The sequence below is a fragment of the Chenopodium album genome, chromosome 20 (assembly GCF_948465745.1).
Source record: "Chenopodium album chromosome 20, dcCheAlbu1.1, whole genome shotgun sequence".
NCBI lineage: Eukaryota > Viridiplantae > Streptophyta > Magnoliopsida > Caryophyllales > Amaranthaceae > Chenopodium > Chenopodium album.
The window spans coordinates 12,904,723-12,964,772 of NC_137853.1; the positions used below are offsets into that span (position 1 = coordinate 12,904,723).

Below are 60,050 nucleotides of genomic sequence, written 5' to 3' on the forward strand. Positions count from 1 at the left end.
GGCCGTCTCCCCAACCGTACAGGCGTACGGGTCCCTGAAGTTGTCAATGTTGGCGACGTTTTCCTCGGCCGCCGCCTCACCTTCGGCCGTCTCACCCACGCCCTCTTTCTCAACTTCTTCTTCTTCCATTTGGTGAGAAGGAGCACTCCCAAACTCTGAAGACAGCACCCTGTCCAGGTCTGCTGCCTCGGCCGAGCTTCGGCCTCTTGAGCTTTGTACGCCCATGGAAGAAGGAACGCCCTCCTCAACTAATGGACGCTTGCCGTTGTCCTTGGCAGCGTCCGCCTGATTTCCCGAAGGAGGGGCGCTGCGAATAGGCAGGACGGACGGTTCTCTGATTGAGATTCCCGTCAAGGGTCTGTCCGCCCCGCCCAGTTGAAGCAGGGGTTGAGAAGAAGAGGGGACGGACGAACCAGAAGCGTCCGCCCCAGGATTGGAAGGGTTGTCTTTGCAGACTACCAGTTCGGCCCCATCCATGACTGAACTGGCAAATTGAGGGAACCTAAGTTCCGGAGCAGGTGCGGACGAGGCGCCTTCAGCTTGTAGGCGTTCCTCGAAGGAAGAAGTGACCTCCACGGCCAAGTGATGAGAGCCAGTGGAGGCGGTCATTGTTTGGGTGGTGGAGTCAGTCTCCACCATTGTACTTGGGTTACTAGGGTCATAAGGGACCCTAGGGTGAACCAGACTACCGTCTGGGTTCCTGGCCGCATGAAGATCGCGCGTACGCATTGTTCTTGCCATTGCCTGAGGGGACAGAGAAGAATAAGTGGGGGTGAGTATGTACACATCAGACATGGACTCACTCCAAGGAGGAGACAACTCTTCTCTGTCCACTCTAGACTCCTCAGTCCCAGGCGAACGGCCGGCCTCATGAGGAGAGTCGGACGAAGCCGAGTATGGATCCAGAATTGAAGTAAAAGAAAAAGAAAACAAGTAAAAGTAAAAGAGAAAATGTAGACGGCCTACCTTTATACGTTCTGAAAACTTTGAAGGTGGTGGTGAAGTTCTTGAAGATTGACCGGAAAACTCAGACGATCCAGACGTACGCAGCATGATTAAAGAGCCGGAGGGTACGTCTGAAATCATGGAAGCCCCATTGCTGTGGCCGCTCTGGGTAGTTAGGAGATAAGCTCCTCCCAGAGTATCAGAACGTCCAGCCTCATTGCTGTGGCCGCTCTGGGTGGTTAGGAGATAAGCTCCTCCCAGAGTATCAGAACGTCCAGCCTCATTGCTGTGGCCGCTTTGGGTAGTTAGGAGATCAACTCCTCCCAGAGTATGAGGACGTCCATCCCAAAGTAAGTGGACGTCCAAATGAACTCAGAGGTTAAGCCTCTCTCAGAGTACGAGAACGTCCAGTACTAAGTATGGACGTCCAAATGAGCAAGAAGCCAAGATCATTCCAGACTACGAGGACGTACAGAGCAAAATATATGGACGTCCATGTAGCAAAAAGAGCCTTGAATCAAGAGTATATGGACGTCCAGGGCAGATGGGAGGCAAACCTAACCCAGAGTACTAGGACGTCCAGAATGCAAGTTCAGAGGAGGTGGCCAGTAAGTGTACGAGCCACCCCCTCTGAGGGGCAAATGTTTAGGGTAAAAATACCCCAGGTACGTGGCCTAATCTCATAGTGACACGTGGCCCAGTAAAAAGGCGACACGTGACCCAATGAGAGTGAGACACGTGTCCACCTGTCAGGGTGACACATGTCAGCCATCTCTAAAACGCCCTAATACAACATCAGAAAGAGAAAAAGGCCCTGATGACCTCAGGCCCAAATCCCGAGAAACCCCTGAGAGTCGTAAAACGGCGCCCCCCATGACACGTGGCAACCTCTGATTGCGCAGCCAATCATGTCACGAAATTCTAGGGCATAAACCCTAGAGGGGTACATGTTCCCACCCCTATAAATACCCTATTCATTTATGATGGGAGGGGTGGATGGTGACATAACATAAATATAGAGCATTAAAGAGCTCCAACTTCTCTCTACTTTCTCTCTCTAGATTTTTCGATTTCTGATCTCTAACTTGATCGTCGGAGGCGAATATTCCGATAAACGGAATATTCATTGTTTTGCAGGTGTCCACGTCTCGTTGCCAGGAGAACGTGACCAGTATCCGAGGAGTTCACAAAAAACCCCGAAACAAGTGCCATGTTAGGTTTAAAGCTTTGATCTTTATCGCTTAGTGACATGCTAGGATTTGTTATTAATCTTGTTAGTATCATGCCTAGGATCTTGCTATTATTATTAAGCTTTATCATGCCTTATCATGATTATGACTATATTATGATTATTATGGTTATTTATTATGCTTATTATTATGTTGCTTGATATATTATTTATTTTATTTGTTATTGCTTGATTACACCTTTTATGATTGTTAAAGGGAATTTGTACTTGAAATCACGCTTAATAAGATAATTATTAATTTGGTTTAGGCTAATTTGATTTTAACTCAAGTGATCGCCAATAATAGTTTTATTTGTGCATTAATTTCAACCAACATAGATTAAACAGGGTAGGTTTAATATGATGTTTGTATGTTATTCGAAAAGCGCACATGAATACGAGCAGAACAAAGTAGAGGCCTATTTTATGGGGTGGGTCCTTTCTTTTGTAGATTGGATTCGTACCCTCATCCCCGGACCCTATTTGGTTCAAGACCTTATGGAGTTGATGGTCCTTTTGGATTGTCTTTTGGGTTTACAAGTTCCTAAAACTTGTTGGCGACTCTTTTGCTCTCTTTTCTTTCCCTTTGGAATGCCACCGTACTTTAGTGTATGATCACAGTGGGGTTCAAGTTTGGGGTTATCATATTGCTTGAAATATTCCCTACACCTATCTAACAAACACCAGACCACCCTCATTTCCCAACCATCACCTCCCAGCCACCAGCCCAACCCCACCTAAAATTTTTGCAGCTAAGGGGGAGAAACAAAGGGGTAGTGAGGGAGGGAGAGAAAGGGGTTAATGTGGGGGGACGCTCAGCAGTCAGACAGATGAAGAGAGAAAGTGGCGGGCCGACGGTGAAAAATGGATTTTTTTAATAAGAATGAATTAGTTAAATTAATTATTTTTAAATAAAACAAATCACATTATGATATGCAGTATAATATATACTGAAGAATCAATTACCCTCCAAAATTACCTAATCACAACTCATTTTGGGAAGATTTGCTTATTTGAGCTAACATTACCCTATAAAAGGTTTCTTTTTTCTTGTTCCTTCAAAAATTAGGTAACACTACCCACTAACAATTGATCTCGTTTGTTTGATTTTACACTAATTATTGCAGAAATAAATTAATTATGTTCCTGATAAATAAGTTGAATTGTTGCCTTAATTTCCAAATTTAAAAACCCATTAATATTATCCAAAATTATAACTCTATTTCCCCTAGTATTTAACCCTAATTCAATATTGAGGTATCTTAACTTAATCCTTTAATCACCAAAATATTGGTAAACTCTAATCCATCAGTTAATAATTTTAAATTCCCCAAATTAGTAAAGAATAAATGTCAATTGTAATATTAAAGTACCCCTAATTTGATTTATACCTTAATTAGAGAACCATCCTCTACTCCTATTTTAAAAACCCTAATAATTTCACAAATTATACACACTTATTCTTCTTATTTTAATTAGCGCAATTTGATAAATCTAAATTTTTAAATTTGTAAACCTAATTCCTCAAAAATTTATAAAGTAACATCATTTGCAATTGCAAATCAATGAAAATTGAAGTATTTTAAATTTGATTTTTGGTTTTAGTTACCAAGAATAGGGATTAATAATTTTAAAAATGAAGATAAAACAAAGAAATTGGAAGATATATATAATAAAAAATAGTGAGACCTAAATACGAAAGTTTTGGGCAGAAAACGTGGGTAGTGCTACCCAAACATTTTTGGTGTATAGTGTAGTTTCTTCGGGGAAAAATAAAACATTTACGAGGTAGTTATTTTTAAAATCGGTCCTTACTAGGTATTTTATGCCAAAAAATTCTACTCCATATGTAGTTTTTAATTAGCTTTAAATGTACCATTTTTTTTTCGTAAAATATAACTCATAAATTTTGTGATGAGACATTTTTCACTACTAATATGCTACTACAAACTTTTAAATAAGGATGGTGGTGGAGCCTTATATGACAATGTTTTATCATAGATAAGATATTAACGAGAAACTAGTGGGTAGCCCAGGCGTTGCCCCGAATTACTACTTTTATATTAGTTGTGCAACTGCTAATTTATAAGAGCATCTAATAGTTTATATGTAGTATGTGTCTTCCATACTTTGTAGTATTATATTATTTATTGTGCAAGGTTAAAGCATAATTGATAATTATCCTAAATGGTTAAACAATAACCTTTCTTCCAAGAGGTCAAATGTTCAAACATTCTCATCCATGTATATATTTTTTTAAATATAATTAAGACAATATGGAGTGTTCATGAGGCATAATAAGAAGTTGAGTAAGTGACGTGGTGAAATGAGGGGTTTACATAGCGTATAGACGTTTTTGGGAACGCCTTTTAATAGATTAGTATAGATTACAGTCATAGTTTGTAAAGTTTGGTTTTTGAAAAACAATTTTATAAATGTTAATGAGAATTACAGTCAATGTTTCATCATAGGTGACGCTAAATTCGGAATGGCATGAGTATTATTTATTTTCGATATTTTGAATATGTATATTTCATATTAGTTTATAATATATAGTAGCGATGAATATTTTTGGATCCTGGAGTCCGTGAATAGCCAAATAATGGGCGAAAAAATAAAGATAGATGGAAAAGTATATGTACATTATAAGCATGCAGAGGAGCGAGTAATAAACTAATAATAAGGCTCCTTAAGGTAATTTAGTGAATCTTTACTTAGTTTGTAACATACCTTGATTATACAGAAATTTCACCAAATGCCCCTAAGTAATTTTTTTATTCACCAAATGCCCATCAAAACTTTCAAATTCACCTTACGCCCCTGAGTTTAACAAAAATGTCACCAAATAGCCTTAATGACTAACGGGCCACGTGGCATGCTGGGATTGGTTCTCTTTTAATTTTTTAAATTTAATTATACTTAATAAAAAAATAAAAAAAAACTTAAAAATAAAAAACCCAAGCCACCTCCCTTTTTCCATCAACCCAGACCCCTGCCAGCCGACCGTCGACCGGAGATTCCATCCCCCTACCCACAACCCCCTCCCTCCTCTATTTCCCATCGCGACAAACACCAAACACCCCCCAATCGAAAAACCCACTCCCCTCTCCCTCGAAAAAATCACCCCACCGCCGGTGTCCAAGAACCCCCTCCCCGCGATGGCGAACCCAAACCGCCAATCCCCCTCCTTGGACCACCACGCCAAAACCCCAAAAATCGAAATCTAGGGTTTTGATTTGGGGATTTCGATTTTAGGGTTTATTTAAGGTGTTTGTTGGCTGAGGATGGGGTTTAGGGGCTGGCTGGGCGCCAGCTGGGCACCATCGGGAGGGGAGATAGGTGTTTTTGAGTTGTGGGTAGGGTTTTAGGGTGGAGGAAAGTGGTTTTGGGAAGGAGAAGGGCGGCGACGGGGAGGGGAGTGGCTTCAGATGTCGGCGGGGTGGTGGCTGGGAATGGGGCTGGGCTTTGGTGGGTGGCGCCGGTGTGGGGATTCAGGTGGAATCCGCGCCGATGTGGTTGGGGGTTCAGGCAACTCTCGCCGGCGGGGGTGGTGGTGGGGACTGGGGCTGGGCTTTGGTGGGTGTTTTTTTTTTTTTTAAATTTTTTATAAATAATTAGTTTGTTATTTTTAAAATTTAAATAATTAAATAAACAACCAATAACATTTTGCCACGTGGCATAATTAGGCTTTAATGCCTAATGAAGTTAACTTACGTTAGTCTTTTGGGCATTTAGTGACATTTTTGTTAAACTCAAGGGCATAAGGTGAATTTGAAAATTTTAATAGGTATTTGGTGAATAAAAAAATTACTCAAGGGCATTTGGTGAAATTTCCGTTGATTATATTTATAAACTTACAATAGAAAAAAAAATATATATAACTGTAGGGAATATTTCAAGCATTATGATCCCAAGCTTGAACCCCACTGTGATCATACACTAAAGTATAGTGGCGTTCCAAAGGGAAGAAAAAGAGAGCAAAAGAGTCGCCAACAAGTTTTAGGAACTTGTAAACCCAAAAAACGATCCAAGGGACCGTCAACTCCATAAGGTCTTGAACCAAACAGGGTTCGGGGATGAGGGTACGAATCCAATCTACAAAAGAAAGGACCCACCCTATAAAATAGGCCTCTACTTTGTTCTACTCGTATTCATGTGCGTTTTCTGACTAACATGCAAACATTATATTAATCCTAACTTGTTTATCTATGTTGGTTGAATATTAATGCACAAATAAAGCTATTATTGGCGATCACTTGAATTAAAATCGTATTAGCCTAAACCAAATTATTAATTATCTTATTAAGCGTGATTTCAAGTACAAATTCCCTTTAAACAAGCATAAAAGGCGTGATCAAGCAATAAAATATCAAGCAACATAATATAAGAACAATCATAATAACAATCATAATCATGATAAGGCATAATAAAGCTTAAATATAATAGCAAGATCCTAGGCATGATATTAACAAGATTAATAACAAATCCTAGCATGTCACTAAGCATTAAAGATCAAAACTTTAAACCTAACATGGTACTAACATGATATTAGAAATAATAAAGAGCATCCTAAACAAGACACTAAAAAGCATTAAAAACATCCTAACATGATACTAGGAAGCATAAAACAATAATAAACATGCTTTCTACATTGTGAAAGAAATAAAGAGTAAGCTAATATACTTACTTTGAAGCCTCGTACCATTTTCTAATAACAAAATACACAAGTTAGTAAACTTCAATGAAAATAATAAAGAATAATTAAAGAATTAAATTAAAGAATTGAATAAAGTTTTGACTAGATTTAGAACCAAACCCTCAGAAAATATTAAACCTTGCACGTCTAGGGCGAAGGCAACTTCGAACTTGGCTAGATGATTCTAAGTCTTGTGAATGCGGAATATTGTGTTTGTAAAAGCTAGTTTAGAAAGAGAGAGAATAAGAATTAAGTAATTCTTAATGAGAGTTGATTGAGAGAATTGATGATGATTGAAAACGGAGTTTTGGGACCCTATTTATAAGGAAATAATCCGGAAAAGTATGGAATTTGATAAGGAATAAAACTACACGCTGTCGCCAGAAATTCATTCTGTCGCGCGACAGACTTGTCGTTTGGCGACAGTCTGACTTAGACGCGTTTTTCCACGCGGAATCCGATCTTTAATCAACTTGATCTATGGAATCCGCACAGAATATAAAAACGTGTTTTCAAAGATAATAATAATAATAATAATGATAATAATAAAATATTAATATTTTATTCCAAATAAAAGTCCATCTTAAAATAAATAATTATTAAATTTAATAATATTAGAATTAAAAGGCACCTTCTAGAAACTTCTAGAAAGTTATAATTAATCCTAATAATTTTAGGAATAATAATTAACATTGGGCCCTCCTCTAGATCATTGGGTCGTATGTAAATAATTAACCGGGCCCAGTTTAGTATTTTGGCCATAACTTCCTCAATATTCATCGGAATTGGGCTTATAATATATCGTTGGAAAGGTCTCTTTGAGCCCCATCCAAATACACTATTGTTGGACCTTAATTATGTACCAAACTAAACTGGTTTGGCAATTTTTTAAATAAATATAGTTATTTTCGAAAATAGAGAGAAGAGAATTTTAAATAAGACTAAACCGCAACACTTGACTTTTCCACACTTTCACCTCATTCGATTATGGTTCGACGTGAAAGGCATTTATCACTGGGTTTGGTTTTGGGGAGACACAAATGGGTGTCTACAATAAGCATGCAATAGTTGGATGAAGAATGACATACATTTCATGACTTCATGTCCTTCATGTAACATTTAAATGTTTGATTTACACAAGCAAGAAGCAAACAACAAAAATAGTAGCATATGTCTATTATTTTAGTACTTATTATTGTAATATCTTTTGGCATGAAAAATGAGTCAGCTGGTCCTAGAGTTGATGTAATCCTGCTAGCTCCTTGAGCCATACAAATTTTTTTTAATTTGAACTACATACTTCAGAGAGTAAAAGGAAGAAGAGAAATTCAAGTTAAATAAATAAATGATCGAGTAGTATATCACACGTACTCTCCATGCTAATCACTTGAAGAAAAAAAAATTATTGCTAGATGATTTTGTTTAGTGTGATCCCTTTCTATTTTTACGTTTCCCTTTTGGGCGTTCAGTAACATAATTATTATCAATAATGCAACTCTAGGCTTGTTCTCTTCAGCTTAATTTCAATTCAGTCCAGTTCAGCTTAATTCAGTTCAGCTCTGTTCAACTCAGTTCAATAAATCAGAACATGCCCCTACTCATTTACCATTTTATTATTACATTTGTTTTTAAAGTAATATATTTACACACTTAGGTTGTAGACTTGTATGGATTGATGACTTATCCATTTTGACTTTGTCTTTTCCCCATAATTTTGCTGAGCATAAATTATTTTTATTGAACTAAAACTATTTTCTCTGAACATAAATTATTTTAACGTAATTGAACTTAAATTAATTTTACTGAGAAGTTAGTTTTACTGATTAATGAAGGAAATATGTCTTCGATAAGTGCAATTACTAAATATATCAAGGATCACTATATATCTTATGGAGATAATAAGTTCACTCTTTTGGGTCGTCATTGTCTGTTGCTAGATATGATAAATGAACTTTAGGCTAGTCAAATAATCCAAAGCCAAATATAAAATTGGATCATATCTATGAGGTCACACAACAAGGGTATTTGGCCTCACGAGATCATGACATACCATATGTGCAACAATTGCATAGTTTAGCTGCTACTCTCCAAGCTAGCAGGGGTGCCTGGGCACTTTGCCTGGCTACGCGGTTGGCTGCGGCTACGTTTAGGCTCCGGCCTGGCTGCGGCTGCGGCAGGAGCTGCATATAGCTGGGCGGATTTCTTAGTCACGGAAGAGCAGCTCAGGCATTTTGGGGCACGGTGGTAGCTGGATGATGCAAGTATTGCACGTCCTAGCTGCTGTCATGCTAGCTGCGTGGCTGGGCTTGTGGCCTAGCTGCGGCAGCTGCTGCTGTTTAGGCTGGGCTGTGAGCCTGGTTGCGGCAGCGATAGTAACCTGGTTAGGCAGCTAGCTCAGCCAAGGTTTAGACCCTAATTTAAAAAAAATGTTTATTTAAAATTCAAAATTAAAATAAGATTTTATTTTGTAAGATATTATCATATTTTAAAAGTTGTTATTTTGATAACTATCCATAACTAAAGTTGTTCATTTTGGATAAGTTTGTTAGGATTTTGAGCAAAAGATTCTATATGGATAATAATTGATTAAATAATGATATTATCCCATAATTATTTTAGGATGTAATTGATTTAAAATTTTTTGATTGGCTAGTAATTAGGATAAAATCTCCTAGTTTTGTTAGGAAGATTGTAGACACCCATTTGTGTCTCCCAAAAACAAACCCAGTAATGAATATCTTTCACGTCGAATCATAATCGAATGAAGTGAAAGTGTGAAAAGTCTAGTGCCGCGGTCGTTTTTATTAAAATACTTCTTTCTGTTTTCAAAAATATTTCTTTTTCGTACTCTATTTATAAAAACGTCTAATCGAATTTAGTTTGGTCCATGATAAGGATCCAATAATGGTGTAGTTGGATGGGGCTTGAAAATTCCTTTCCAACGATATATTGTAAGCCCAATTCCGATAAATAATGAGGAAGTTATGACCAAAATACTAAACTGGGCTCAAACTGGATGGATTTTACCTACGACCCAATGATCATGTGGAGGGTCCAACAGTTTAATCCTATTACTAAACTAATTAGGATTAATTATAATATTTTATAAGATCCTAAAATATCTTAATTATCCTTTTTTGAAAAGATAAGATTAAGGAATTTGGATTAAATAAAAACTTTACTTTTTTAAAAACTTTCCTTTTTTAAGTCCTAAGTCTATTTGAATTTAAAGATGTTCAAAGACAGGCAGATATTATTTTTGTGCCTCATAATCTTTATCCAAATTTTATATGGTTGGATATATCTTGAAATTATCTTTCCAATGATATATTATAATATTAATTCCGAGCTATAACGAAAAAGATATAAAAAACTTTAAGAGCTTTCTAACGACATATTATATGCCTTATTTGGACTTCTAGATCAAAAGATATGATAAAAACTAAATCCGCAAAAACTGCTATCCATCGAGTTTTATTTCGATTGGAATTCGGATTCTTTTCTTTATTCTTCGACTCTCTTTTTTCCTATAAATAGAGGTCATATCTACCCTTTTTCAAATCATCAAAAAGCTTGATCACAATCAACTCTCATCAAGAATTTCTTGATTTTCTCTCTCTCTCTCTTTCTAAACCAACCCTTTTACAAACACAATTCTGCATTCACAAGATCTAGACACACCTAGCCATGCAAGTTCGAAGTTGCCTTCGCCCTAGACGTGAAAGGTTGATACTTTCTAAGGGTTTGGTCCCAAATCTAGTCTAAACTTTTTAACTCTTTCTTTCAATTGTTTAATTTAATTCTTTGATTTATTATTTTATTAAAGTTTACTAACGCGTGTATTTTGTTATTAGAAAGAGGCACTAGGCATCAATGTATGTAGTCTTATTGCTCCATTCTTGTAGAAAGCATGTTTATTATTTATTAATTCCTAGCATCATGTTAGGATGTTATTATTGCTTTCTAGTATCATGTTTAGGGTGCTTCCTATGCTTTCTAATATCATATCAATATCATGTTAGTATCATGTTAGAGCTAAAGCTTTGATCTTTATTGCTTAGTGACATGCTAGGATTTGTTATTAATCTTGTTAGTATCATGCCTAAGATCTTGCTATTATTATGCTTTAGCGTTGATATGATTATGGTTATGATTATTATTATGATTGTTATGATTATGATGATGATTATTATATTGCTTGATATATATTTGTTGTTATTGCTTGATCACGCCTTTTACGTAGGTTTAAAGGGAATTTGTATTTGAAATCACGCCTAATAAGATAATCAATAATTTAGTTTAGGCTAATATGATTTTAATTCAAGTGATCGCCAGTAATAGATTAGTTTGTACATTAATATTCAACCAACATAGATTAAAAAGGTTTAGGGTTAATATAATGATTGCATGTTAGTCAGAAAGCGCACATGAATACAAGTAGATTGAATATAGTAGAGGCCTTTTATAGGGCGAGTTATCTCTCTTTTAAATTGGATTCGTACCCTCATCCTCGAACACCGGTCTTGGTTCTAGACCTATTGGAGTTGACGATCTCATGGATCGTTAAGGGGTGTAACCTTCACCACGTGAACGGTTTACAAGTTTCTAAAACTTGTTGGCGACTCTTGTGCTCTTGTGTCCTTCCCTTTGGATGCCACCATATTTTAGTGTATGATCACAGTGGGGTTCAAGTTTGGGGTAATGCTTGAAGTATTCCCTACAATAATAATGGAGAATGAATATGATTTATCTTTCAGGATTAAAATAAGATTTGATTCTATGTCATGCCTAATTTAAAATATATGATATTTTATTAATGGTCATGAATAATATATGATATTATCTAATTGTAGTTATTTAATTAAAATATGAGATATTTAGGAGCCATGTTTCCTTAATTATAAGCATTCGATGTTGTCGTTTAGGAAAGCATTATGAGTGATTTATTATGTGGGAATTTTATAATATATGATGTTATTTTTGCTATATAATGACTAGAATGGCCCAGTAGATTACTAAATACAATCTACGCATCGTGATGTATTTTTGTAATCTTAGTATGGTATGCGTACCGATAATTTTTATTTAATTTCTTTATTTTATTTAAGTAGTAGATAGAATAGAGTAGAATTATAGGTTGCAATTGATCCAAGAAGCCCATGAAGTGAAGGCCTAAAGGAACAAGGTGGATGAGATCCATGAATATTCAAGTGGGAACATTTACTTTATTAGTTTTCTTAGCTAGGATTAGGGGCCATGCTATGTCTTGTTTATGCATTTTATGTATTATATGCATGTTAGATTTTATTGATGCTTGTGATGAGGCGCTAGGTTTACTAAATATTCACAACATAATAAATCTAGGTCCCGGTAATATTGAAGTTGTTTTTCCAATTGAAAAGCCAACAAACCCTTGATAATTGCGTTTATTAATGGTTTGTTCTAATTTTATTATTATATATAATCTACTCGATTGAAAATAAAGTTGAGAAACGTTCTCAAAATACTAAAAGATAATCCATAAACCTATATTTTAATGTTGCTAAGATGGTTCTAAAAGGCAAGTTTTAGAAACCCATATCACATGTCTAAAGTTGATTTCATTGAACTTAAAACGTTTGAGTAAAATGCCAACACATCCTCATTTTAAAAAATGTTTCAAGGATATTATGAGTTGGGAGGTACAAACCCTCCAAAAGAAAAGTATAGAAGTCCAATAAAATCTCTTATCTTCATTATGATTGATTATAAGAAAGTGATTGGAAATTTCTATGATTAAAAGTTGATCAAATAACATTATTCTTCATCCATTTCATGTAGAGTTAAATAGTTGATTAAACGCTAATATGAATTATGATTGAATAAGACTTAGCAAAATCATGAAAAGTGCTTAAAGTAGTTAAGCAAAGCATCATTTTGAACCTAAAAAATAATATGTTCTAAGTGGCTCAAATGGAAAGGGTTTAAGAATATATGAGGATTGCGTTAAGAAGTTGTAGGGAAAGAAATGCAAGCAAGTTGCTATTTCAAACCTAAAACTACTTATATGCTAAAAGTTGTTATGAACAACAAATGTTTCCAATTAAATGGACAAATTCCAATTGATTAGAAACTACCTCATACAGCTGGAAGGTAAAAAATGAAAATGTTCCAATTTGAAAAGTATATTATAGAAATTGATTTAGCATATTACTACTTCTTGGACATGTGATGTCATGTTTAGTACTCTCTCATTGAGAGTGTGGTTGAACTAAATGAAGAAGTTTGTTAAGGGAGAAATAAATCTACAAGTTTAGAAGAAAATGTTGCTATTTCACAAGTAGAATCTACAAGTCTGGAAGCAAAAGTTGCAACTTTACAAGTAGAACCTATATTTCACCTTACCTAGTAATTGACTAGATTTAAATAAATGTTATTTATTCTTGTCATTATCAAAACATACGCATTCAATGTTAGTAATGACTAACCATTGAAGATTAAAAAAACATAGAGTAAATGTTATTCTATGCTTTATTGGGTCACAATGTGTTTTGACAAAACTAAATAGTTTTAAAATTCTATATGGTAGATATAGATAAACCAATCATAAATTATCTCTAAAATGTCAATTAATTCGAACAAAAATGAACATTGCATGCGGAAGATCCAAAGGGATGGACTTTCAATATCATTTGAATCCATTGATATTTGTAAATATCATTCTAATTTGAAAATTTTCAAAGTCACCATTTAGAGAAATGATGATGCGAACTCGAGGTCGAATACATATCGATGTAAGAAAACAAAAGGTTCAAACGCTAGAGATGGACAATGAAACTTCATTTATGATATGATCACCTGTGCTTAGTTGAAGCATAAGTGTGAAAGTTTTGAAAAGTTCAAACGGTCTAGTATGAAGTTCAGAATCAATTTGACGAAATAATAAATACATTACAATATGATTGTAATTATGAAAGTTTGTGTGAAGACATTTACTTGGCAATGTATTCAAACTTTGCGATATGATTGTAATAATGAGAATTTAAGCCAAGACCTTGATAAACATCAAAGAGTTGTGAAATTGTTTTTTTAACAAACTTTAAAAGAAAACTTATGAAGTGTTTATGAAAGGAACTATCAATCTGTATGAGACATATTTCCTTATCTTCCAAACTTTATTCAGGGGATATACTTTTAAGATGAGCTACAAAACTAAACAAAACTACATATGTCAAATCAAAATGTAGCAAAGGCTTCATATGTGATATGAATAAGAAAAGTTCTTATAAAATCTTTCTACAAAGCAAGGAATAAAAGGTGCATTAAATCGTTTGATACACGTTTGATTCCTATAAAGTGCCCGGGGTACTACCACGTACACAAGTCATACTTAGCACAAAATGTTAATGGCTCAAGTAGGTGCCTGTAGACACCTAAAAACCAAACCCGATGATGAACAACCTTTTAACTCCATTATTGGTCGGGTTGAGTAATTAATCTTTGGAGAGTTTAAATCCATATTTCCATTCAATAAACCAACTCAATTCTAAGCCCATAGCTTACTTTCCACTTTTCGTATCCACATCACAAAATCGAGAAAAAACTGATTTTTTTAGCCCTATAATTTTGATCCAATTATTATTTTTTTTGGATAGGTCTTTCAATAAGCTTTCCAAAGGTATATCATAAGCCCAATTTCGAGTTAAAACGAAGAAGATATGAGCCAAACACTAAACTCGACCCAAAACCGACACCCTTTTACTAAAACGACCATATCCTAAAATCTACAAATGATTCTGATCTGATTCTAATTGGAATGGAAAGTAGACTTGATAATATTTCCAAAGATATATTATATACCTTATTTTGAGTTACAGATCAAAAGTTATCATAGTTTTAAAAACGCGTAAAAAACTGGAATTACCGCGCTAACTGTAAAAACGCCGCGTCGCGGCAAAATCTGACGTGGAACAGTGCCTTGTGCCGTGACACAATAATTTTTAACGTGTCATGGTGCTTTTTCCGTGTTTTTTCCGCGTTTTCTCACGCGCTTATGAACCTGGACGCGATTTGGGCAGATTGCACACAGCGACACGACATTGTGTATCGTGCCACGGTGGACTTGACCGTGTCACGGTGCGCAAATTAGGGTTTTTCCTGTGGCTCTTATCTCTTCTAGGGTTTCGTGCATCCCCTTATTCGTCTCCTCTATAAGTACAGACCTGATTTCTACAGTTGAGGCACCAAAAATCTCTCTTTCCCTATACCGCCAAAAATCATTCTCTTATTCCTCTTTAGACTAATTTCTAGCCTCCTTGTTCTTCCATAATACTTCCCCTAAGCACTCCAAGGAGTCCATATTTGACCCGAGGTTCCGTCCTTAAACCAAGGCATGAATGGTATTATTAACTGAGGGTTTGGACCAAATCAACTCTACTTTTTATTTAATTTAATTTCAATTTGATTTATTTTTATTGAATTTACTAACAATTTATTCATGATGTAGCGATTTAAAGGAACGCGCGGAATGTGAGTAATTAATTAATTTAATTACTTATTTTATTTTATGTTGCTAGTATCATGATTAGGGTTATTATTATTTAATTTGACTAATATTATTATTGTTTAATTGCTTCCAATATTAATGTCTATTCTATTATTATTTATGATCACCATATTGCATGTTTAAAGGGAATATGTAATTTTTGGACAATCGGTTTAGGTTCCTTTTTAATCTTGTTATTTAATCAAGTGATCACTAATAATTAGAATAATGTGTTGAATTAGTATTCAACCAATTTAGCATAATAATAGTTTGGAGCAAATTAAATCTTTATTTGTATGCCTTTGAGGTCGCAGGAATCACTTTTCACAATAAGAATCGAGTAGTGGCCAATACGGGCGAATGTGACTCCATGACTCACTTCTTACCATCATCCCTGATCCTCCTTTCGTGGTTCCGAACCATATGGAGTTAGTAATCTCATGGATTATGAATGGGGTGTAACCTTCATAAGTCAATCGTTGTTGCCTTTGTTGTCCCTTATTCTGGTTGCCTTTTTATGATTCGTGAACTGTTTACAAGTTCCTTAAAAACTTGTTGGCGGCTCCCTACTTTCCTTGTACCTAATCGTATATGTCAAATCCCATTTCCTATGAGTGCCAAGCATATTCACCACATGCTTAACGTAGGTGCACTTCAAACGACGCCTACATTGCCCTTATCGAAAACTGTCATTTCCAAAAGGTCAAGTGGGAGTAGTATAAATCTCGAAAGAGTTTGCGAAAAGCAACAAACAAACATGATTCAAACCATGGTTAGTTCACCCTATGCTATATGTGCCTCTTCAAAAGGCAAGTGGGAGTATAAGAATATCGAAAAGTTCAAGAGCCTAAAAAGAGTTTAAGAAATTTTAATTCGAAAATCTTGAAGAAATTCGAGAAGTAATTGAATAAAAGCAATAATATGAGCATGATTCACCTCATGTTACAAATGACAATGCGTGGTCTCATCAAAGTAATGGGAATAATAACCATGTGTCGAATGTGATACATTCCAAGTGCACATCCTCTATTGTCGTTTCTCATTGAATATTAAACAAAGTTTGTTTTACAAGTTTCAATTGTTGCATAAAGAACCCACAATGATGACTAGCATATCTAGAATCAGCCAAAGAAATATGATTTCATATTGACCAAGAGTTCGAGAATATTGATTTTGGAACATGGTGATTATGCAAGTAATGAAGATGATTTGACAAGTTATAATTCCACATGGTTTAAAACCAGGAAATCTGAAATAGATTCTAAGTATGTAAGCTAGTGTATGACACTTGATTAATTTTCCTAATTGGGTGAGACCCTTTATAGCAAAACAGACAAGAAAGAAAAATGTTTTCTAAACAGAGCAAAGACTTTTTAAAGGATTCAACAAATTCATAGTATGACTATGATTGCAATGAAACCTTTACATTAGTCATGTTGTAAAGATCTATTAAAGATATTTTATTGATTTCTACCTTATGAGGTTTGGTAGATGGATTTCAAAACACTTTTTTGAAGTTCATGAAACAAGATTTGTACATGATACAATCAGAATGATTTTGAAAAACCAATAATATTAGGGATGCATAAAAGATCCTTTAATGGATAGAAGTTAGCATCAAGGAGTTAGAACCTTCAATTTAATGAGTTAATCCAATAAGTATATATTCTCATAAAATGAAAGAATGGTCTTGTATGTACAAGATATTTAGTGGGAGCTATGCAGTCTTCTTGGTCTAGTACAAAGAATGATTATTCATTGTTTGAAGAGTCAAGTGATGGTTAATGCATTTTGTATGAAAAACCTTGAAGAGAATGATGAGTACATTTGGGATTCAAGATCTATAGAGATAGGTCTCGAATGATGTTTGAGCTTAGTTAAGAAACTTATGTAATAAGATTATTATGAGGTTCAAAATTATATTGAAAGAATTTCAATCCCATATAACATGGCACATAAACCTAACAAGATTCAATGCTTTGAGAGAGGTTGATGAAATTAAGGTTTTGAGTGATGCCTTTTATGAAGTTTGCAAAGGATGCATCATGTTGTGGACTATACTCGTCCATTTGATTCACATGTTTTGAGAATATGTGGTGATAGATTTCAATCGAAATCCAATGTAACGTTGGAATACAAATTAGAAATTCATAATCCTTTGTGAAAGGACGAAAGTAAATTCTTAGTGTATGTAGATGAATATTATTATAAAATTTAGAAGTTGCAAAATTCATATTTGTGAGAATGTCTCATGAATTGTACTTACTAAACCTCTTCCATGACCAAGGTATGAGTCATAGTAAGATTCTTGGATTGAAGGAAGTTATGTAATTTAAGTTGTGTATGTTTTGAGAAAAATATATTACATATGTAATACATTAACTTGCAGAAGTATGTACATCAACTGAAACAAAGTTTCAATCTTATTTTAATCATGGTTTTGATATTAAATAAAATGTCTAAAATAATTATGAATTGATGGGCTCATCAGGTTAATGACCCGGTGAATGAAACCCCCACAGGTGAACTATATTCATATATTATTTAAGTTCCTAGTTCAAATTCATTAAAATGGACATAAATGACTTCAACTCATGGACTAGCATGTAAGATTGATTGGATATCACAGTTTCATGTGCTATAGGGGCGTAGTGATGCTTGGTCAATCACATGGATATGCATGAATGATGTATGATCGAAATATAGACCTACTTTGAAGTTCAAGAATAGAGCTTCCGGTTTTATTAGTTGAATTCTTTGACATGAGTAGAACATTGATTCCATTCAATGATTGATTTAACTGTGGTACTGTAGGCGTCGCTTGAAGTGCGCCTACGTAAAAGCATGTTGTGAATATGCTTGGCACTCATAGGAAGTGGGAATTGACATAACGATTAGGGACACGATTAGGGACAAGGAAAGTAGGGAGCCGCCAACAAGTTTTTGTGGAACTTGTAAACCGTTCACGGATCATAAAAGGCAACCACGAATAAGGGACAACGAAGGCAACAACGATTGACCCGTGAAGGTTACACCCCATTCATAATCCATGATATTACTAACTCCATATGGTTCGGAACCACGAAAGGAGGATCGGGGATGATGGTACGAAGTGAGTCATGGAGTCACATTCGCCTGTATTGGCCTCTACTCGATTCTTATATTGAAAAGCATTCCTGCGATCTCAAAGGCATACAAACAAAATTCAATTCGCTCCAAACTATTATTATGCTAAATTGGTTTAATATTAATGCAACATATAATTCTATAATATTGGTGATCACTTCGATTTAACAACAAGATTAAAAAGGAACCTAAACCGGTTGTCCAAATTATCTTATTAGTCGTGATATTCAATTACATATTCCCTTTAAACATGCAATATGGTGATCAATAAATATAGACATAATAAAAATCAATATTGGAAGCAATATAGCAATAAATCCAACAATATAAAATCGTTAGAAAAATAATAGAAATAAAAGGAACATGATTCCTTACTTTGATTTTGTTTGCTTGCTACTATAAAAACAATAAACGCGTTAGTAACTTCAATGAAAATTAATTAAACAATAATTAAAACGGAATTAAATTATATTAAATGAGAATTGATCTGGGGCCAAACCCTCAAACAATTCTACCTTTCACGCCGTGGTTTAAGGATAGAACCCCGGGTAAAGTACGGACTCCTTGGAGTGCTTAAGGAAGGTATTTTGAAAGAGAGAAGGGTAGGCTAGTGTTTAGGCTAGAGCATAGAAGAGAAATGAGAGAATTATTTGCTGCCCCGTACATCAGAAATGAGGGGTTATTTATAGAAAAAAAGTGCTGAGGGAACACACGGAACCCTAAAATGACAGAAACCCTAGAACAGTTTCCCGTGACACGGCAAAATGTACCGTGACACGGTAAATTGCCCCATCAGACGGGAAATTCTCCCGTGACACGGTGCAAAGTTGTGTGACGCGGGATATTTTTTAACAAACGGGGAAGAAAACGCGTTAGGGTTTACGCGGAAAACACACTGACTGTACCCGTGTCACATCAGGTATCCCGTGTCACGGGATTCTGTACCGTCAGACGGGAAAGAATCCCGTGTCGCGGGGTTCTTTGTCCTGACGCGGGACAGTTTTGTCCTACTTTTCCGTCTAAATTCATTTTTAACCCTAATTTCATTCTGCATTTTAAGTGTCGATTGATAATTTCGGGCCATTTTCTGATTTATTAAAATTGGGCTAAATTAAGAAAATAATTAAAAAGAAATAAATAAAAGGTTTGGGACAAAAATAAATAATAAAACAATAAAATAAAAAAGGTTTTGGGCTGAAATTAAAACTATGCTTTTACCAAACACCAAGACTGATCCATGGACAATTCAGAAATACGAATTTAATTAAACATGATTTTTAAGCACTCTCGGGATTAAATACTAAACCCGACCAATGGTGGCGGTGAAAGGTTGTTCATCATCGGGTTTGGTTTTGGGGAGACATTTTTAGGTGTCTACAGGTACATTCAAACGTCTACTCGTAAAAGGAGATTATAAAAGATGTTTCCTAATTACTTCAAGAATTGAGTGGGAGCTTTGATTTCACAAGAATAGATTGAGTCTACCCATTTAATTAGGAATGTGTCTTGGCTCCTTGAAGAGGTAGAATTCAGAAATTGCATGGCCGTACGCAAATGGATTACATAGTAATTATTTGTTTTGTAATTCGAACTCAGTTTCAAGAAATGATTTGTAGATTAATATAATCTCGACATGAGATGCAATCATATTACCAAATCGACACACATCGACTTAAGGAATTTGAATATTGCGCACTTGTCTCAAACAAGTGGGAGATTGAAGGAAATATGTCTTCTATAAGTGTAATTACAAGATATATCAAAGATCATTATTATGGAGATAATACGTTCATTCTTTTGGGTTGTCATTGTCTGTTGCTAGATATGATAAATGAACTTTGGGTTAGTCAAATAGTCCAAGCCCAATATAATAGATCCTATCTATGAGGTCACACAACAAGGGTATTGGGTTAAACAAGTAAGAGGCCCATTAATGGGCCTCATGAGATCATGCCGTACCATATAGAGTGTTGGGCTAGAGTAGTTTGATTAGGGTTAGGACTTTGAGCTTGACATGGAGTCTTATTTAGAGATATGATCTATAAATAAATTCTATGCTTCGAGTTGAATTGAGACACAATTAACAGCCAGTGAATTGTGAAACAAGGTAACTAGTTTTCCTAAAACCCTAAACTCCCTTTTCTCTCTCTCATTCATGGCCCTCTCTCTCTCCTCCTCACGTCCGTACGGTCGGCACTCCTAGGTGGCGGCTCGTGGTGTTCGTCGTGGTGGTTCATGGTTAGTTTGTCTCTATTATCCGTAGAAGGTTGATTGAAGGGTTCAATCACGACTAACTAACATTATTAGAGGTTTAATCTGTGCCCGTGGACCAAGTAGAGGAATCACGCTTAAGGTTCTTTATCTCCCTCTGTTCTTGCTCGATCCCACGTAAAATCACGCTTCAAAGGTACAATTATATGTTTTTTTATGTGTTATGCATTGATCTTGGGGTTTAGATGCTTATGGATATGATTTGTGCAATTCCTCTTAGAGTATATCACTACTAAAATTCGGTCAAATTGCGACCGATTTTTTACGACCGCCACAAAAACGGTCGCAAAATATAAAATCTACGACCGGTTATCAGACAGTCGCAAATTTGCGACCGTTTTTAAAGCGGTCGCAGATTTGCGACCGTTTTTTGGCTATAAAACGGTCGCAAAAGTAATTAATCAATTTTTTAAATAAAATTTATATGAAAAATAATTCAAAATTAAATTAATTGCGACCGTTTCAGAAACGGTCGCAATTTGCAACTAATTGCGACTGGTAAAACGGTCGCAAATGCGTTATTATTTTTATTAAAAAAATAGATGTAGTGTGCATCTCCTAACCCTAAATTATTGAACAGCCGCTCCTCTCCTCTTCTCCTCTCTTTCTCTCTCTTTCTCTCTCTTCTTCTCTTAACCCTAAATTATTGAACAGCCGCTTCTCCTATTCTCCTCTCTTCTCTTTCCTTTCTCTCTCCTCTTCTCACGCCAGAATTTTCAACCTCTTCTCCTTCTATTTCATCTTCTCCTTCTATTTCCTCTATTGGCGAGTCAACTTCTTCTCAGGGCGATCCGTTTCTCTTGCTTGGTTCGATTCGTAGGCGGTGGTATAACAAGTTAATGGTTTTAAGGTGGAATTCGACTATGAAAACTCTAGATCTAGAGTTTTCATGGTCGAATTTGGCCTAATGAAACCAAATTTGAGATGAATTTTGAAGTCAAATCGGGGTTTGAGGTACTTTTTCTTGTTTATAAGGTATTTGTTCGAATTTAATTTGATTTTTTTTTGTCGAATTCTGTTTGGGTTTATGTTCGAATTTCATGTTTAAGCATGATTTTTTATGTTTGATTTTTGTTCACTTTAGATTTGATTGTCGTTATTTATTTTTGTTAATTTTGTACTGGGTTTGATTTTTTGTTATATTTTTTCTGATCTTTTTGTTTTTTTTTTATTTTTGTTAATTTCGTTTTTCTTGTTTCTGTTTTTATTTTTTATTTTTGTTTTTCTATTTTTTTTGGTTATATATTTTTTTTAGATTTGATTTTTTGTTAATTTTTTATCTGGTTTCTTTTTGTTTTCTATTAATGGTTTAATATTCATTTGATATATTGTTTGATTTTGTGCGTTTTTGTTTTTGTTTTTGATCTTTGTTCAATGTGGGTTTTGTTGTTTTGTTTTGGATTTTTGTTGTCAGATTTTGTGGGTTAGTTTAGTGTGGTGGTGGGGGGTTAAGGTTGTTAAGGGTGAGATGCCGGCGGTGGCGGCGGTGGTAAAAGTTTCTGGTGGGGTGTATAGCAGTGGGATGGGCTGGGTAGGGTAGTACATTCTGTTTTTTTTTATTTTTTTAATAATTTTTGCGACCGCCAAGACAGTCGCAATCTGATTTTTTTTGCGACCGACTATAAAACAGTCGCTATAAATAAAAATTGCGACCGTTTATCAACCGGTCGTTGAAATTAGGAAAACGGTCGCTAAAAAATCTGCGACCGTCAACCGGTCGCAATTTTCAATTTTTGCGACCATCAAAATTACGACCGTCTTGTTGCGACCGTTGACGGTCGCAAATACTGTTAGCGACCGTTTTCCCTATATTTTGCGACCGTTTGAGACGGTCGCAAAAACCTTCATTTTTAGTAGTGTATAAAGTCCTACAATTAAATTTTTTTTTGATTCTTTATTAGTATTTCTTCTTTAAACTTACCGAGTAAAAATTATCTTTACTTAGGGCTTGTTCTCATTGACTGAACTCAGCTGAACTGAACTAAACTGAACTGAAATGAATATTTTATAAGAGAAGGAAATTAGGAGCTGAATTGAACTGAACTGAATTGAACTGAACTATATTTCAACGTATGAGAACAGACCCTTAGCTGAAATTAGTTTTACTAAATTGAACTTATAATTTCTATTTTTAGTTCACTGTAATTATTTTTACCGAATATTATGTTTTAAGGCGAAGGGCCTTACTAACCACGTTTGCCAAAATATGTACATGATTCGCGAATAACAATTGATCAATTTTCTTAAATAGGATGATCAAGTTTAGTCAAAGTTAATACTCTATATGTGGATAGTAGCTAGAGGTGTCAAAATCATACCCGATCTAAAAATTATGCGATTTCAATTTTGAATCGTGTGGGCACAATAATATTTAGTAGGACTCAAGTTTAAAAATAAACCCAACTCAACCTGGCCTCAATGAACTTGATCAGAACACCTGATTTTTTTTAGTGTTTAGTAAGCCACATGAGCCACAATAACGGATGATGAGAATTGATCTCAGGATACTCTTGAATTAGAAAAGAAGCTCAAACCACATGAGCCATCCCTCATCACTCTCATTTGGATACCTGAATTGACACTTGTAATAACAGTGTCCAAATCAATTAAATTCTTGCAAATATTCATGAACGTTTGGAGTAAGGAATTGAGTAAAAGGCATGTGAGGGTCAACAAGTCAAACTGAAAAGCAGAAGAGAGACAATCAATTAAGAAATTGAAAATGTAGAAAGTCTAATAAGAAATCTTTCTACAAAGCGTTCATTACACAATACACACTCATCATAGTCATAGTCTACTAGGAAAGTCACAAAACTTTCACTAGAAGCCAATTCTAGTCCACCTGTATTTTTAAGGCCAACTCTAATTTTTCATATTATAACCCATCATTCTTTTCCCCCCTTCTATAATGGATCCTACTCACTTTTAAAAGCCATATTCTTTCCTTGCACCCCAAGTACATTTATAAATACTCACATATATAAATGCAAATTATATAGCCAAATAAACAACCCTTAGAAAAACTTAACATATTAGTTTAAAGAAATGGCTTACCCAAACTACTCAAAGAATCAAAGTTCATGCTATGAGAGTGATTGTAAGGCGATATACGAGTCATGGGGGAGGCTAAGCACCATGGTACAAACACTCGCGACACGATCAACACAAGCCGAGAGGAGGGAAATAAGGGAGACTTATAAAGCAATGTATAATGAAGATTTATTGAGTCATTTGCAGAGGGTTAAGATTATGTTGAGTGGTAAATCAAGTAATAATGAGGAGACTAAATTCTCGGTCGCAACATGTGAGGCCTTGTTGTTATGGATGGTTGATCCATGGGAAAGAGATGCTTGTTTTGCTAAGAATGCACTTGAAGAAAATGAGACTGATTTTAAGGGTTTGGTTGAAATATTTGTTGGTAGGAAATCAAGTCATATTCTTATGATTAATCAGGCTTATCAAAATAGGTTTAAGAGGCAACTTGATCATGATATTGTCAGCTTAGAGCCTCCTCATCCTTGCCAAAAGGTATGTATGATACTATGCTTACTTTACAATGTATTTTGTTTTTTTTTTGGCTGATTATACTTTAAATGATTATGAAATTGAGTATTATTATATTGTTTGATTTTTTCTTCTGTTATACACTCTTTAGAAGGTGTGCTTTGTTTGGTATTATAGTTGTCATTTATAAGGCATAATAAAAAAATTATTCCCTTCCATATTTTTGACATTAATTTTCTAATCTTGTATTAATAAAAACTATAAAAGTTACGTCGTGTATTTAGAAAAATATGGAGTATATATTTAAACAAAACTGACAAAATCCCAGTTTTTAATTTATATTATTAATGGAACATTACGGCCAAAACTTCAATTCTTGAAAAGAACACGAATCCCCAAAAAACAAAAAAGTTTAAAGACAGGAGTATACTGTACATCTTATACAACCTTTTGTGAGTTGGCTCGTGTTTGCATATGTGGAAAAGAGGGATCAGAAGAGATTGCACAAAAAATTGTCCGAACTTGAATGTATGGGTATTGCTTAATGTTTCTTTGTTTGCACCAAAAAAGTGTTAGGTAGTTTCATGTATCTTTTGACTGTTGATTTCTTTTACTATTGAAGTGTGGCTGCTAATTTATCACACGGAGTATTATGTTTGGGTGACTTTTTTATTTTTTGAGAGAACTTTTTATGTTATTAAGAGGTGGCTTGTTACGTATCTTACTCTTAAAGTTGAGAAAACCGCCTTAGGGCCTGTTCTCATTGACTGAGCTCAGCTGAACTGAACTGAACTGAATATTTTATAAGAGAAGGAAATTACCTGTTCTCTTTCGTTGAAATTCAGTTCTGTTCAGTTCAGTTCAGTTCAGCTCAGCTCTTATGTCTAATGATATTGCTAATGATATAAAGCCAAATTTCATTCTTTTAAGCTCTTATTACAACGACGACAACAACAAATAATAATAATAATAATAATTATTATTATTATTATTATCAATAAATAATAATAATAATAATCATGAATAAATAATAATAATAACAATAATACTAATAATAATAATCAATAATTAATTATAATAATAATTAATAATAATAATAATAATAATAATATACACATAGGTATAGTAATATATAATCAAAGAGCATTAATCCGTAGTTAAAAATCACTAATTAATAAGTTCAGTTCAGTTCAATTCAGTTCAGTTGATTTCAGTTAATCGGAACAGGCCCTTAGTATGCATGGATCCCTTCATCATAAGTGCCAAGCAGTAAAAAGAATATTTTCAAAAGATCCTTACAAAAACCATTCCAAAAAAAGAAGTAGCTAGTAAATATGCAAATAATGATAGGACGAACAATTTCAACAAAGAAGTAAACAAAACAATGACTGGCATGCAAACAATAGTACTCCCTCCGTGTTTTTTTAAGTGATACATTTTTCATTTCCGGCCGTGTTTTTTTAAGTGATACATTTCCTTTTTTGGCAAAACAATATATTAAAATATTATATCTCTCTCCTCTCATGGTCCCCACCCAAACCCACTACTACTTTTTTATTATATATTTCCTCTCACATTTATTACTTTTCAATAGACTATTAACCCCACTATCTTTCTTTAACAATTTTTTAATACTCCACTACCCCACTTATCTCTTATTTTATTTAAGTCAATTAAATTGTCTAAAACTATGTGCCGGTCAATATGTATCACTTAAAAAAACACGGAGGGTGTATTGTCCGTCTGTCAAATTAGAGAGAAATAGAATATAATGGCTTTTGTATTATTGTTTGTTTATTATTCATCAATAGGTTGAGTATTTATACAAAACCTAAGAACATAAGATAGGAAACAATCTTCCTAAAAGATATACTTAAATAATATATTAACATATAATAAACCTAAATATATTATTCTCCTAATAAGATCAATACGGAAAATATATCACACATATATTTTCCGATATTATCTCTAACACCCTCCCGCAATCGTAACGGCAATAACACGAACGTTGCGATTGGAAATTCTTCAAATTGTTGAAGCCGAGATGCACACTCTTGTGATGTCGCCTTCAATTTTTTTTTTCACTGATGAGAACGTTCATCTTTTCGAACTCATGTGTCATCAATCAAATAGGAACGTCATTCTTTTCGAACCTGCAAATATAATAATTTTGGTTTTTCCAGAGCAAAACCGAGCTCCAATCAAATATTGGTTTTTCAGAGTAAACCACACTCAAATTTCTTATTGGTCTTTCAGAGTAAACCACACTCAAATTTCTTATTGGTTTTTCGGAGTAAACCACACTCAAATCTCTTATTGGTTTTTCTGAGTAAAACCAAACTCATATCCAAAAGAGCAAAATCATGCTCGAATAAACTCACAAAAAAGAAAAAAAAAATTGCACAGCGGAATTTTTGGGTAAAATTTATGAATCCCGCCGGTGAGTTTGATTTTTTAACCCACCGGCAGGGGGAGAATTTTTGTGAAGTATCCCAAGATCTAACCTGCTCTTGATACCATGTTAAATACGGGTCTGGGCCGCACCCATTACGGGAGAGTGTAAGTCCACCACTTTACAAGACCAAGGAGGTTCCACCTCAAAACCATATGGCAATGAGGGGAGTAGCCCCTTAGCCTTATATTGTGGTGGTAACTCTTGAATTCTTTCAATGTGGGATTTCATAACCACTACACTCCCCCTTTAGTGTTTAGTGTGGGACAAGAAGAATGCTCACATGTGGGTTGTTCATGGGCTCAACACTCCCCCTCACATGTGAGCTGTCCATAGTGTTTTTGGCCCAGTATACTTTAGCAAGGCCCCAATCGTGGGCCTGGCTCTGATACCATGTCAAATTAGAGAGAAATAGAATATAATGGCTTTTGTATTATTGCTTGTTTATTATTCATCAATAGGTTGAGTATTTATACAAAACCTAAGAACATAAGATAGGAAACAATCTTCCTAAAAGATATACTTAAATAATATCTTAACATATAATAAACCTAAATATATTATTCTCCTAATAAGATCAATACGGAAAATATATCACACATATATTTTCCGATATTATCTCTAACACCGTGAATTGATATGGATGGAATTTGGAGTCGAAAGGACATCAACAAATTGTGACCTATCCTTTCGAATCACTTGTTGTATGGTCTAGTAAATCAACCACTAGGATGAAAATTTAGCATTATGCCAAACCCGTAGGAAAGCCCCTAAAGACCTTAGTTATATTGGACGGCAAAAAATGACAATCAAACTACATATCCCAAAGTTGATCTTCGACTATTCTGGATTCGAGTTATGTTACTTCTAATAATTCAAACTAATACGAAATCAATGGCGTAACCAGAAACTTTTCATCAGGGAAGCCAATATAAAATACAGAGTACTACGTATGTTTATTTTAATTTCTCATTAGATAATGGTCAGCACATAAGATTTTAACCCCCTTAAAATTTATGATAAATATGTGTGAAATTTTTGCATAAATTTCTAAAAAAAAAAAAATAAATAAAATAACTGAAAAATTACAAAATGGAGCCTTTCTTTAAGCCCAATACGCCCCACTAACAAATTTTGTGAATGAAAGAATTTTTTTTTAAAAAGACAGAAGCAAGAGTCGAACACTCAATTACACTACAACTACACTACAGTCATGGATTCACACATGATCTATGCTTAACCAAGTGAGCTAACCACCACTAATTAATTTTTATAGGAAATCAAGGGGGTGGCCATGGCCTACCCTAGCCCCCCTTGATTCCGCCCCCGTGCGAAGTACTCCTGTTTTTATTTTAATTGTCACATGTTGACTTTTTGCACTATTCATATAACTCATTTTGATCAATGTTTTTGATATATATATATATATATATATATATATATATATATATATATATATATATATATATATATATATATATATATATATATATGGGTACTTAGAGTCATCTTAATATATAGTTTCTGAACTTTTATAATATATACTTATTAATAATTAATGATATAACTGGTCAAAATTTTCCATTGACATGTTTGTTTAATCAAACTTAGGCACTTAGGCACTTAAATCAAAACAAAGGGAGTAGTAATTTCAAGTGTCAAGTGCATGTAAAATTTTGTACAATAGTAAGTTGTAACAGACTAATTGTATACAAAAAATTTAATGGAATGTTTTTTTATTGGTTTATTTATAGATTTTGGTAGCATTGGCAACATCCCATAAAGCTCACAATGTTGATGTTAGCCAAGACATAGCAAAATGTGATGCAATGAGGCTCTACCAAACAGGGGAAGCAAGTTCTGGATGCATTAATGAAGCTGTAGTTCTTGAAATCCTAAGTAAAAGAAGTATCCCTCAGCTTAAACTCACCTTTTCGTCGTATAAACGCATCTTCGGCCACAGTTACACTAAGGTGGTACAACCTCTTGATCATTCTTGGCTTCAACCATCAACTTTCCGTTACATATATAAGCATGAATTTGAAGATCCTAACATACCGGCCTTTACATTGTAATGCAGCAACTCAAGAAGGTTAATTCGACACAATTCGAGGACTCATTGAGAAATTTAGTGGATTGCATTCAAGACCCTCCCAAATACTATGCCAAGGTATATAAGTTTCAATGAAAATAACAAGTGTCATGTTTTGTTTTCAAATAGCAAGTTATGATTGTTTTAATTTGTGGTATGGTGCTTGTAGATGTTGCAAAGTTGCATGATGAGAGGCGAGGAAACGAACAAGGGATTCTTGACGCGGTTGATGGTGAGCCGAGCTGAGATTGATATGGGTGATATCCAAAAGGTATTCAGGAAGAAATATGGGGTGGAACTTAGAGATGCAATATGTCAAGCCATTCCTGCAGGGGATTACAGAGAGTTTATGTTAGCATTGGCTAACAATGCAAATTCTGGTAGCTTAATCTAGTTGAGTTTTAATGATATACAAAGTGTATGTAATTGTGTTAAAAATTAATCATCATTGTTAGGACTAGAAGAGTAGAAGACTATATTATTATTGAGTTATATCTTGCTAAAGTGTAACCCTTGATGTAAGGATATTAGATTGTGATTACAACTGTCGTAGCTCTTAAATCATTTAGAGCCAAGAGGTTTTTCCCCTTCCCGCGTGTTTGCTAGTGTTGATATACGGTCGCAGTCTAAATTTAGTTGTTACATTTATTCTTGTAAGGTAAAATTGACGCTACCAGTTGTCCTAAAGATAGACATTTTTCTTTAAAAAAGTACCGACTGTCGATTAATTCATAGCGGTCCGCCTTTGGAGGTCCTTCAAATAGTTCCTAACTATAGACATTCTTCTTTAAAATTGCTACGTGCTGATATATAGTGGTCCATTTTACGAATTTTATTGTTTTAAGGTGAGGTCAATAGAGCCTAAATGCAGGGAGGGTGGGTGTTTAGAGTAGATGAGGAGTATTATTTTAACTGCAAGTAACAAAAATAGACCTCATCCTTGAATTGGGAGCACTTCCCAACTGACCTCACCCTTTGTTGAAATAATAGATGCTGTTAGAGGACCAACTCAACCACTATCAGATGCAATAATAGAAATAAAATAAAAAAAAAATATTCTTAATTACTTTCTCCGTTCCTACATGTTTATTATGCTTTCTTCATTAAGGATTAGAGGTATTAATATTTGAAACAATAATAATATAGTTGGAAATAAGAATTTCAAGAATCATTGTCCAAATTTTGTTTAACAATGTTCCATAGTTAATTAGTGTGACTGCTTTGCTTTCCCCTTTGCTCTAATTATTCGGAAGATGAACCTCACAAAAGAGCTGATGCTGAGGCTTGAAAATGAAAGCATTTCCTATTGTTGAACGATAAACCTCTAATAAGAGAGGAAATTCTTGTACCGTGAATAGGACAATGGGTATACAGGCTAAAGCAGCGGTGCCAATCCACAACAAACCATGCTTAAAAATGATGTTAAAAGTCGCAGTGAAGGCAATCATCATAGTTGCTATAGAAATGAAAAGCAAGGTAAGGCCTATGATTAGCTTGCGAGGCAAAGACTGCAGGAAATCTTCTTCTGCATATCTTGAGGTCAGGATCGACAAGAACATTAGTATTGAAGCAGTTGATGACACCAACGATAGGGAGTCTGATACTGCAAACACCCAAAGCCACCCACCATGACTCAGAGGGTCGTCGTCAGGTGCTCCATTATCACTACCAGGCACTTTTAATGCAGCTCCAAAAACTACAGCTGCGATTAAAGTTGCAACAACACTGCAAGAACTAGCTGTCTTTCTCATCCACTCTTCTCCTTCTTTCCTCAATTTCTTGTGCTCTTCTGTAAATAAAGCACGCGGTGTTTTCTCTGCAGCGTTTTCATCTTCTGCAAGTTGAGGTACAAGGTTTTTAACTACCTGATAAGTTTACAGAAACAGCATGAATTTTTAGCTTTTCTGAATTCTGATGTTCACTGTACTCATGAGAACTTACTCACTTACCTTAAACCACAACATTTCGCGCTGCATTTGAAGAGCAGCCCCAGATACAGCGTTATTAAGTCTATCTGAAGGCGGTAACACAGCTGCCAAGTGAAGCATGTTATTATGAGTATCAGTTTCCACATATATTGCCAGCAAATCCTTAATGGCCCCTATATCATATATCAGCCTAAATATCTTCTCTCGGCGATATTTAACAGCAATATGAAATATACTTAGTCTTCTGTCATTCATTTTCCATATTAGATCTGGATAGGAACAAAGTAGCGTTGTCACAAACTCGACATTTCCCACTTCTACTGCTTCAAATAGTACCTGCCATGGGTGTTCCATCAGTTCTGTTATGTTACCGAGCCTTTGCTGTAGTACTAGATCCCAAACACGCTCCAATAGTTGAAAAGCTTTATGCTGTTGAATAGTTTCCTCATTGCCTCCGAAAATGTTATCTAGATATCAGAATTAAAACCAGACTATATAAATTCAATGCTCCATAGGCCAACAATGTTATGCAGTAGCAAATTTTTATTACTACAAAGTATTTTGTAATGTGGTTTGATATGATAGTCAAAGTAACAATTAAAATTTTAAGGTGGTTGTAACTAATTAATAACTCAATTTTGTAAAGTGTCATTATATTTCAACACATTTTATGTCAAACTAGCCTGAAAGGCACTAGAGTAAACTTCTAAATCCTCTGTAAATTGTCAATTGAATTTGGCATATAATTTTCTATTAGACTTGTTACTGGTGTAAATTCTCATCAACTTTCAATTCACAGAAAGCCAATAATTCAAAGTTCTATAAACTTATCATCAAAGGGTATAGAAAAAACTGACATTTAGGCCCTGCCTGGATTGACGGAAATGGGCCGGAATAATTTAAGGCTTAATAATTACTGACCATGGTACACTGCCTGGAATAGGGGGAAACAATTTGGGCTGAACATTTTACCCCCAAAATGAGGGTAATACATTACCCAGGCCCCCCCTAGGGGAACAATTCAGGGGTTAAAATTTATAACCCAAACTTCATCCCTTTCACATTGTACTGATTGTAGCCGCTCACTCATTTTCTCTCCACTATTATTCTCTCTCTTTGAAATTCCTTTGTATTTTTTTTTTTTTTAAAAAAAGTCATATTTCCTCTGTATTTTTTACGGGAATTTCCTCTGTATTTGGTTAATGATTGTTCTTATCATCAACTTCGAATTTTTTATTTTTTTTATTTTTGAAGAATAATCGAATTCGAAGTTTGACACATTCGTGAATTGTTATTTGATACTTGATCTGTTTCAAATGAATAATTTAGTTTCAAATTTATAAGATTATTTGGTTTCTGCCTTTTTTACTTTATATTTGGATTATTAGATGGGCTTTTCTTGTTTTTGTTTTGTTTTTTTTTTTTTTTTCCCATTTTTTTTGAAATTTGATGATTAATTTTAATATACTTCTTAACATTTTGATGTGATGTGTGAAGTTGATCCGTAAAATCCAGTGATATATGTCCTGAATTTCAATACTACTATTAATTTGATATCAAAGTGTATTTAAATTTTATTAATTTTTTTTAAAAAGCATGTTTGTTTTCAAAAAAAAAAAAAAAAAAAAAAAAAAAAAAAAAAAAAAAAAAAAAAGCATGTTCATATGAATCTTATTTCAAGTGTCTGAAAGAATCATCCGTTTCCCATTATTTGTTTCACTTAAACCAAACCTTGTCTGATTTTACTTCCTTGAAATCTTCTCCCTTAATTAGTCCTCTAGTATCAATTTCCCCAATACAATTTACCCTTGTAATGAGTACCCCTAATACAGGCAAGGCCTTAATGTAGAATTTTCTGAGTTGAGTTCTATATGACTTCAGACGCTTTGTAGCCAGAGCATGTAGTGGTGTCTCATTGCTGTTCTCATCCCGAGCAATTGCCAATTCCGGATGATTACTTAGCATCTCAAGAGCAATATCTGCATTTGATCATTTAACATAGTTTAAATCAATTATAAATCCAAGATATGCTCAAATATATACACACTACGACTGCAGGCCTGTAAGACGAGTGGATGACATACCATATAAATCAGTATTGATTGTACTTATAAAAAGAAAAACCCGTTCTTCATGTGAGAGATACATCAAGGTGAGTGGTAAGAGGTATACAACCATATCCCGATGGCCTAGCAAAGCGGCCATATGAAGGGGTGTCAAACGTTGATTTCCGCGGATTAGTGGCAGCTCATTGTCATGATGAATCATCATCTTTGCAATTGCAACATTACCAGAGGCAGCAGCTAGGCAAAGTGCTGTGTTTCCAATATTGTTTGTCAGAGCTAATAGGTGAATGTTGTCGGCTCGTACAATTAATGTCAATAACCGTGACACAAATTCTGTGCGCCTTGCAACAGCGGCGACGTGCAGAGCAGTATCACCCCTATTTGTGATCCTTGCAGCAATACATTCTGGATGCAGGAACAGGATTTGTTGAGCATCTTCCCAGTCTCCCCTTAGTGCAGCTTTATATAGCGGTATACCGTAGTTCAAGTGTTCTGACCATCTCCTGTCTTTCATGTCAGTATTGAAACAAATACAGTAAAACATATCAATATATGTCAATGCCGTTAACCATTTGCGAAATTCAACTGCATATTAAGTATAAAGTATTTCTTTTGTTCTTAGATATTGTAACATGATATGCAGTGTTTTTCACACATTATTCTAACAAATCTCTTTAACATGGAACTTCAAACATGTAATTGTAATATGCCAATGTAATATTTTAAATGATTTTTTTTTTTTGTCACAAACCCTATATTTAAACAAAGATTTTGTCAGAAACTATATATCTAAACTTTTTTTTTTTTTTTTTTTTTTTTGTAAAAAGTTGTTTATTAATAAAAGTTAAAATGTTGTAAAATAACAAGTCTGGTCAAATATTAACCATTGACCTAATTTCCCGATGTTGACCCACCTCAAACCACCCCAAAAGCACCGCAAGAGTTGACTTTTAAGGTGGTTTTCGAGGTGATTGGGGGATACTTCAAGTCGGTTGGGGTAGTTTTGGGATACGAGATGGTGGTTTAGGGGTGTTTTGAGGTGGCTCATCGTTAGAAAATTTGGTCAACTGTGATAATACAGCTAGAGGTAGTGTATTACATAGGTATTTTATTTACTGTGTTTTTATTAGGGCCATGTTTGGTGAAAAGTTAATAGCTGAACTTGATTGTGTTAGCTGATTTGGACTAGCGGATTGTATTAACTGATTTGACTAATTTATTTTATTAGTTGATTATATAAAAGTGTTTGGTAAATAATTGATTGCTGAAAGCTGACTAATTAAAAATGACCAAAAAGCTAATTGTGGGAAAAGGTAGTTCATATAGGATTTTAAATTAAATAGAGTATAAGTGTTATTTCACCATAAAAATTTAAAAAGTTGATTGAAAAAACTCCTAAAAGAGCTTTTTGAAAATAAGCTTATTAAGTGGAATAAGATCTTTGAATAAGTTTTCCACCAAACACCTTATGTTAGCTTATTTAATAGTCAATAAGCTAATGTTAGCAGCTATTTACCAAACACCAAAAAATAAATAAATAAATAAAATTCTAGCGAATGAAGTAAAATGTGCTTGAGAGCTCACCAGCTAACAAATTAAAGGGTTCTTGATATCGAGGAGTAGCCCAAATCTCGTCTTCTGCCATGTCTACTCTCGCACAAAGTGACTCCAACAAGGTTTTCAGCTCACCACTTACCAGACCTTAATTTTGGCCTCAAATATACACGAAATAGTACAAATGGACTACATAGTTGGAATGCTGTTTATATAACAGCATTTTAGTGATCAAATTAGGGATTTTTTGCCTTTTAATCGTATCCATTGGTCATCTACTTTGGTAGTAGAGAGTAGTGTTAGAACGTGCATTTTATTTACGAGTTAAAGTCTTAATGTTAAGCGTTTGATAGCAATTAAAAATTGTCCAATTGCTTCTAATTTTGGCTACACAAGACCTTATTATAACCCTTATCAAAGTCATTCTAATTATGTAACCATTACTATGCCACCACCCCAAAAGAAAGAAGATAAAAGAAAAGTTGCCCCATAATTAGTATGCTATTTGGTTATTACAACTTGCAACATAATACTCGGGCTTCCAATTATCGCTTTCTCATCAGCCCGCAAACTCGATTAGGTTGACACGTGAGAGGTTTTAAAACAATAGAGTAGTTCATCTTACTTATTTAAAAAAACAATTTTCATTATCGAGAAATTGCTAGCTCACTTGGTAAGTAACTTGTCTTAGAGCCGAGAGGTCTAGGTTCTAATTCTCTACCAAGTGAGAATTACTAAAAAGTAAGGATTCTCTTACCTTACCTCCCAACTTTCAAGTATATGACTCGTAAACTTTGAACTAAACCATGAGAATTGATATTTGGTTAGGTTAATAAATAAAAAGTTAATCATTTTCTCTTCTTGATGAATCGCTGTTTGTGGATCATGTGCTCCCTCTCTGTCTGAGGCAGTGAGGCCAGCCCACGGTGATCTAGATTACGTAGAACAAGTGGTTTTTTTTTTTTTTTTTCCCATCGATTTTGGTAAAACAATACACAAACCATGTTAGGTATAAAAAGACTAGTAAGCGAAGCAAAAGGCCACGAATCTAGATTAGAGTTATCTATAATAAATCAATACAAGTAATCACCAACTAGGGGTGTCAATCGGGTTTGCGGTTTGGTTTATTGATTTTCGGCTTATAACAGGTCGCTTTTTAACGGGTTGGAATTATTATCGGGTTAGTTCGGTTAGGTTTTAAATTATTTCGGGTCAATTCAGTTTGGTTTATTTTTATTACAATTTCTTTTCGGGTCGGATTTTAATCGGATCGGGTTATAATTGATTCGGGTCATAATCAATTCGGGTTAAATTCAGTCGGTTTAAAAACGGGGTTTGTCAGTTTAAAGCGGGTTTCAGGTCAAAACATATTGGGTCCTAATCGGGTGGGGTTGTAATCGATTCAGGTCATAATCAGTTTGAGTTGAACTCAGTCGGTTTGACAATTGATTTTGCCAGTTTCAAAAGGGTTTCGTTAACGTATATCTTCTAGTATATCCTCAACATTCTTTAATTAGTTATTCCAGAAGATCATACAGAGTATTAATTAGTTGTTTAGCTTTATGTTCCTTTTTTGAATAATAACTTATTACGGGTTATAAACGGTTTGATCCTAACTAGTTACATGTTGTAAATGATTTGGGTTTATCGAGTTTTTGTCGGGTTTAAACAGTTTCACTTTACAATGGGTCGGGTTGCTATTGGGTTCAGAAGTACTTGGTTCGGGTTGTATCGGTTCGGCTTGATAACGGGTACGGTTCATTAAAGGTTCTCAAACATTCGGGTCGGTTCAGTTTCAGGCTTAAAAAAATCGAGTCGGATCGGTTTACGGTTTTAAAATAACAGGTTCTAAGCGTTCAGTTCCTTTTCGAAACGGTTCGAATTCACTAGTTCGGGTTGGTTATTGACAGCTCTACCAACATTATCTCTGAAGTACACATGTCGCGTACACAATAAATTTTTTTTTCGACAAAAATCCTTTTTTTCTAAAAAAAAATAAGATAGTTGATAATAATAATAATAATAATAATAATAATAATAATAATAATAATAATAATAATAATAATAATAATAATAATAATAATAATAATAATTAAAAAAAAAAAGAGAGAATATGCAGCCTAAACAACCTAAAAAATTGAACAGTAATAACAACTTCAATAAATAAAGTTGTTAATCTATAAAATGTATATTCCCTTGAATCTTTAATCGGCATCAAGATGCAAATAGGGTAGATCTAGTCTTCTCAGCTCGTCATAACCATGCAGTTGAGGAAATCATACCCAAAGCTCAAAGTGAACTTGTAGGCAAGGTAAATGGCCCTTAGCTAATTACTCGCCGGGATTTGGAGCAACTCACAGCCAAATCAACAAAAACCTTGAGCAGAGCTTGAGAGCACTTGTCGACCAGGGCGAAGAGCAAGGTAGGTTTGCGAACGCTCCAGAGCATAGCCCTCAACCTCACTGGTTTCATCCCCAGCGAGCACCCTCTCAACCTCAGTAGAAAGAATCTCGGCGTCACTACCACATCGATCTCTGATAGCACGACAAGAGTCAAGCTAGTCGAGCCGGAAGAGAGATGCAAGAGAAATAATCTATGAGCGAAGGTTAAGAGAAGGAACGATGGATGCTCGAGAAATACTCAATTATATTCAAGGTGGGAAAATTCTAAAGATGAAGATGATCATCCACCCCAAAGTGGTTGCTTTGGAGTTCACTCTCAGCGTGGCTCAACCAGGTATCGTGATACACTAGCTAACTTAGCATTAAAGGAGGGGAAATTCCCTGTTTCTCACGGTGAGAAACGAAATTTGTTTCTCATGGGGGCATTTTTGTGAATAAATCAACAACTTTTTCAATATTGTGGGCTCCACAGTTGAATAAAGTTGAAAAAGTTGTTGATTTATTCACAAAAATGCCCCCATGAGAAACGAATTTGTTAAAGGCCCTTAAAGGAGAACGCAAAAAACATTAATATGGAGGTTGCTCCAATTTATCTTCTTGTTAAACAAAATTTGTTAATCAAGTGGAAAAATCATTAGAATGGAAAATTTGCAAGGAAGGTCCTTTTAAATGGTTGGCCTTGTGAGAAAGGCCCTTTTATAAAAAAGGTGGCACAAAAAGGTCCTTATATCATGTTTGGATTGTGAGGAGGGTCCTTTGACCAATTTCCGGCGTTGACTTTTTTATTTTCCGGCCAAAAAAAGTCACATCTAAGTTCTATTTTTTCTTTCTCTTCTTTTCCCTCTTTTTCCCTTATTAAACATAATTTGTGAAAACAATTAACACCAAAACTTCAATTGTAATCCCGTAAATTAAAATTGAATGCTTTTCAAAGTATAATTCAAGGCTAATCTTCCCACAATGAGAGAAAAAAGGGAAAAAAGGGAACTTAATAAGTCACATGCTTTACACGTGGCTTTTTTTGGCCGGAAAATAAAAAAGTCAACACCGAAAAATGGTCAAAGGACCCTCCTCACAACCCAAACATGATATAAGGACCTTTTGTGCAACTTTTTTTTATAAAAGGGCCTTTCTCACAAGGTCGACCACTTAAAAGGACCTTCCTCGCAAATTTTCCTTAATAAATTAATAAAATTAGTCATTCACTCATTCATTTACATTTTAATCATTTGATTTTTATTTATTAAGAAGATAAATTTACATTTTCTCATTCAGATGTCAAATGTAATCCTCTTTTAGGGAATGAAAAGAGTACAAAGTATAAACAAAACTTTATGAAGCTTCTATATGGGTTTCCTATGGCACTATCGTATTTTAATTTATTTGCTTTAATGACGTGTAGAATGAACGAGTCTTGTTAATGCTCTGCACGCAATTGTAAGCCTGTCGCATCATTGGACTTTTTATTTTTATTTTAATGCTTAAATAGCGCCTATATAAGTACACAATGCAATATGCTGGCAGTACTATCATATTATCATCAGTAGCTTGAGAATCAGAAACTAAGAACTGAATTAAGCAAGTTATATACGGGATACATTCACAATCACAAGTATGAGTAGTTGAGTACCTTTTGTCTTTTTTTCTTCTTCTTTTTTATTTTTTTAATAATAATATATAAACTTTTAAAAATTATGACAATTAATTGGTCATATGAATCTCTTTCGTTCCAGGTACTCTAAAATCCTAGACACATCTATATTCCTTCTGTCCCCAAATTTTCTTCAGGTTAGAATATTACACATATTAGAAGTTTTTAATTTTTAAAATTTTTGGTATATGTGTAAATAAAATCTATATCTATATTAGAATATTACTTAGGGTCTATTCGCTTCAGCTTAATTTCAGTTCAGCTTCAATCAATTCAGTTCAGTTCAATTCAGTTCAGTTCAGCTCCTAATTTCCTTCTCTCATAAAATATTCATTTAACCTCTATTCAGTTCATTTCAACTTCAATTAGTTTAGTTTAGTTCAGTTCAATCCAATTCAGTAAATGTGAACATACCCTTAGTATTTAAAAACTATAACTGAGAAATACACATGTCCCCATCTTGTTAGGCTTCTCTATCTTTTTCTTTACCCAAAGTACCACATATCTTCTTACATTATTAAATTTTTATTACACCATCTTTCTTTAATTCTTTCATCAAACTTATACTTCATCTTTCATACACACTTCATCCCTTCATCTTCATCTCTCCTCTTGATCAAATCAACCTTGCCATATTTTCTCTTTAATTTTAGCCCCTACCTTCTATTTAAACCTCCTTTTCAATTAAAGTTCCAAATTTTAACTTCTTTAATCATGTTTCTGATTACATATTATACCATATAATGACTTGTTGATATTTCCTCACTCATTTCTCAATGCAATTTTATATGAATAACCCGTGCATTACTAGGGCCACAAGGCTAATTGAATTTAAAATGTGTAAATGAATTCAATAAATACTAGACAATTATTATCAACGGATCTACTTGACTACCCATCCCTAAGTATATATGAGTGGGCTAAATCTGTTACTTTTTACCCAACCAAACCCGGGTCTATTTGTTGTGGGTTTTGAACAAATTTTGTGATCCGAAAATTTAACTCGAACCCATTTAATTTGTGGCTCAATCCCGAACCAAACCTGACACAACCTATTAACCCGTTTTAGTTGAGTTTTCTTTTCTTTTTTTTTTAAAAAAAAAAAAATACATTTATTGGAAATAGAAACTTAATTCTTTGATTGAGTTTGATCATCCATCTACCATTTCACATTTATTTCTCTTATCTTTATCTTTCTCAGATCCACACCAACCATTACCGTACCAAAACAAACCTATCGATCCGCACCAACTACATTCTCATAGGCTCATAGCTGCACCACCAACTACATAACCTACACCAATCGATGTCAGTTGGTGTTTAGTTTGAATTTTGTATAACCAATGTCCTGCACACTATATTATTAGAAAGTTGACATTTATTAGAAAGTTGACATAAATAATCCCGACTTGCAACAATTTTCCAAAACTAGAAAGTTGACATAAATAATCCCGACTTGCAACAATTTTCCAAAATTAATCCTAGTTTTGACTATTTTTAAATATTTCCAACTTATTATGTAAATGTTTTCTTAAAATATTCGAACTTTGTTTTTGTTATACATAATAGTCTCAAAGGGATTAACAAAAATAACATTACGCTACCTAGAATAATCAAAAGATGTTGATCATGCCTTGTCATTTTTAGCCACTATTCAAAGTACATGCAACATTAACAAAATAAATAAATTACGGTTTGATCTAGATACGAACCCGCAACCCCTGACAAATAAAGGTTATACACTTACCATCTCAACCAACTTTTATTAATGTTTTAAATTTCACATAATTAACTTTTTATATTCCTTTCAAATTAGAAAATAAATACATATGAGGTAAAAAAAAAAAAAAAACCGTAATATCCAAGGCAACGCCCGTATCACACACTAGCTATATAAACAGTTGAATATAATTATTAAATTAAAGAAGTACAAAGTACAAACTAGCAATTTGGGGTATTGCCCGAAATACATACTAGTTCATTACTTAAATTGATGAGACTATGTGTTTAAAATAACTTGTACATACAGTATGAAAATATTATGGTAGAGTAGGGTGTACCATATATATATGATATACAACTGGAAATACATTTCATATAAATAAAAGAACGACAAATTTAATTTTCTTTTATTTATATGTAATGTTTTTTTTCTTTATAAGAAATTTATATGTAATGCTCTTTATTTTATATGTAATGTTCATTTTATCCATTCATTCTCTATCTCTCTCTTTGATACACACACTTTCTCTCTCTCTCTCTCCCCTTTCCCTCTAACTTCTTCTTTCATTTTATTTCTTGATTTTTATAGCTTTTATGTGCTTAATTCATCACTCGCAAACACCTTTTTAAGTAGTACTAGGTAAGTAGATTTAACACTCTAAAATTTGAATTTCATAACCAAATATTTGAATTTTTCATAATTTGAGAAATAGGTATTTTTTTCATTTGGCTAAAGAATTTGCAATCGAGTGTTCTACTTGCTTGATTGCCACTATTAATTCAGTTTACTAAAGAGTCATACTCATATTATTATTTTTTTTTTAGTAAATGTAATAAACGAACTTAATAATAGTTGCGAAATTACACATACATAAATATGATCTTGGCCCTCCTCACTTAAAAATTATGTTCTGCCACTGACTTTTTGGCACTATCATTGTTGTTTATCATCTGCTTCTATGGGTTTGGGTAGTCGCATTTTTCCATTATTTATATATAATATTCTTTATTTTATATGTAATGTTCTTTTTCCAAAAGCTAATTTTCTTTTATTTCTATGTAATGTTCTTTTATTTATATGTAATGTTCTTTTTCAGAAAACATGATGTACTCGTTCTACGTTTGTTTGTAATGTATAATTAATAAATTATTATAACTACTATTTATCTATTTATTTATAAGTTATGCTCTTTTATTCATAGGTAATGTTCTTTTATTTAAAAGTTATGTTCTTTTATTTATAGGGTGATGTTCTTTCGAGTGTACCATGCGCATGATACAACCGCCCATACAAAACAATAATTGTGTACATTTTTTTTACAATTAGTGATAATTGAAAATTTGCAATTTCAAAGTATGTACTCCCTCTTTTTTTTTTTTTTTTGACAAGAAGATTAAAGATTTCATTTATGAAATAGCCAAACAGCACTTACAATCAATTTTTGAGAAATTTAAAATTCCAACAAAAATATATAAAACCCTAAAAAATAACATCGCAGAATCGATTGATAATAGCCTTAACAAAAAACTTCATCCAAAGCAATACAATCTGTGAGTTCGCTCTAATTCGGCATAAGATCTGCAGATGCATAATTATTAGGATGAATAATATAATTCCGTGGTCTTCTAAACTCCGGTAGAAATTGCGAAACCTTCGATCTTCATTCTTCAATAAACAAGTAATAAAAGCCTCTACCATGAACACCATCTTAAGGATGGTATCTTTTTATTGAAAGCAATTAAAGAGAAATTGGGGCTTTCCACCGGTAAAAACCAGTGGAAGCCCCTACAAAATTCACAAATTAAAATCAAGAATGAAGGAGATGAAGAGAAGTAGGGAAGGATTGAAGAAAAAATAAAGAAAAAACCCTAGCAAAAGAGGCTAGGAAAAAACCCTCCCAAGGGAAAACCCTAGAGGGAACAATCTCTCTCTCCTCTTTTTTTTAATAAGTGATTAAGTTTTCCTGGGCACATATGGTGATACAACTTTATAATAAAATATCTTTAATTTTCAATAAGTATAAATTATAATGATTAAAATTAATATTATATACATTGAGACATTGACATTTAAATACAATTTATATAGGAGATATAATAGAAAGTACGAGTAATAAAATATGGAGGGAGTATAACTAAAGAAAATAAGAGATATGTTTTTAAAATATCATTTATAATTTAATGACTATGCATTCTTTTTTGTTGCTAACAATATTTTTGGGACTTCTTCTATTGATGATTAATTTTCAAACCTAAAGAATATACCTAGTATTAATAAAGAATATGCTTTGTGGGTTTACTAAAAAAAAAAAAAAAAGAATTTGATTATGTTATTATTTATATTTAGCCATGATACATAAAAAATAAATAAATAAATAAATAAATAAATAATTCAAAGAACATTTCATTATTGCCAATTTGCCATGAGCATAATGTGACAAAAACAGTACATTATACTTACTTTTAAATTTAATGGACTTTTAAAATAGTATATCAAAAGATCTATATGTCCTTTACATTTTAAGAGATTGTTCTTTTCACACTATTTATATACTCGTATTTGAAAATGTCACTCCTTTGTGGCCTGGTACATATGCCTGTATGAACCATGAATTAGGAGTATTATTCAAATTCAACCTAATTCTTCCCTCGTATTTTTCGGCCTTTTTGTCGCAAGGTCGAGCGATTATCTTGTTGGATTGTTTGAACCTGCATAATTTAAATACAAATAAAGAGCAATTAGATACAAGATAACTATTACTAGTAAACTCTAAGGCCCCGTTCTCTTCACCTTAATTTTGCTGAACTGAAATTATTTTTACTGAACAGAAATTATTTTTACTGAACTTAAATTATTTTTACTGAACTCAAATTATTTTTGCTGAACTCAAATTATTTATACTGATTTTCTATTATAATTCTTCTTTAAGAAAACTGAATTTTACTGAACTGAACTTTTTTTTACTGAACTGAAATTAATTTTACTAAACTGAAATTAATTTTATTGAATATTATTGTTTTAAGGTGAAAACAGGGCCTAAATACTTCTTTTTAATTTTTGTTTGACTTCAGTTGTCACTATCATTTACTCTGTACCAATTTGCCTTAGTCGCATTAGAACAAGTGCGGTGGCAACACCAATAATGATTATAGTTAACGTAAGAGACAAGGATTATATTACCGGAGGATTAATTCAACAGTGTACTTTCCGGTCGTGAAGGGGTGTCCTTGACAAAAAAGGCAGACAGAATACGAGAGTTTCTGATGTTGCGCCTTAGGCGTTGTGGCCGAGTAGACGGTGGTGGTGATCCAAGGATCAGAGAAGCCACGGGTGGAAACACCCGCTGATTTATCACCATAGTAGCGTCATATTGTCTTCCGCTGCCAAATTCCTTATCTGCCATTATTTCGCAGTAGTTCACTTTCCTTCTAACACCCCTCAACCTCGATGTACCCGGTTTCGCAGCTTGCAAGTCAAGGATCGCTCGTGCCGCATGTAAAGGCTTCACCATGTTTTTATCTATGTTTTCATGAGTGAATTCTGGTTTGAGGTAATTTTGAGTGCATAATTGGGGTCGAATCAAATGCTACCTCAGATTGATCTACATGATGATTATAGATAAGAGAATTTTTGAGTAAATACAAGCAGGGTTTTTACGAAAACATATACAACTAATATTATGGAACATTTTTACGTACCGCGTACGTGCCTTTTTATGATGAGCATGAATAATATTTTATTCATTTGACACGTAATATGACGTTGAAGACAGTTGTTGATATGACGTTGAAGACAGTTGTTGGAAACGTTTGAATTATTAAAACCACACCGCAACTAATTATTTTCAAAGTAATTGGTATAATAGGGAAATGATTTTGACATATCCTAAATTGATTTTGGCACAAACAAACTTTATAAGTTTTTTGTTAAAAAAAAAGTTATTAAAAATCTTTGAATTAATTGATGACCAATTGATCAGATGTTTAATGAAAAAAACATTAAATATATTAATGAGAGAAAACATATTAGGGCTGTTCATATTTACTGAATTGAGCTGAACTGAACTGAACTGAACTGATTGAAGCTAAACTGAACTGAACTGAACTGAACTGAACTGAACTGAATTGAGCTGAAATGAATATTTTATGTGAGAGGGAAATTAAGAGCTGAAGTGAACTGAACTGAACTGAACTGAACTGATTGGAGCTGAAGTGAACTGAACTGAACTGAAATTAAGTAAATGTGAACAGGTCCTTAGTGGGGGTAAAAAAGTAAATACACATTTTTGTACACGTTTTTAAGGGTATATAGTTGGTAGCACACTATTCCTAAGAGTCATCTTCGACTTTTTATAAGATAGGGAAATGACTCCTCCAGTTTTTAATTTCAAAATGCATTACTTTGACTTTTGTACTATTTATAAACTATATGTTTGACTTAATTTCTTTTACATTATAAAATAACTGTATATCATTATAAAAAAAATAAATAATAAATGTATGTTATATCATTAGATTAGTCATAATGTCGGATTTCATAATCTAAATTTTGTTATAATTTTTTTTGATAGACAATTAAAGATATTAATAGACAATGTTATGTTTAGGAGTCATAATAATAATAATAATAATAATAATAATAATAATAATAATAATAATAATAATAATAATAACACACCATAATAAATTAATAATAATATAGACGTCCAGACAGTGGCGGATCCAGGATTTGGGGAATGGGGGTACGAAATTCGTTTAATAAAAAAACAAATTACAAAATAAAAAGTAATATGTGGAGCGTAATAATTTTTTCCTAACTAATAAATTTTGAGTTAATAAATAATTTTACTATTGTATATTTGTATTAATATTTGTGTGTACTATACACCCTATCTTCCGACACTAAGGCTTAAAATTAAGTAATAAAAATGTGAGGAGATTTTTTTTATCTAAGAGACCTGTTATTTGTAACAGTAGGTCTCTTTGATAAAAAGTACAAATCCTCTTGCGGAAAAAATAAACAATGTCACTTAAGAGACCTGTTTTTGTAACAGTAGCTCTCTTTGATCAAAAGTACTATTCAGAAACTCCTAAGCTTCTAGCATGGAAGGTATAAAAAAATAACCTAAGAGACCAAATTTTTACATAGGCGATCTCTTTAAATTAAACATAAAAAGGCGAGGCTGATTCGGTGATGCGGCGCAGTACCTAAGAGACCGCCTATTACATAAAGGCGGTCTCTAATCTTAACAGTATTTTTTTTTGGGCGGAATGGGGGTACAGCTGTAACTCTATGTACCCCCTGGATCTGCCAATGCGTCCAGACTCCAGACAAATCATATACGTAGTATTATGACTGCTTAAATCATAGAATAAAGTTGCAATAGCTTATGTGAAAAGTGGCGGAAGTCGTCGGAACGACGTGACAACTATAATGAAACGAATGAAGTTTATAAACTCCATAAGTTGATTAGGTTGATGCAAATATATGCAATACCATTATTGAAAGTTAGCATAAGATCAGAGAAGGAATATGTTACCGGTGAATTATTTCCGGTTGCGATGGGGTATCCTTGATGCAAATAGGCGCTGTGGTCGAGGAGACGGTGGTGGTGATGGGTTGGATCCAAGGATCAGCTGAGAAGCCGCGGGTGTAACCACCCGCTGATTTATCACCGTAGTAGCTGCCCCATATTGTCTGCTACCAAATTCCTTATCTGCCATTATTTCCCAGTAGTTCACTTTCCTTTTAACACCCCTCGACCTCGATGTACCCGGTTTCGCAGCTTGCAAGTCAAGGATCGCTCGAGCCGCATGTAAAGGCTTCACCATGCGTTTTGGTCAAAAAACTGATCAGCAGGTTCGACCTGGGTTACGATAATTACAGCTAGATCAAAATGATGAAATTAGCAAGATTAGAATCCACGAGAACGAAAAAGGGGAAAAGGGGAAGAAGACACAAGAGATGGTGACGCAGAAAACCCCAAGAATAAGGGTAAAAACTGCGGGTGGCTATGAGTCCACCAATCCACTAAGTAATCAAGTTTTACAGGTTACAATGTAGGTTGCAATTTAGCCATTTGAATAATAGATCTCTGATTGTACTTAATAATTATGGCTATAATATTTTGTGATGCCTTTCCTTATGGTCGTCTCTCCTCTTATATGCTTGGAAAACCTTCTGGGATCTCTTCAACGGCACTTCCTTACTGCTCCTAGGATTTCGGGATTGAGGGTTGAAGTTGTTCCTTCTTTTTCTCCATATTTCCTGGTCAAAGACTTCCTGGTTTGAACTGGTCTTCTCCAACGGCTAGGTTGTAGAAAATGGTTCCTATTTCCACGGGTAGAGGCTTTACTCAAAGATTCTGGAGAATATTCCTTGAGATTATGCTCAGCTTGTTTGGTTCCTGGACATCAACTTCGTAGCTATCTTTGACCTGTACTTCGTTTGACCTGTAACCTGTAACCTGACTACCTGTAGAACATAAGAATTCATAGGTGAAAATTTCAGCACAACAGTTAGCCCCCAGCTTGTCTCTTAGATGTTCCAGTGACTTCTATGAGGCAAGCTTCAAAGAATTTGTATTTTAAAAAGATAAAAATTCAGGGTATTATCTCAAAGATAATCTTTAGTCCGTTGCAAAAGATAAACACTCTTGAGAAGATAAATTCAAGCCATTAGACTCATTAAATGCGTTATAAATAGATAAACAAGAATCCTCCAACTACTTCTTCTCTTGCGATAAACACAATCTTAGAAAATCTAGGGTTTTTCTTTGCGAAAATTGGGGGAATAAGATCAACGAAGAGGTAGCGCAATTTAAGCTTGGATTCTGCTGTAGTTGAGTCAAACTTTGTCAATTTCTTCTGTCCTGGTAAGTAATTGAGTTCCTCTTCTCTCAATTTTGCTGTTTTCTTCGATTTTTCTTGCGAAAATTGTTTTCAATTATGGTAAAAATTAAGCATGTTGCTAAGAAAAAATGTCATAGACATACGAATAGGAACTTGAGAGTGAACCAAAATAAGATGGGGAAAGCTAATGAGGACAAAGCTAGCAAGGTTACGAAGGCCGATTTGGGAAAGCTGAAAGCAGCAGCTGGGTTCCCTGAATCTGCTGTGCTCATTGCGCCTGGACCAGATGATAGGCCATAGCTTTGCAACGATGATAACATCGTGTTCTATGAATACCCTTTTAGGCATGGTTTTACCTATCCTTTCTCTCACCTGGCTAGAAAAGTTCTTGAAACGTTTGATCTGAGCCCTGGGCAGCTTATGCCTGCGGTTTGGAATTTGATAGCAATTGTGAATGAGGCTACTGCTAAATGGGAGACTAGAGTGAATGCTGCTGACTTCGTGAGGTGTTATGAGTTAAGGAAAAAAGATCTTGACAGGGTCACAGTATACAAAAGAGCCTCATACAACCCTCCTCCCTTCCTTGGATATGAAACCCAAGACAGGTCATGGAAATCGAGGTTTTTCTTTGTGCTAAAGGATTCTCTAGGAGAATCAGGAAAGTGGATTAGGAGTGGCTGGCACAAAGATAAACTTCCTGTCTTAAGTGTGATGAGTTTTGGAGTGAGGTATATTAACTAAGTGTTTTGAATTTGTGCTTCTTTTTCAGATCTTCGTTTGGATATTATCAAACTAGAGGACGGTTCAGAATCTACTGTGAAGCTACTGTATCAGGTTCCTGAGAGGGCTCTTGGGACTCAGTGTGCTTCTGAGAAAGCTGTTGGTACTCACTCTGTTCCTTCTGCTACTACCACTAGTGCTACCATGACCTCAGGTATGGTTTAGCCGTCTTAGGTTTGTTCATTGTGTAACTTTGGGTGGTATGCTAAGGGTACTTGCTTACTTAGTTTTAACAGGGAAGGCTAGTATTATGTCACGTGAGGAATCACTTCAGCGTGTGAAGAGGGAGAGGGGTAGTGGTTCACTGGGAGGTTCTATTGATACTGCCGTCCATCAGGCCGAGGATAGTCCTTCTAGGACTTTATCTAACAGGGAGGCTGCTAAGACTCACCGCACTAGGTCCACTATTAGTCCTTTTGAAGCTGTGATTATCCCAGATACTTATGATGTCAGCTTTCCTCCTGATTTCCTATCTGAAGAGGGTTCTAACAATGGGATCTGGCCTGAAGCTCAGAAGCTCCTGTTCCCAGCAGCAGCTAAGCGTTTGGAAAATTTGGAGGGCTCTCTAGCTCTAGCTGATGGGCTCAACTGATTTTACAGGTTTGTCCTCTACGCTGGCTATGTTTGATTCTTTTCCTAACAGTTTTTGTGTTGACTTGGTGTGTTATGGGTGTGACAGGGCTTCCAAAATGTGTTGTACTCTAAGTATCATTTTGAGGGCTTGGAAAGGAAGTTGCTGGAGTCTGATAAAGCTAGAAAGGAACTGCAGCTCAGAGCAGATGCATCCCAGAAAAAGGTGGAAGATGCTAGCTTGCTGTTAGAGAACAAGCAGAAGCAGTTTGAGGAAGAGATGAAAAAGAAGGAGGAGGCTTTGAAAGCTAAGGATAGGGAGCTGAAGGAGAAGGATAAAGAAGTGGCGGATTTATACAAGAAGTTTTTCCAGCTTGAGGATGAGCTCAAGGATAAAGAGGCTGAGGTTACTCTGAAGATTAAGGCTTATATGGCTAACGGTTTCTTGCTGAAGAAATACGAGGGGGATGCAGGTACTCGGAAGCTCCGTCGGCTAGTTGATGACTACCTATCTGTTGGCTATATCAAGGACATGGTATCTGATGAGGCTGATCCTGGGGAACCTGAGGCTACAAAGTCTACTACTGAATCTTCTCCAGGTCATTAGATTGAGTCTCCTCCCAAGAGGGTTGGTGAAGATGAGCAGATGCCTGATGCTTGATTCATAATGTTCCTTGCTTTCTAAGTACTTTAGGTCTGTTATCAGAATAATCTTTAGTTCTCTAGGGCTTTTGTTTTACTTCGTTTGTGGAAACGGAGGTTTGAACTTTGGATCATTTTTTGCTAAGAAACTTTGAATGTTAATTCTTCTTTGGACAATTGTATGATACCTTAGCTTTGCTTTGATTTCTTTGACTTGCGAAAATGCTTGGTATTTTCTTGGTCTTTGTGAATATGCGGTGTCTGGCGCTTAGGCCCATCGTTGCTTTGTTCATTGAATTTGTACCTGCATCACAAGGGTTAGCCCTCCAATGCTTAAGTCAGTACCAGTTGTAGGAATTAAATGAATAAAGATAAGAATTATGAAGTTACTCTTGTTTTTTGCGTTGTCCTGCTGCTTCCCAGGTTTCTTTGGATACCTACTTGCATTTCTCTGTTTCGCACAACAACAGGTTAGAGCTCAACACCGACGACCCTCTGATGCTTAAGTTAGTACTAACCATTTTTTGGAGTTGAGAAAAAGAATATGTACAAGTGCTGCTTCTTTTTTTTTTTTTTTTTTTTTTTTTTTTTTTTTTTACGAATGAAAACTCTAGAAGTGATAAAGTTTCAGGTGTGTTGCGTTCCAGCTTCTGGGTACCAGCTTACCATTTGTTGTAGCTAACCTGTAGGCCCCTTTGCCGATGACTTCTACGATCTGGTATGGGCCTTCCCAGGTTGCCCCCAGCTAACCTGCATTGAGCTCTTGGGTATTTTGAAAGACTTTCCTCAAGACCCAATCTCCTACTTTGAACATCCTAACTTTAACATTCTTGTTGAAGCTTCTAGCTACCATCTATTGATAGGTGGCCATCCTTATGTATGTTAGGTCTCTTCGTTCTTCCACGGTATCTAGGTCATGTGACAGCTCTTCGTTGTTGCGCTCTGGTGTCATCAGACCGTATCTAACTGTTGGGGTGGTGATTTCAGTAGGTAGTACAGCTTCACATCCGTTGACTAATGAGAAAGGTGTGGTTCTGTTGGCCCAAAGGATTCTTGGCAGTTCCTCCGCCCATTTACCTTTCTTGTCTTTCAGCTTCTTTTTTAGGGACCCGATGATGACCTTGTTGCTGGATTCAGCTTGTCCATTTGCTTGAGGGTACTTGGGCGTCGAGGTGAAAAACGTGATATTCCATTTGTCGCAAAAATTTCTGGTTGGGGCACTTATGAATTGGGACCCGTTGTCGCACACTATTTCAGATGGTACTCCGAACCTGCAGATTATGTTAGTCCAGATAAAATTGATAACTTCTTTAATTTGTCTCTGACTTGCTGGAACGCATCTGCTTCAATCCACTTAGAAAAGTAATCTGTTAGAGCTAACATATAGACCTTTTGGCCTGGTGCAACAGGTAGTTTACCTACTATGTCCATACCCCACTTCATGAAAGGCCAGGGTGTTAAAGTAGGATGCAGAGGCATAGAGGGTTTGTGGGTGATACCTGAATGTCGTTGACAGCTATCGCACTTGCGTACATACCTGTGAGCATCTTCTCGCAGACTTGGCCAATAGTATCCATATATATGCTAGTATCCTGTTGGATAGGGTTCTTCCAGCTAAATGGGCTCCACACTCTCCATCATGAAAAGCTTTCAGGATTTGCTCGTAGCCATCTTCTTTTATGCAGCGCTGTAGGATATCTCTGGTGGATTTTTTGAATAGGACACCTTGTATAATTGTGTATCTGCTGGCTTTAAACCTTAGTGCCCTTGCTTCCGCTTTGTTTTCTAGTTGTATGTCATGCTCTAGATAGTCGAGTATGGGCTGCATCCAACTGGTTGGGTTGGTAACAGGTGCAACAAAGTTGGGTTCTTCAGGTTCGATCTTAACAGTTTGGCTTTGAGTAGGGGTGGACGTTTCCAGGTTGTCTAGGTCTGGTTTTACAGGTTCTGGAGCGCTAGGTTTAGGTGATGGTTGGCTGTGTCCACGGCAGGAGCTGGCAGATGGATCAGAGGGATGGAAGAGAATTTGGATTTTCCTAAGGTTGATCCCAGGTTGGCCAGAGCATCTGCTTGTGTGTTTTTATCCCTAGGTATTTGCTTTATGGTGAAGGTTGGGAACTTGGTTGCTAGGGATTTAGCGAAGTCTAGGTACAAAACCATTTTGGAGTCTTTGGCTGTGAATTCGCCATTCATTTGGCTTGCTACCAGGAGGAAGTCGCAGAATACCTGCAAGTTAGTAACACCTAGGTCCTTCGCGAGGTTCATACCTGCAATCAAAGCTTCATATTCTACTTCATTGTTAGTAGCTATGAAATTACAACAAATAGCTTGTACCATCATGTCCCCCTGTGGCGACTTCAGCACTACGCCAAGACCTGCACCTCGAAAGTTAGAAGAACCATCAACATAAAGTGTCCAGGTACCTGGGTTAAGGACTTGGTTGATTTGCTCAGATTCTAAGGCTGCCTGTTGTTCAAGATCAGGGCTGAAGTCAGCCACAAAGTCGGCTAGTGCTTGCGATTTGATAGCTGTTCTTGGTTCGTATGTGATGCCAAATCCACTAAGCTCGATTGCCCACTTGCTCATTCGACCTGTTAATTCTGGTCTGCACAAAACAGCCTTCACTGGATAGTTAGTTTTCACCACTATGGGGTGAGTTTCAAAATAGTGGCGAAGTTTCCTGCTAGCTACAATCAGTGCTAATACCAGTTTTTCAAGAGAGGAGTATCTGGTTTAAGCACTGAGGAGAGTTTTACTGACATAATAAATAGGTAACTGCTGGCTTTCAGCTTCCCTTGCTAGGACAGCACTAACAGCTTGGGTGCTGACTGCGAGGTAAAGCTGCAAAGACTCTCCGTCAGCAGGTTTAGACAACAATGGTGGCGTCATTAAATAGTGTTTGAGGTCCTGTAGGGCCTTCTCGTGATCATCAGACCAAATAAAGCCTTTATTTTTCTTAAGGGCGTTATAAAACAAGTGACATTTATCTGATGATCTCGAGATAAACCTATTTAATGCAGCTACTCTACATGTTAATTTTTGTACCTCTTTCAGGTTTCTAGGCTATTGAATATCAATTACAGCACGTACCTGGTCTGGGCTAGCTTTGATTCCTCGTTGAGTGACTATGTAGCCCAGAAACTTACCTGCAGCTACACTGAATGAGCATTTGGATGGGTTCAGCTTCATCTTGTACTTCCGGAGGATGCCGAAAGCTTCTTCTAGATGGCTCACATGATCAGCTGCTTTCTTGGACTTGACTAACATATCGTCGATGTAGACTTCCATGGTGTCCCCCAGCTGGTCTTTGAACATTCTGTTAACTAGCCTTTGATAGGTTGAACCTGCGTTCTTCAGACCGAATGGCATAACTTTGTAGCAATAGATTCCTTTATCTGTCATGAAAGTTGTTTTCTCCTGGTCCTCCGGGTGCATCAGTATCTAGTTGTAGCCGGAATATGCGTCCATGAAGGTGAGGAGCTCGTGGCCAGCTGTTGCATCTACCATTGAGTCTATGTGAGGGAGAGGGAACGGGTCTTTGGGGCATGCTTTGTTTAGATCTGTGAAGTCGATGCAGACTCTCCAGGTTCCATTCTTCTTGCTGACAACAACCACGTTAGCTAGCCAATCTGGATATTTGACCTCCCTTATCTTCCCGGTATCTAGCAGCTTCTAAACTTCTTCATTAATGATCTGGTTGCGTTCTGGGGCGAATTTTCTCCTCTTCTGCACTGGGATCCACGTTTAATTTGTGTGTAATGATTTTGGGGCTGATTCCTTTCATATCTTGATGTGACCATGCGAAGCAATCTGAATTTTCTTTGAGGCATTTAATGATAGCATCTTTCTGTTCTGCCGTTAATGCAGCTCCAATTTTGACTTTTTGCTCTGGCTTTGATTCATCCAGCACAACTTCGTCTAATTGCAACTCATCAGGGCGCTTGGGTGCTGGATTTTGCTGTAATTGCTAGATGGCAAGGATATGGGGTTTCAGGGCGAGCTGGTAGCATTCTCGTGCCTGCCTCCTATCTCCTTCGACTACTACTACTCCCCATGGGCTTGGGAATTTGAGCAGCTGGTGATAGGTTGATGGGATGGCTTTCATTTTATGGATCCAGGGGGTTCCTACTATCACATTGTAAGCAGTCTTGCTCTATCACGTAGAACTTGTGCATCATATTAACCCCTTTGAGCAGCGTTGGAAGCTGGATTTCTCCTAGGGAATTCATAGGTTCGCAATTGAACCCAACTAGAACTGTAGACCTCTTAATGATATCTGATTCCTTGAAGCCAGCTTGATCTAGGGCATCCTTGAAAATTATATTGGCTGAGCTTCCATTATCTACCAGTACTCTCTTCATTTTGCAGTGACCCACATGGAGGGAGATCACCAAGCAGTCATGATGCTCGGGCTCATTGAACCTGCTCTCGTCGAATACGACTTCCATATCATCCAGCTTCTTTTCTTCATTACTTGGATAGGTTTAGGGGATGCTGGATGCTGAGGTACCAACTCTTGAGATACGCTTTGCACTGGAGTAGGTTAAACCGCTGATGCTAGATCCTCCTGATATTGCTTGAATCACGACACCTGGGGTTGGTGAAGCTGGCGGCCCTGATGGGGCTTCTCGCTTGATTTCAGGTCCCTTTCCTTTTTTCCCGAGGAGATCTTTCAGATAACCTTTTGTTGAGTAGCCAAGCTACTTCTCTCTTAAGACTGTTACATTCGTCAGTCCTATGCCCATGGTCTCCGTGGTATTCGCACTACTTTGATTCATCTTTCTGATGCTTAGGCTTGTCACTCTTCCTGGGCCATCTAACAGGTGGTCCGATATCTTTGAGGAGTTTACTATCCCCACTATATCAGTGTCGAAACCATACGAGCTGACATCTGGATGGTACTCTATTGCCGGCCTGCTGGAGCCTTTACCTGTTCCTGGTTCAGATATGTTGTTGACATTGCTGCGCCTTGGTTGCCAGCTACTTTGCCTGGTTCTGGGATTTTGATTGTTGAAAGATTGGTTCCCCGAATACCCTGATGGTCTCCTTTCGACCCTATTTCTGGCATGCTCGTCCTCTTCTACACGGACTTCAGCCATAGCTCTGGTTCTGACTTCTTCGAATGAGGAGCACGGATATCTTGTCAGCTCATAATATAACCTGGATCTGTAATTGAGACCCTTGCGGAAAGCTTCAATAGTAGTTGAGTGGTCACAATTCTTTATGCTGACCATTTCCCGATTGAACCTGTCCCAGTATTGCCGGGTCGTCTCGTTTTGCTTCTGAACGATCCGATACAGGTCACTGCTCTGCTTATCCAGCTCTCGGCTGGTAGCGAATTGCTGATAGAATTTGTTCACCAAGCTAGAGAAGCTGGCGATGGTACCTGGCTTCAGATTAATAAGCTATTGGAGTGCAGGTCCTGATAAGGTAGCGGCAAAGGACTTACACATGGTGGGTTCGATCAGTTCCCACGGTATTGATAACTGCCACATTTTTTGCTTGTACTGGGCCACGTGATCTTGAGGGTCAGTGGTTCCATCGTACATCTTTGGAAAGGAGGGAATGCTTAGCTTTGTGGGAATGCGCACTTTAGCTATTTCCTCCACGAAGGGGGAGTCAGCGAATCCATCACGAGATTCATAGGCTACAGGTTTGGGAGCACCTGGTAGCCGAGTCAAGAGCTTCATCATCTTCCGATTTTAAGCTTTGATAACGGCAACTTCTCTGGCCATAGGGTTAGGATCCCTACCACTCTGCTCCTCATTACCGCGAGATTTTTCTCTCTCGTCTTCTTCTTCAAATTCATCAGAGGATACCAGGGTGAATTGGGGTATATCATTAATTTTTACCCTCTTCTTTTTATTGCTCCTGACAGATTCGAGCTCTTTGGATAGCTTCTCCAAGGATGCTTCAGATTCAGCTTTAAGCCTCGCCAGGGTTGCTTGAGATTCTTCTTCCAGCTTTTGGCTTCGCTCGATGGAGGCTTTTGGCTCTTCGCGCAGTTGCTCGATTAATGCGTTTGCATTTAGATCTAGGTCTTCTCCCATGATGAAGGGTGGACCAATTTATCTAACTGTATCCCCACAGACAGCGCCAAACTATTTTGGTCAAAAGACTGATCACCAGGTTCGACCTGGGTTACGATAATTACAGCTAGATCAAAATGATGAAATTAGCAAGATTAGAATCCACGAGAACGAAAAAGGGGAAAAGGGGAAGAAGACACAAGAGATGGTGACGCAGAAAACCCCAAGAATAAGGGTAAAAACTGCGGGTGGCTATGAGTCCACCAATCCACTAAGTAATCAAGTTTTACAGGTTACAATGTAGGTTGCAATTTTGCCATTTGAATAATAGATCTCTGATTGTACTTAATAATTATGGCTATAATATTTTGTGATGCCTTTCCCTATGGTCGTCTCTCCTCTTATATGCTTGGAAAACCTTCCGGGATCTCTTCAACGGCACTTCCTTACTGCTCCTAGGATTTCGGGATTGAGGGTTGAAGTTGTTCCTTCTTTTTCTCCATATTTCCTGGTCAAAGACTTCCTGGTTTGAACTGGTCTTCTCCAACGGCTAGGTTGTAGAAATTGGTTCCTATTTCCACGGGTAGAGGCTTGACTCAAAGATTCTGGAGAATATTCCTTGAGATCATGCTCAGCTTGTTTGGTTCCTGGACATCAGCTTCGTAGCTATCTTTGACCTGTACTTCGCTTGACCTGTAACATGTAACCTGACTACCTGTAGAACATAAGAATTCATAGGTGAAAATTTCAGCACAACATTTTCATGAGTCAATTTCTTGCTTGAGGTAATTTTGAGCACATGTTCCGGTTCAGAAATCAAACGCAAGCTCAGATAGATCATCTACATGATGATTCTAGATACGAGAATCATTTGAGTGAAAATAAGGAGGAGTTTTTAAAAAATTATGCAAGTAATACTCCGTATTATGGTTATAAACTTTTACGTGCAAATATTTATGATCAGCATGAATAATATTTTATTCCTTTGATATGTAATATATTAGTTTGAAGACAGCTGTGGAAAACGTTGTTGAATTATTAAAATCCAGCACTCCGTCGTCCGCCCCAACTAGTTATTTTTAAAGTAATTGATATATGGAGTACTCGTCTTTACTTACACTTTGTTTGGATTGATGAAAATGGAAGGAAAGGAAGGGAAGGGAAATTGAGGGATGGATTATCTTTCATTTGGATAACAAAGGTGGAAGGAAGGTGATTGGAGGGGAGAGAAATGGAAGGATTAAATTGTAAGAATTTGATCTCTCCAACAATGGAGAGATTTGGAAGGAAAACTCATATTTCTTCCCTCCCCTCCCTTTCTCTTCCCTCCCCTTATTTTCTTTCCCATTTCTTTATCCAAATACACCCTTAGAAATTAAACCAAAGCAAACTTGGTTTAGAAGTAAACCTGCTGTCTGAGCTCTAGAAAGTTGATTGTTTTTTTTTTTATTTTTTTTATTCCAATGAGATTACAAGAACCAATAATGATAAAGAAAAGAACAAAGCAAAAGAAAGCACATAACGAAAAGCAAAAAAAAACACTAGAAAACTACTTAAACAAACTAGCTACCTAAGGATGAATAAGTCGTGGCAATGCCACACCTCGTAGTCTCGTACATCTTCCTCTAAGATACGATTAAGTTCCACCGAAATATCTCTAAAATAAACCAGTTGAGAGTCCTGAATGACTCTGTGGTTGGCTAACCAATCCGCCACTCTATTCCCTTCTCTGTAGACATGAACTAGCTTCACTTCCCATTGGGTTGGTTTGATCAGTTTTTTCCAATAAGTAATGTCATGTATATTCTCACCTCGTGGCACCTCATGCTTGTTAAGGGCTTGAATGCACGCAATATTGTCCATTTGAATTTCAAGTTTAGCAATATGACAATTCTTGGCTAATTCAAGGCCCCTAGTCAATGCCATAACCTCTGCTCTAAAAGGAGAGCAGTAGCCAAATCCTGCTACAAATGCCGTGACAAATTTGCCAACCTAGTCCTTGATAATTACTCCTCCACCTGCTGGGCCTGGATAGCCTTTTATAGCTCCGTCACAATTTATGTATTTTTAAGCTTTGTTTGGATAGAAAAGAAAGAAGGAAAGGAAGGTTAGGGGAAAAGGAGAAAGGGAACGGAAAAGAAAGGGAGAGGGAGGTGAGCTTCATTTTCCCTTCAAATCTCTCCAATTTTGGAGGGATTATGCTTATTAAAGAGAGAAGGAAAATAGATCCCTCCCTCTCCTTCCCCTTCCTTCCCCCAATCCTTTATCCAAACAAGAGAATTCGTCCCCCTCCCTTTCTCTTATCTTCTTTTCCTTCCATTTCCTTATATCCAAACAAAGTGTAATTCTGGCTCGCAAAGAGTTTGAACGGGACTAATCTAGCACACTAAACTGGCGTATTATTCAACCATAGATCTCGCATATCACGCGAGCTGGTGGTGTGCCACGTGAGGCCAGCTGGCTTATTTCACTACATGAACAAAATTTTACTTCCTCCATTTGTTCTTTTTCACTTGATGACTTCTTATTTCATTTATCATGTTTGCCACATGCGTTAAAAAAATCATGTTATTTTCCATCATTGCAAAAATTAAACCATAATAAATTTAATTCTCCATAATTAAAAATTGTTAAGATTATATATTATTATAATACTTACTGAGAATAATGTATAAAAATTCTATGGTAGATAGAAATTCTTAAAATGACTAACATAACATGCATGTGTGGCGCGTTTTTATTGGCCAAATTTTATGGCATGACATTTCTCTTTGATTTATTTTTTTTAATCCTAAAAATAATTCAAAAGATATTTTTTTTTTATTTTTTAATTCAATTATTAATTTTGAAAATCTATTTTTTAAAAACAATTTTTTTATTTCATAATTAATTTTCACACTTTAATATAATTAATATATAAAATTAAAATCAAGAATTAAAAATTAAAGGGAAATTCTACATGGTGGCCTCAAGGTTTCCATTTTTCTACGTGGAAGACGAAGTTTTTTCCAACTCTCTAAAGTCGCCCCAAGGTTTTGAAAAATTATGCATAGTGCCCATTTTTTGATTTTTTGGCCAACTTTTTTAGCTTTTGGTTAGCCATAAGTAAAAAAAAAAAAAAAAAAAAAAAAAAAAAAAAAAAAAACCCACCAACCACGGTAGCCGGCGCACCTAACCCCCCTTCCCCACTGCCCCCAACGCCGGCGCGCCTAACATTCTTCCCCGACGGCACCGGCGCGCCCTGAACCCACTCCCTCGGCGTCAGCCAGCCACCCCGACCTCCCTCCCTTCCTCTTCCCTAACCAATCCCGTAACCCCAACCCCACCAATCGAAATTAAAACCCCTAAAAGAAGCCGGAAAAGTCTGGCTGCCCCTCTTCACACACACGAAACCCTAGCGTTGACCTTTTCGAGGTCTGGGGTAGGGGCGGCCGGACTTTTCCGGCCAATTTTTGGGATTTTCGAAGAGTGGAGGTTAGGTCTTTGGGTTACGGGTTTGTCTTGTTCAGGGTCGTCGGGTTATGATGGTTGGGGAAGGTAGGGTGGTCGAGGTGGCGCCGATAGTGGGGTTTGCCTAGTGGCTAGGTGGGTGGGGGTTGGGGTTGTGGGTGGTGGACGTGGTGGTGGGAGGGTGGTCGTGGGTTTGGGATTTTTTTTTTAAATTTCCTTTTTTTTATTATTTTAAAATATAATTTAATTATTTTTTAATAAAAAAAACAAAGGCTAACCATTTTAATTGTAAAGGTTAGCCAAAAACCTAAAAATAGGGCACTATGCATAATTCTTCAAAACCTTGAGGCCACTTAAGAGAGTTAGAAAAAACTTTGACTCCCACGTAGAAAAACTAAAATCTTGAGGCACCATGTAGAATTTCCCAAAATTAAAAGTTGCTCTTCAATGTTTCTCATCCCTGGATCTTAATTAATAACCGCCCATGATCAATCTCTTCTCTAATTTTTTCACCAAATTGATCTCAATTCGTTCACTACTAAGTTGATTATCAATTCCATTAATCCAATTCCTTCATGGATTAGTATGTTTTATTCAATTCGAAAATAGGGTTAAAAAATTAGAGAAGAGATTAATCGTATTTTGTGCAAATTAGAGAAGAGATTAATATGTTAAATACGTAGATCTATCTAAAGCTCCAATAATGGAATTAAACCCTTAACTTGTGACCGAACTGGCTTATAGCGATTTCACATTAATTCTCGGTGCACTTATATATAGCCATTCTATACATGTTGATACGATCGATCGTTTGCTTGCCCTACACTTGTCTTAGGTTGGTTTAGGCTACAAATATTGTTTGACTTAGGAGTTTCATCACACGACATGAAAAATCTCTTCGACAATCGATGCCCTTATCCCCTGTTTTTGGCACCCCCCAAATAGAACCAGTGCCCAATTGTCTTTTCTACTAGTGAAATCTAATGAAGTTTTGGTTTTTTTCAAGATTTAATTTTGGCTTGCTATGAGTTGAACACTAAATAAACTAGTGTGTTACTCAACCAACTTGCGTGTCACGCAAGCTGGTGGCCGATGTGCCATTCCAACATGTGCAATGTGATAGGCGTGTTGCGTACCTAACAAAAATAACCGAATTAACTCTACTATGTAGTTGAGCAAGTAGGGGTCAAATCCCAAGAGACTGAGGACTAACTAATTAAACAGACTCAAATTAATACTAAGCGGTAACCAATCAATATCGAGAAAACTATACTAGAACAATTACGAACTATCAAGCAACGAAAATTATAATAATGAATTAATCAAGAACTAAAGATATCTTAGATTAAGTATCGCCACTAATATGAATTAATGCAATAGAACAATCCCTTTCCCTCAATTAAATCAATAAATATTTCACAGGACTGATGTTCCCTAAAACAATACTAAGAGTTTCTTTCGATCAACTAATAGCTTCCCTAACATGCAATCATACCTATTTTCATGGAATCATACATATTAAAGACATTGAGAACGACATCCTATAAGTCTTAGCAAGAACAA

The 60,050-nt window shown here is 35.7% G+C and overlaps 3 protein-coding genes across 3 annotated transcripts; 1 reads left to right on the plus strand and 2 right to left on the minus strand.

The window, feature by feature from the left end:
• Positions 1–23,567: 23,567 nt before the first annotated feature.
• LOC145599287 (annexin-like protein RJ4) lies at positions 23,568–29,508 on the plus strand. Its single transcript, XM_081655684.1, has 4 exons — positions 23,568–24,318; positions 28,504–28,722; positions 28,830–28,919; positions 29,011–29,508. Exons 1-4 carry the CDS (start codon positions 23,836–23,838, stop codon positions 29,233–29,235), a joined length of 1,017 nt encoding a protein of 338 aa, XP_081511810.1. The 5' UTR covers positions 23,568–23,835; the 3' UTR covers positions 29,236–29,508.
• A 571-nt stretch (positions 29,509–30,079) lies between these two features.
• Positions 30,080–33,349, minus strand: LOC145596817 (uncharacterized). The gene is made up of 4 exons (XM_081653012.1): positions 32,854–33,349; positions 32,569–32,748; positions 30,791–31,236; positions 30,080–30,706 (listed from the first exon to the last, which is right to left on the minus strand). Exons 1-4 carry the CDS (start codon positions 33,347–33,349, stop codon positions 30,080–30,082), a joined length of 1,749 nt encoding a protein of 582 aa, XP_081509138.1.
• Positions 33,350–50,286: 16,937 nt separating this feature from the next.
• On the minus strand, positions 50,287–52,443 carry LOC145596818 (uncharacterized). Its single transcript, XM_081653013.1, has 4 exons — positions 52,155–52,443; positions 51,161–51,695; positions 50,546–51,074; positions 50,287–50,445 (listed from the first exon to the last, which is right to left on the minus strand). Exons 1-4 carry the CDS (start codon positions 52,441–52,443, stop codon positions 50,287–50,289), a joined length of 1,512 nt encoding a protein of 503 aa, XP_081509139.1.
• Between the last annotated feature and the right edge of the window lie 7,607 nt (positions 52,444–60,050).

Coding starts and splice junctions, on each gene's coding strand:
- LOC145599287 (XM_081655684.1), top strand. CDS start 23,836: ATGGCTTACCCAAACTACTCAAAGAATCAAAGTTCATGCTATGAGAGT. Junction 28,723..28,829: donor TCGGCCACAGTTACACTAAG/GTGGTACAACCT, acceptor ATTGTAATGCAG/CAACTCAAGAAGGTTAATTC. Junction 28,920..29,010: donor CTCCCAAATACTATGCCAAG/GTATATAAGTTT, acceptor TGGTGCTTGTAG/ATGTTGCAAAGTTGCATGAT.
- LOC145596817 (XM_081653012.1), bottom strand. CDS start 33,349: ATGAAAGACAGGAGATGGTCAGAACACTTGAACTACGGTATACCGCTA. Junction 31,237..32,568: donor ACTCATTACAAGGGTAAATT/GTATTGGGGAAA, acceptor TCTGATATCTAG/ATAACATTTTCGGAGGCAAT. Junction 30,707..30,790: donor GCGAAATGTTGTGGTTTAAG/GTAAGTGAGTAA, acceptor TAAACTTATCAG/GTAGTTAAAAACCTTGTACC.
- LOC145596818 (XM_081653013.1), bottom strand. CDS start 52,443: ATGCACCCGGAGGACCAGGAGAAAACAACTTTCATGACAGATAAAGGA. Junction 51,696..52,154: donor CTCATTCAGTGTAGCTGCAG/GTAAGTTTCTGG, acceptor CACTGATTGTAG/CTAGCAGGAAACTTCGCCAC. Junction 50,446..50,545: donor CTGCGAGAAGATGCTCACAG/GTATGTACGCAA, acceptor CCTTTCATGAAG/TGGGGTATGGACATAGTAGG.